This window comes from Hesperophylax consimilis, chromosome 12 (genome assembly GCF_061612785.1).
Source record: "Hesperophylax consimilis isolate HC1 chromosome 12, BYU_Hcon_1.0, whole genome shotgun sequence".
NCBI lineage: Eukaryota > Metazoa > Arthropoda > Insecta > Trichoptera > Limnephilidae > Hesperophylax > Hesperophylax consimilis.
In genome coordinates this window covers 7,003,079-7,075,167 of record NC_142847.1, presented here as the reverse complement: position 1 = coordinate 7,075,167, position 72,089 = coordinate 7,003,079, and the positions used below count along the sequence as shown (strand labels likewise).

At 33.9% G+C, this 72,089-nt stretch overlaps 1 protein-coding gene across 1 annotated transcript; it reads right to left on the bottom strand.

Annotated features, from left to right (window-relative positions):
• Positions 1 to 33,713: 33,713 nt before the first annotated feature.
• On the bottom strand, positions 33,714 to 44,500 carry LOC149419063 (uncharacterized). Its single transcript, XM_089637924.1, has 12 exons — positions 44,409 to 44,500; positions 41,236 to 41,286; positions 41,023 to 41,127; positions 40,032 to 40,204; positions 39,139 to 39,312; positions 38,786 to 38,928; positions 36,466 to 36,714; positions 35,449 to 35,580; positions 35,274 to 35,366; positions 34,999 to 35,171; positions 34,298 to 34,587; positions 33,714 to 33,742 (listed from the first exon to the last, which is right to left on the bottom strand). Coding segments are annotated over exons 2-12 (1,563 nt in total). The 5' UTR covers positions 41,238 to 41,286; positions 44,409 to 44,500.
• Positions 44,501 to 72,089: the final 27,589 nt, after the last annotated feature.

The window sequence follows — 72,089 nt, the reverse complement described above, 5'->3', positions numbered from 1 at the left end:
TTTGATGTCCAAGAATTATTTCATAATCATTTTCCAAAAATATTTCCTATTGTGTCATTCATTCCTTCGTATTTTGTGACAGTGATGGCAAGTGACAGTTAGGAATTATCTCTGACGTTTCTTTGGTCTTTCTTGTTTTGTCTTTTCCTAAACAAACAATAAACAAAAAAACACAACCATTGTGAAATAAACAAAAGGTTTCATTTTCATTGTATTGAGTAATTGGGAGGCGATTCTCGTTGAAAACTTCGGTTCGATGGCCAAAATGTAAAATAACAGAATGACACAAAAATTATTATTTTATAAATTAAATATAGTTGGGGCTGTATCTCGCACTGGTTTAAGCATCCTAAAATATCGTAATTTTAATTTGCCACGATATGAAAATGACCCAGAAATAACTGCGAGTATTTTCACTGAGCGATACAATGATTCGAAATCCCTTCAAAATTAATTTGGTATATAAAATTATCACCTAACTGAAACTACAGATGAGTGTGAACCGAAAAAAAGAGAAAAACAATTTTACAGACATAAAGATATCAAAACATATTTTTAGTGAAATACATATTTTTTAATGAAAATAATACCCCACTGCTAAATATTAGCACAAGGAATACTTCCGTTGGTGGACCCGTACGAACCACAACAGCACAGAATCACTATGTACAAAGTAATAAAACTATTTAATCAATCACCCGCTGATATGCGAACAGAAAAAAAATTGGACAAGTATAAAAAAAAAAAAAAGTGGGTGTGTCAAGCCTACGCAAGACAGAAGTGAAACTTCTAGTTTCAGCTGATGCTTGGCGTGGCGCAGTTCGCTGGTGTCTGAGAGAGAGGAAAGAAGAGAAGAGAGAGAACGTTCGTGAGCGGCTCCCCCACCTCAACAAGGTTTCACTTCAAAAATGCCACAGCCGAGAATCGAACCTCGCTTAACTGATTGAAAGCCAACCACGCTGAGCACCAACTGTAAGCAAAGCCGCATAAATTGATTATATTATGTAGGTTCTGAAAATATGAGAGCTTGTTATGTTTTATAATGTTACCTACATCACACCCAAAATATAATATATTTTTAAAAATAATGTACAATGTACAGAAATAGAATCCCACACAAGATCGCGTAGTGCGCTCTAGCGAACGGATATTTTATCAGAGGGAGATAGTTTTAATTTTTTTTTTCTGTAAATTATTACATATTATCAAAATAAATAAATTAATTAAATAAATGTAATACAATTATCATAATATACGGATTAGATAATAATTTTAATCCAACACAATAACGCAAAGCGCGCTCTAGCGGAGTAATGTTTTATCACAGTGAGATAAGTGTTTTTATTATTTTGCAATATTATTTTCTTTTAAAAAATGTTCTGACCTACTAAAAAATAAGATATTGAATGAAAAAGGCGTTAAAAACAAAAAAATAATGTGCGATGGCCGAGAATCGAACTCGGATCAACTGCTTGGAAGGCAACTATGCTGACCATTACACCACCAACGCCAGTTGTCGGAATGAGCTAAGAAGCATTTATATGTTACTTCAAAACTTTGACTAGATCAAATGAACTTTAATCGGTGGTGGGGGTACCCGCATTTTCGTTTCGGTCATGAGTCGGTTTTACTCCGGTCCTCGAAATTGCATGACGCGCGTAAAGAAGTTTCACTTCAAAAATTAAATCATATCTTTGTAGTACCACCATATAATTTTAACTTCTATTTTGTTATTCCTAATATTTTATGTTTTATGTACAACCCATTTACATTTCTTGTTTTAATTACGAGTACCTTTATAATCTTAAAAAATGTTATGTCTAAATCTCTTATATGTTAAATTTTTAAGTTATCAATAAGTTGTCCTTTCCTAACCACAAGCATCATCTTTTGTAGGAGAGTGTATGAAATATGCTTTAATATGTAATATTTGTAATGTCCGATTCGCTTCTTCAATTTTTTTTTCATATTCCTTACTTTTCTCATTTTTTCCCATTATTGGTAAGTCGATATTCTATTATGAACACATCTGCCCTGATTATGGATACTGCAATGCTGTTCGAAACGTTGTCTAAAGAAGGAGGTAGCGCAACACGGCATTATACCCCAAAATCAAATCACTATAATACCTTTGGTCGTGAAAATCTCAAATCATACCTATTATGAACACGTTTATAAAAAAGTGACCCATGCGTTGGGCATTTTTTACAATCTACAAATATCATTAAAAATGTGTGGAAGATTGAAAGTTTATTTTCCGATACTGAACATTGTACATAAAACGTGTAATTTTTATTAATAATTATTGAATTAAAAACGATTTAAAACAGCACATTCCGAAATGATTCCAACTGGCTACAACGTCACTATGACATAGAAAACTCCGATGTCTGGTAAGACGGCTGTTACCAACGAATTCACGAATAAAAAAAGAACATGTCATTTTGGCAGCTAATCGAAAAGGAAATATTTTAAATCATTGTATAAAAATACCTTCATTATCATATTTTTTTTCGAGAAGGGAAAATACTTAAAATGTTCTATTTTGTGCAAAAATGGACAATGGAAGGATTTTAAACTGTTAAGTCGCCACTCAAACGTGACGGCAGAGAAAAGGGGTTTAAAAAATATTGAAAAATAAATATTTCTCCTTATTTCCTACATAAATTAAAGATTTTTTACTCTTGCAAAACTTTCTAAAGCAAAAAGCGTCCACTGAATTGGATTCCGGCTCTTAATTTCGGAGCTTATTTACTTTTCCGATTGTCACTAACAAACTTTAACATTCATTGATGTGAAAGCTTCCGTCTTTATTCGTCCATTATAATTTGAGTTAAGTATATTTAATTTACTTATTGAGTTCTTGCCTCGTCCCTTTGACTTGTGCTATCACTTTTGTATGATCAGTTCTTGTTTCTTTGTCAACTTCAAACGGAAGAAGCAGTTATTTGAAAAAACCATGATTGATTAAGAGACCCTTTGTCTACTTTTGAAGAATCCAATGACGCACGCGGTATTTACTTAATTGGAATTGAATTAGGAAAGGCAAGAGATAAAAATCTGTTTGTCTCTAACTCTAACTCTAACTCTATGGTAGTTTCTCAACTATGACGGAGTTTCGACACTAATTTTTCAAAGAGGATATTTAAAATTTTTGAAACATTTAATGTAATTACGCGTTTTGTACATTATCTGATTTGTTGCCGCTAAATCTGAATAATTACTAGAGATCGGTGCTAATTTCATTAGATACCATTCGATAGTTTTCTCCTACATTTTTCCTCTGAAGCCTGTAATCGGTTTTTACTATCCCGTTTTTTAAGAAGTTCAGTTCAGTTAATTTTCTAAATAACTTATTTTTTATTAATTTGAAATCGCACAAGAGTCCCAACTGCTCCCAACCGTCTAGAGCCATTGAGACCATGGCATCCCCAATTGGAGAATGTTGTGGGGAGGAGAAGGAGACGGATAAGAAAATGTTTGGGAAGTACTAAGTAAACATGGCCAAAGCCATTTCAAGCAACTTTTCAATTCTGAATGGTGGTCTTACACCAGGGCAATACTGAGAGTATCTTCCACTCTGTAACGTACCGCAAAAACACTAGGTATATATTATTTTAAATGAGTAATTTATGAAATAACACAAATAAAATTTACTGGCGCACGCCGGGATTCAAACCCGCAACCTTCTTGCTTGAAATCGAGAACCTTGCCCCTCGACCACGGAGGCTAATTATGATTGAAGAAGAAGATAATACTAACAAATCTAAACGAAACATGAAACAGAACAAGACACAGAAAATTGAATCGAACCCAGAATATTTGTCTGACCGGGACAACGTCTTTATTAATTTAATAATTGGGACCTAATTTTTATACGTCATATTTTTAGATTTCATATTTCAAATTCAGAATTAAAAATACTTAATTTTTTGTCACATTATTAAATTTTTTTTTAAATTGGTAAGTAAGCATTTCTACACTTTTCGGAAATAAAATACCACCAATACTTTTTTTCTAGGCTCTATTTTTCTTGTTAATTTTATAGGTTGTCAAAATTTAGTACTACTCTAAAATTATTAGAACCTAGAAAAATATTCAAGCCAATTAAATTTTCAATTGAAAAACATATTTTCATACAATATAAAAAACCGCATACCAACACTTCGCCCCAATTGCCCCAATCATCGATGTGTCATGACTAATTTTATTAAGAGCGGGAGCCACGGTACCAGCTTAAAGGGAATATGAAAGCCTTTTTATAATATGAAAGTATTTTTAATAATAATAATAATTACGAAACTCAGATTGTATGTCATGTGTTCGCGAGGCAAGGAATTGTTAAATAATACATTTGCCGTGCGCGGCGAACCTGCAATAGGTAGGAAGCGCCCGAAAAGATCTTGCTAAAACCCTTTTCAATAGGTGGACGCACACTGCCGGAGTTTTGTTGACAACTCAACAACTTTTGTAAAAAGCCAACAATTCTCCAACTTTAAAGATTTCTGATTAATATAATTACACAGTTTTTTTTTAAACTGCATATAATTTTTTTTTAGATATTGTTTTATGTTTTTGTAATCATTAAAAATAACAGGAGCCTTATTAACACGTAATATGTGTAAGTCAATTTTTAGTCATTTAGTGATGTTTTATTTTATGTTGTGTTTTATTTAGTCATTTATTGACGGAAAAAAACGTTTATCAAGTCAAGTGGTAGCAAATAAACATAGCAAATTAAAGTATTTTTTAAAAGTTGTTTCTTATAAGAGTTCATATTAAACTCTTGAAAAAGAATTATATTTAGTAGTTTACGCTTATATTTCTCATGACGTAATTAACAATTTTGTTTTAATTCTGATCAAGCAAGCGATAGAACAAGCTTTAATGTATCCATAGTATGTATGTATTTTTTGCGTCATATTTAAAAGATAGAAGTCAGTATGTAAATATAAATGGATACGACTCCCATAAGTTCGCAGCTCTGTCAGGAATTCCTCAAGGATCGAATCTCGGTCCCATGTTATTCCTCATTCTGATTGATGACATTCAGGATTGCATACGTCACAGCTCATGTCTACTATTCGCAGATGACATGAAACTGATGAAGGAAATCGAATCAGATTATGATTATTCGAAACTGCAGGCCGACCTCGATTCAATCATGATATGGTCGGTAGAAAATAAACTTAACTTCAATATTAAAAAATGCGTTGTTATGACTTATAGTCGTTCACAAAATCCGGTATTCTGCCAGTATAGAATGAATGGTGAAGTACTTACACGCGTAAACATCATCAAGGACCTTGGGGTGATCTTTGATCCCAAGCTGACATTTTCAAACCACATAGTCCAGCTTACCTCGGCTTGCTCCAAAACTCTTGGTTTTGTAATTAGAACTTGCAAACAATTCAATAACAAAGAAGCAATGACCTCCATGTTCAACGGAGTGGTCAGAAGCAAGCTGGAGTACGCCAGTACTGTCTGGATACCTTATCAACTTAAATACATAAATATGATTGAACAAATTCAAAAAAAATTCCTAAGGTATGTTTACATGCGATCATACGGAATATATCCGAAATTCATGCATCACGTGGAACTGCTAAAGGAGACAAATTACCAAAGCCTGGAGACTAGGCGTAATGCCGGACTCATGGTATTTGAATTAAAGTTACTAAAAAACCTTATCGATTGCCCATATCTCCTGTCATGCTGTGGATTATTCGTTCCTGATAAATACTGTCGAAATCGTAGCCACGACCTATTCTGTATACCGCAGGGTCGGACAGATGTCATTGCCCGACATAGCATGACAAGAGGTATGACCTTACTAAATGCCCTACCAGCGGATATAGATGTGTTTAATATCACTATACCATGTTTTAAAAAATATATGTACATGTATTGTTAGTTTTAATAAAATTGTACCATAATTGGACTTACCTGTCTGTCGTACAATAATAAAAAAATAAAAAAAATAAAAAAAAATAAAAAAATAAAATATATATATTTTTGGTATTGATAACCTATACCGATTTGTAGTAAAGATTAATCTAAATAGTGACTTCACTTATAGCTTCACCTTAATATTTATAATATTCACCTTATAATATAATTTTAATATTTAAAAAGAGTTAACTCAATTGAATGAAGGCTCAATTGAACGGGATCCGTGAGCTCAGAGCGTACGAGCATTATGAGCAATGAGAATACTGTACTTGCCCGGTATGATTCGCCCAATACGGCTCCCCCGGTATGATTCTCCCGATACAGCACCGTAGGACTCTTGGTACCGGTACGCCACTTCGTAACACGAGATAATATACCTACCATATAGTAAAACCTCACCCTTGGAACAACAAACAACAACTAAAAAGAAAATAGATATAACCTTGTTGATTGATGATTGATTGATTGATGTCATGATTTTTGCATAGAATGTCTTTAAATCTAGAGATAATTCACTTACAATACGTTCTGCATGTCCACTTCTTCATAAATTTAATTCTTTACATATTTTCGCAGTTTCGCGTAATAGGCAAATGGAACCTTGTTATTCCAAGCGAATAAGCTTGAACACAAAACAAATGGAACGATGGTACATAGAACTAAGTTGTCCGTAAAACTAATATAATGAATTTTAAATGGGACTTTGTCGCATAACTATCTGCGAACTAACGTAAAAACATTCTAAAATAGAAGATACTCTCAGAATAGTCCTGGAATAAGACCACCATCCAGGATTGAAACGTTGGTTGGAATGGCTTCAGTCACATATGTTGACCAGATCTTAATAGCCAGATCTCTTCTTACTCTCCCCATCTCCTTCCCCTCCTTACTATCTTCAGCTTCACAACATACCTCAATCAGGGATGCCATAGTCTCACTGAATACAGACGGTTGGAAACAATTGGATCTCTTGTACGCTATTCACATAAAAAAACAAAAAAAATGGGCATATTTCAACTGGGGTTTTAAAGAGAAAAAAAATTAAGAAACTTGGTGCAAAAAAGTCAATTTTGAACAAAATGTCAGAAAGAACCTTGTTGTACAAATGAAAGAAATTTAAATAATATACTTACACATGTAGGACAATAAATTCAGGTACTTGACTCAGTCAGTTTAGAGTGAGACAGATGCATTATAGTTGTATAAAAGCCCATGTTTTAGTTTGATCTCTTTCACATCTCAGCTCGCAACTAGAAACCACGTATCCGTAAACTTTGTACTCGGTTAACAATAACCATAGTAAACAATATCGTAGTATCATTCATATGAATAATTCAGAACCCTATATATATTGGTATAGTCTGCAAACCATATAACAACAATATATAATGCATAAATCTCTTCCGGTAAGCAAGAATGTTGAACGTGCTTAAAAACCTGTTAACTGTTCAGCTCCTGCCATTGATTCAAGCAACGGGCTAACACGATTCGTTTACAGGCTATATTAGCTTCATTTTAATGAACTACCCTCTCTAGACGGAGCAATCAACCCTTAATACGTCCCCGTAGAACCATACAGCCTTTCCTACAGCCATTCTATGCGTAAAACTGTAATATTATCAAGTCATTACGAGTATGGAGAAATCCTGTTAAAACTTGGGATGGGTAAAGAATATTATAATGAAAGTTTTATGGTGCCCCTTGGATTAATGTCGTTCAACTAATTATTTACGATAATATCAGCATTGGATGATCTTAATAGGTAGGTAGTTGTTGAGTCTTTTTTATGGGATTATCGCACAAGAGGCCCAACTTCTCCCGACTTTCCGGAGCCAGCGAGACTGTGTCATCCCCAATAAGGAAAATATTATGGCTTAAGAAATATTTTTTTTTTTATTATTAAACGAAGAGTTTATAAATCAAATTTTTATACGAATAAAACACCATCGCATTAAAATGGCAGTAGTATGACTAAATCTACTGATTTTGACACATGCTGGCATCACAACCAGTCTATGCGAGTAATATATTTATGGTACACAAGGTCCACAGTCACACCATTTCTTTCATAGTAATTAATACAGGTTTTAAACACCAGTAAATTGTTTCGGTAATCAGGTATGGTTATGGATGTATTTTTGCACTTTGGTTCAATACAATAACATTAGTGACAAGATCTTAAAATTAACTTAATCATAAAAGCGGGTAATCGTCTCGACTCCCATTCAAAATACAGCACCGGTTAAAAAAACGTAGGATTTTTGAGTCTGATGACTGGTGATGGATAGGTTAGGTTAGGTTACACGTCAAGATTTAGTGCGATTTTGAAAAACCCAAAAATTACAATTTTGAAAATATTTTAACTATTGAAACTATGTATAACAGTAAAAATATATAATGGTATTTAAGTTACAGGGTCATTATTGATAAAAAAATTAACTGAAGTTCCCTATTATGGTATGTTGTCAGGCTGAAGGTAATGAGGAAGGGGAGGGTTGGGGGCGTCGATACCTTGCTATGACCTATGAGTACTAATTTACTATTCATGTCAAATCCAAGTGACTTACTTGATAAATTGTCTAAAATTACATTGTTATTATACTATATTTTTAAATATTTGATTTCTAATACATGTTTACATGAAGGAACCCGTTTTGTTCTTTTAAATGTATATTTCGTTTTCTTTCCTTCGATAAATAATATTTTTGGGAATTTTATTGAAAGAAACCGTCTTCATTAACAACACATTTATATACATAAAAATTAAAATATTTATTAAAAAATTATATTTAATTACATATTAAAGATATTTTTTTCAAAAGAAGCAAACACATTGTGACTTGATATTTTAAATAAATTAAATGAAAATACTTGGTTTTAGGTGATTAAAATTATTTTTATAACTGTCCTGATAATAGTACGGAGGTACTGAAACCGGTAGACGATAAAATTTATCAATAAAGTGACCTAAAACCAAGTATTTTCATTTAATTTATTTTAGTATTTTATTTTTGTTAGTGAAAATTTCAAAGAGATTTGCTAACAATAAAGTTCACTGCAGAACTTCCTGTAAACAAACTAAAGCACTATTTCGTCAGCTTTTTTAGTGGATCCTTCAAAAACGCAATTGAATCATTATGTAAACGTATTGATTTTTATTTCGTTTAAAACTTTTAATAACCATTTGTGTCTGAAAGGATCATTTACTTCGTTATTTGTGGCAAACAAAACATCCATTAAGCGGCCAATACCTAAAGAAGAAAATAAGAAATAAAGGGAATATATATTATTATGTTGATATTCACGGCAACCCTTTTAGCCAAGTTCTGCTCCTATATCTATTGTTAGGGTCTGAATTCAGGTGAAAAAAATATATACGTAATACGTAGTAAGATTAAGCTTACGGGTCTGATAATTTACAGATCCTGTGTTTCCTGTTCCCTTCCCAGGGGTGTAGTAACATTTCCGATGGTCGTAATTTATCGCCGCGTTTAAGACTCCGTCCCTGGAACCAGAGAGGGTGAAAATTAAGGGCGCGTAGGCGAAAATAGTGGGTAAATATTTAACACTTTCTCAAACAGCGTGAAAAGATACGGCGATAAGTTGCTAGATCCATCTTTACAGGGAAATCACAAGTAGTCAACTTTCTTGTATGTGTTTGTTATTGCGAAGTAACTTTTTAGAGGCTTGGGAATGAAAGTGTTTTTTGTTGTTGTTAGAGTTGAAAAATTAAACGTCGCATTAAATTTAGGAGCGTAATGCAAATACTACATAAATCTTGTGAGATTTCAAGCAATAAGGTTAAAGCGATTTTTTTAATTTAAAATTGTAATTTAAAAATATATATATATTTTTATATTTTATACCAATAAATCAAATAATGTTTATACATAGAATAAGTTTCATGTAGAATAAGTTTTCCAGCAAATATAGTAGGTGCAGGCATACTTTTCTAATAGAAATATATATAGTGTTATATATTTTACAGTACAACAAACACTAACCGTATATTTTTAACAGTATTTTTTGAACACAAATATTTTGCACAATTTTGTCATTTATTAGTGATAATTGTACATGTGCATAATCCAGGTATGCAAAATAATTGTACAATTGTACGAGATAGGTATGCAAAATAGTTATGCATTTGTACAAGGCAGATATGGTAAGAATTGTTTATTTTTACAAGCTAGGTATGCGTAATAATCACACATTTAATGCGATATCATTCCAAAAACTACAGTCAATCTTTTTGGTGTCAATCTAGATTCGGACTGTGGGTTAAAAGTCAAATAAATAGCACTGTAAGCACCGTTTTTTTTACCTAAGAACTACAACTTACAACTCAAGTCAATCCGAATAAACCTTCCTATAGAGGCAACAAAACAATTAATCAATTCTTGTGTAGTCTCACTTCTCGATTACTGTAACAGCATTTATGCCAGCGTTCCAAAATATCAAACCGACAAACTTCAATCAGCCCATAACCGGGGTCTCTAAATATTCGCACATTTCAGAACACCTTTGTAACGTTCACTGGCTCGATTCCCCTAAAAGAATCCAGTAAAAATTGTGCTGGATGGGGTTTAAATCTATCATTTAAATGGCCCCACCCTACACTGGTCTGAGGCAGTCAACTCTTAGATCAGCAACATAATCAGCTATAAGCAGACTGATGGAAACTAAGCGCAAGCCATATACTAAGTTTGGAGATCGCGCTTTTGGAAAATATGGACCTAAGGCTTGAAATAAACTCCCTCCAAAACTAAGATGCATAACAAACCCAACAGAATTCAGATCCAAACAAAAAACTTACCTTTTTAGGCTCGCATATCCATAAACTAAACAGTGACCGGATAAATCATCACAATGATTATTCATGACATCTTTAAAAAGTTATATAAAGTCATGGATAGTGATGAAACAAAAACTTTATTAACTGGGTTAAGTAGGTTAGGTTAGGTTAGGTTTGAAAAAAAATTTCATCGTTTCTAATGACTTTATATCACTTTTTAAACGTGTGCTGAATTATCACTGTGTTGAGTTTATAATATATCCTAATCACACTTTTCTTAACAGATTTACATTATTCGAAGCCCATTATATACTTATCAATCTATGTCATACCAATGAACGAATCACATTTTGAGAAGATAAATTCTGATGAAATCCTTGTACTTTTTTACCGCCCAACATAAGAGTTACTTTTCCTCATCTAAACACGCTCATTAAAGAACATAAATCTACATTAATAAAATGAATACCAGAATCAATAATAGCATTTCCAATAACACGTGTTCAATTTATGTTCTCTGCGTGCGAACTGCTTATAATTTTTTCTAATAGACAGTGATAATCTCAAGTGACCTTTCAGGTAAGTATGGTTCAGTATCTATATTATCAGCCGGTACAGAATGTAAATAGATTGTAATATATATCCATTAGCAGCAAATTGAGCAAGTGTTTGACCCTTTGGAGACTGCAGCAAGAGAGGTGGGCTTGCAAATCAATGAGAACAAAACTAAAATCATGATGCAAACCAGAACCCCACACCGCAGAATAAAATATAAAGTGAATTTTAAAAACTCCTATAACTTTGAAGTGGTCGAAGAGTTTGCCTACCTGGGCTCCATCATAACGCAGGACAACGAAGACCCAGTAGAAGTAAGAAAGCGCATCACAGCCGCTAACAACACTTACTTCGCGTTGCTGCCAGTGTTCAAATCCTGAAACGTCCATAGGAAAACCAAAATAACCCTATATAAAACAATTATTAGAACGGTCTTGGCCTATGGATGTGAGGCGGGAACACTGACAGCAAAGTCTGCGGAACGGCTGGACACCTTCAAAAGAAAGGTACTTCGAAGAATCTTAGGAGCGGTGCGAGAGGGAGAGGCATGGAGAATCCGCCACAATAAGGAGCTATATGACATCTACCAAGCTCCCAGACTCTCTACTCATTTACGGCTCCAAAGACTAAGATGGGCCGGACATGTGCACCGAATGCCAAGCACACGTGTACCAAAGAAGGTTCTAACAGGACACCCGGGAGGCAAACGAAAGGCGGGCAGACCTAGGCCGAGATGGGAGGACGATGTCAGGAAAGATGCCAGAGGACTACTCCATGTTGCAGATTGGAAGACGACGGCCGAGGACAGAGGGCGGTGGAGGCTCATGTTAAAGGAGGCCAAGGCTCGAAATGGGCTGTAGCGCCATTGAAGAAGAAGAAGAAGCAGCAAATTAATTGCAAGTAAAGCTAGCTTTGCATAATCATTGTACATTTGCACAAGCAAGGTATGCAAACAAAATTAAATAACTGAAATAAATCTCTTAGGAATTTAATAAAAAGGCGTTTTAATTTAATAATTCACTCAATTTACCCTAATGTGATTAGAACACGAACTTTAAAAAAATATATACATATATTAATTATACAACTTGTCCAAATTTCAAAAATATTTTATTATTATTTTTATTTTCCCATTTAATCGAAAGTTGTGATTGCTTAATGTATGTCATGACAATTAATTAAAAACCCTACAGTATATGATGGAAATATCATTGGATGCTGAAAAAAGTGGGTTTGAATTAAACATTCTAGATGTATAATAATAAAATCGCAGGTTACATGACACTAGGGTACAACTATTGAATCAAAAAGTCACGGATTACCTTAAAGTGACAGGAACACATTTATTATTATTCAACGGTACCTACAGCATTTTTACTTTTCCGTATAATTCTTTTTCGTTATTAACCTCTATTATACTAAAATAAAGTCGCTATCGCGTCTGTTTGTTTGTGTGCTTAGTTCTTTTAAAATACGCATCTGATTTTGATAGGGTTTTCACTAGCATTTAGAGAATTTCTTACGGAAGTTTTATATATATAATACATTCATATTATATTTATATAAATTAGAGAAAAGTCGAGCAACGCTGGATACACGTCAGCTAGTTAAAAATAATAAAATAAAATTATTTAGAATACAAAGTTCCACACACGCTCATCGTACCGTAAGTAAAAGGTGAGTTTTTGTTTAATTTTATTCGGGTGTATTATAAGGTTTGTTCATACTTACGAGTAAGAAAACTAAGGCAAAGATTTAAGTCTTTCTGTCTGCTGCTGCCTTACAACCCGCACCCCGTACCTAGTACTTCGTAACCAGGGCCGAAGATATAATTAGTCAACCTGGGCAGTTGCACAGGGCGGATTTTTTAGGAGGCGGCATTTGGGTGAAAAAGTTTGCGCTGTGACTCCATACTTGTTGTTCGGGTAGGAAACAGTTTTTTTACTGTTTTATGTTTTTCACAACTTATTTTCTACGTTTTTTATTTGCCTTTTTATTTGTTACTTACAAATTGGTTTATGAATAGGCTGTCGAACTGAACTCTATCGTACTGTGTTGTTCATTTCCCCACCATGGGGGCGGTTAGACCCTGTTCCTGCATCCAGTAAGGTGACATTAATCCGGTGCGGCTGTCCCACGAACCACGGGTGCCTCCCCCGGCATCATGAGCGGGCCTGGGGAATGTTTGCGCGAGCCCGGTCCCCTTCCGTCCTGCCTCCGGTGACCTGAGGCTCACTTCATTCCCTAGGGTCTTTGGGAGTATCTCCCCCCCTCCCCCATTTACATTTCTTCGAGCTTACTCTCGGAAAACTGGCTAAAGGACGCGGGTGCTTGGGATCGTTGTGGCCAGGCCGCTTGCCACGCTCATTCTTGCCGGGACTGCCCCGTGATAGTGGGGTAAACTGCCCTCAATACGCGACTTGTATATTTTTATGTTTCAATCATACTTCCACTTATAAATATTGTGCTCCTTATTTATTATTTAATTTTAGATGCCAATCCACCAGGCGAACACATTTCAGATGTGTTCTTATTTTGTGTAACTATTAATGTAAGTATGCATACATTGTTTCGTACTAACAATCATGCATGCAGGAACATTGGAGGGTCTAGAATCATTTTAAAATAAATTTAGCTTCTTTTTACAAAAAAAAAATTAGAGTCAGTTTCCTCACACAGCCGTCGGAAAAGGGTGGGTCCCCTCCAATGTTTTATGTTTTGCTTCAAAATAAATAAAACCTTTATAAGAATCGTGGCTCCCTTATCAGGCACAAGAACTCCACTTTTCTGATAAGGTATACATAACCAATGATGATCTAAACTGTAATATTGTTAAATATTTATGTATCTATATTCCTTATATTACAATAAAAAATTTAAAAAATGTGGTATGTAACGAACTATGCGTCCTGATATAATCTTTAAATATTCAAAGGAATAAATTTGTGACGTTAAAAAAAAAAAACAATTTAATTACAGCATTATTTGATGATTCAAAATATGAGTAAACTACATATTTTGTGGTAAAGTGACAATAAGAAACGAAAACCCTTAATTACTAATGTACACGAGCTCCATAATGAGAAAACATAAATATGGTGTGTACTAACAAAATTTCATTACCAAGTAACAATAATATAATCGAAAACACAAATTTTACGTTGTTTGTATGTTCTGCATAACTCTGGCTAAATTAACTAAAAATTGATTTGAATTTAAGTGTTATTTACAAAATTGGAGATGGTTGCGTGAAGAATTCCGACAAGTGAAACAATATATAGGTACTTTAAATATTATATTTTTACAGAAAATAATTTTTAATGTATTCAAATTATCTTTATGTTAAAGCATGCTATCGAAGACACAAAACATAATGTTCTAGATTACTTTGTAAGTGGATATCATTGTGAGTAAAAAATTTTTTAGATAATAATGCCATTCATTATTTTGGGGAACGTTGTCGGACTGACAAAAATAAGGTATTTCGGGTTTAACTGACTCTTCACATCTAGTCACAAAATCTGTGGAATGCAATTTCAGATAACTTTTTGATTCCAAAATATGGTGCTTCAATATGGCTGGGCATACATGATATATATAACCAGCGACCTCTGTATTCACAGCTAAGAAGTTTACGCTCTGAAAAAACTCTTTTTAATTTATAAAACAACTCAACTCAACTCAACTTACTGATCGTTCTGCCAAGGAGCACGTAGGTAAAAAAATGTTTCGTGGAGGAGGGAGTTTGTCAAAGTACCTAAACACGGCCCTGCCCCTACCCCAAGTTCGTGACAGATCCTACCCGGTTAGTTAGCACGAAGTAAACGAGTCTACTTGTATATTATTATGAAAATCGTATCAAAGCGGCGCCGAGTTGTAAACTTTGGATATGAAACCGTGTTCTGTCACGTTAGAAACCAAACCCGACCGACACGAATATGAGATTGTGATACACAACGCACTACTCCTGCCACTGGCCCTGTAGCTAATATCATTAAATCAGGGGTGTCCAACTGTTAGGCATAACCTCGAAAATCGATCAATGTCAGCAAAGGGTTTGACTGTTTCTTACTAGCGTCACGCTTACCAATTTGGGGGCTATTTCTCAAAGATTCATTAGGATTATGATTGCCATTATGTCCACCCTTCTAAATCATTTAACTAAAAGCACATTTAATTTTGTTCTAAGCTGTTGAAATAAACACAAACCATAATTTTAAAGTAGAAAGTGTGTATGTGTAATTTATGAGGCAGAGAAACTTTCCATTATTGTTCCGTATGAACAATTTATTATAATTAAAAGCGAAGTAAGGTTTTATTTACTTACCTACAACACCACTTTAATGTGTTTATATGGAAATACATTGAAATATCAAATTCACGAGCAAATCCGTGTAGTAAAACTAGGTATATGGACATTTTCTTTGCGTTCATGTCATGTTCCACAATTTTTTTTTCATAATAATGTTTTATAGAGTATTGGGAAGTTATATATAATTTTTAACAGACAAATTTATGTAATAACTTTATTGAGTCAATTTTATAATATGGGTTGTAGACTGAACCATTATTATTATAAGTTTGTGATTATTAATACTTAGTTTATTGTTAACGGAGTACAGATACTATGGATTCGTGTATACTAATTTGCAAGCTGGGATGGAAGAGTAAGATAAAACTAATACATGGGTTTTTATACTACTACAATATATCTGACGGAGGCAAACACCTGACTGTATTGTCCCACAGTCAATTAAATATAACTGTAGAAAATATGTACAGGTTTTATTAGTTTATTGGTGGTGCGTTTTTTCCATGCAACTTTCAATTTAACAAAGATTTGATTTCGTAATTAATTTAAGGGGTTTAAGATTAAATTAGTTGCGTCTTAAAAAGCTTTGGGTTTTGCTTTGTTTTACACATGTTATTGCGAGAATAAACAATTTTCACGTAATTTTACAAACTGCGAAAAAAGTTCCGTTTAACGTTTCTAAGACAGAATACGTGACTTCTATTCCGAGACAGGATCGGTGGAAAATTATAAGTTGAAATTAAAAGTAATGGAACAAAATGCATAAAAACCTACATATAACTAATTAATTATGTATGGCTATTGATTTTTTTAACAAATTAATTTATTTCTTATTTTTTAATTATTTTTGATATTTTTTAGGAACGCAAGCAAATAATTATATAGATTAAAATACCGCGACAAATAACAACGCGCGCAATAGAACTTTAATGTTTCAATTTGTATTGTTTCGCAATTAATAAATTTAAAAATAATATATCGCGGGGTTAATGCCAAAAGTTGGTAATTGCGTTTGTAGGATTTTTGAGTTAGTGATGGTTTAAATGTTTATGTATTATAATCTATGATTGGAAGTAGTAATTTTTTATAAAACTTTGAAACTTATTTTTTTAAATAATTAATAGACAAGAAAAATATTGAAAAGTACTTATAAAAATAAGCATGTTTGTTTAAGAAACATCGTTCTAATGATTTTTAAATAATCAACAATAGCATTATTTCCGAAACCCTGACTTCATAATGAAGATCAAACTTTAAAATTGAGTTTACTCCAAAACATGTTTTTGTTAGTCACTAGCTTTTGGCAGTAACCCCACGATAATTGCGGTACCTCGCAAGACCAAATTAGGATATGTTATGAAGCTAAAGTTAGTGGAGATAGTAAAGAGGAAGGTACGAACGTACCTGGTCAAGCAACGCTTCGATTTTGAATGGTTGTTTTTCCTCAGGGCGATGCTGAAAGTATCTACTACACTGCTTTGCAAAGTAATTTGGTTTCTCATCACTGACGTACGTGTACCACCCTCCCAAATTAGTTGGGGGGTTGTGTTGAAAATTCGGTTAGAATTTCAGGAATGAATAACCCGGTGATTAATCTCACATATCGGTGTGGAATTTAATTAAATGACAGAATTAAGGAAGACACGGTGAAAGATTTAGCGCTGGGTGTCGCGAGGTGACGGAGGTATTTATCGCCCGCCGTGTCACCGCACTTTGGGTACATTTTACAATAAATTATTTAATTATAATGTCATCATGCTTTAACTCAATTATACACCAAGACATCTACTTAAATTCTGAGATTATTACCAACTTATGAATACGTAGACTTAAATAAACCGAGAAACGTGCTTTGCGGGGATGTCTGGTATTCCCGAGAAAAGGAAATTTTTCCCTACTTTGTGTTAAATTGATTCCTGAGATCCAACAAGAGTTTAGAAGAGCCAAAGTGATCCAAAAAAAGACTAGAAGAAACAAGAAAAAAAACGGTTATCAGAAGATTAAAGATGAGTCCAGAAGAGACAGAACTATTTAAAAAAAAAAACAAGAAGAACTACAGCGAGCCAAAAAGAGGCACGGGCAGCCAAGAAGAGACTGGAATAGACAAGAACAGAAAAAATAAGAAAAGAAGAGGAGACGAGAAAATATAAGAAGAGACAAGAAGAGGAGAGAAAAGACGAGAAGAGGCAAGAAGAAACAAGAAGAGACAAGAAGGAGCGGTAAGAAATATGAAGATTCAAGAAGAACAAAAAATAGACAAGATGAGCCAAGAAGGGGTGTAAAGATGCAATAAGATGCAAGAAGAGCTAATACGGAATGTTGGTTTAATAGGTTGCCTTGACTACCAGTCCATTCGTTTGTCTATTTATTTGACTCGCTCGCCCACGCTTGTTGTGGTCACGCCCCCGAGTGTGAGATTCTTGCACAAATAAATCGATTTATGCCAGAATTTCACTAGTGACCGTTGATTAATTTGTAAAAAATATTAACAACGCAATACATCTACGAGTTTCTAGTGAATATTTATGTTTCTTATGAAATAAAGTTTACCATACCTAGAATAAAATGAAATCGATATAATTATATGGACCTTCCATGCAGGCACAAAGCACGAATTGTTTACAAATTATTTCAATGCTCAAAATGTAAGATGCTTCATACGGGGCCCAATAATACAGTTGGACTCCAATACCATCAGCAGCAGTGAAATATAAAATATTTTTACACCTATTATTGTTAAATTTAAATCTAAGAAATTTAAACTCTTATCTATACCTATTTCTAATGTAAATTGTAATACATAAAAAATATTCAATTTACATTAGAAATAGGTATAGATAAGAGTTTAAATTTCTTAGATTTAAATTTAACAATAATAGGTAATAAAATAGACTTCAATATTTTCCGTAAAGATACGTACACTGATATTATCATACATAATTTATCAAATCATCCCTTTTCTCAAAAAGTCGCAGCTTTCCATTCTATGCTTAATAGATTAATATCGATTCATTTGTCGGATCCTAATTATACCTCAGAATTAAATATCATAAAACAAATAGCATCTAATAACGGCTATCCTTATAAATTGATAGTTGAAATACTAAATAAAAAAATTAAACATAAACTCTTTAAACTTTATATTTATCCTATTTATAAAGATACAAACAAACAATGGCGTAGAATTCTATTTGTAGATAATGATACTTCCAAAATTATAAATAAAAACATCCCCTTCACTATTCAACCGGCGTTTTATACGGATAACAAATTAAAAAAATATATTTTAATAATAAAGATATTGATAGTCAAACTAAAAAATCAGGTGTTTATAAACTCAACTGTAATGACTGTAATTCCTTTTATATAGGAAAAACTAATAGAAACTTTGAGATCAGAATTAAAGAACATCTTAGGGCTTTAAAGGGAAACTGTGAATCAGAATTTGCGGATCATTTATTAAATAACGACCATACTTTCGATATTAATTCAGGTTTTAAAATACTACATTCTGGTTACAAGGTATCTCAAATCAATAATTTTGAAATCTTAGAAATAAGAAAACACGTGAATATGAAAGCAGATATTATTAATAAACAAAATATTTTATAAACCCCATTTTAAATATTTTCCCAATTACTCGGTCTTTCCCGTCTAATGACATTTTAATTCCTACTTTGAATAACCCTCCTCCACTCTTACCTCTCCCCGCTCCTTCTACCTCTTCTTTCTAGACCTAATTTTTAATTATAACTTTAGTATACTTGTGCTCCTGATGATGTGAACTTGGTTCACGAAACATGTTGAGATTTTGTATCGAAATAAAGTTATGTAAACTAAGTTATTTGTGTTTTAATAGAAAATAAATAATGCCATCACAAAGTGAAAAGCAGTTAGAAGAAGTTTTCTTCGAAAAATTAAATATAAAATAGTCGTAATCATTATAATTAATAAAAAACCATTGCTAAAATCAGATTCTTTGTCAGTTTCAGACATTCTTCTTACCAAAAAGCATTTTTAACACGCGTTCAATGTATGCACGCTCCTTATAAATGTTTCTTGAAATGTACATGTTTTGTGAATGCGGTATTTACATGTTATGTAAATGCGGTGAGAAATTATAGCAAATTAGTTTTGTAAAACCATGTCTATTTCTGGACAAATTTATTGAGCATTTTCGTGACCACAAATTAGTTTGTACATTCTCACGAACTTGTGAATATAATTGGCGACATGGTTTGCAAGCTGTTTTCATTTAACTCTACAATTGAGCGGTGAAATGTTTATAAACTGGTAGAAATAATTCTACAGGCTAACCAGAAACGAAAGTCAACACGTCTAAATATTACTTTCAAGCCACATTCTGGTAGAAGTAAATAAGGCACAGGAGGGGCTTTTTAGAACAAAAATGTATGTCCCCATTATTGTTATCATGATTTTTTAATTTGCATTCTTGGAATTTTAAGATCTCCCAAATACCTTAACCATAAAGCAGATAACATCTTTGTGTCTCGGCGTGATGTGGCGTCATAAAATTTGTGCTATTTTATCTGTCTTGAATTTGTATGTCAACGAGACTGTTATCAGATGGCAACTTCATTTCAATAATTAACCACAGAGATTTTTTAACTAGATTTAATTTTTTTTAAAAGATATCGGACAAGAGTTTTGTGTTTCATATTTATCAATCCAAATTTATTGCTAATTTATTAACATTAGTTAAAATAAAATTAAAAATTATTTATATATAATATAATAAAAGTGATTTATTTCCATTAAATTTAAAATAACGCCGAAAAGTAAATTTGCCTTTACTGAAGATTTATTAATAATTGCCAACTATTGAAAAATCATTTCGCTTTGACCTTCGTTATTAATATACTAATGTTAAAGTTATAATGTTATAATACGAAATGTATCCGATTGTCAAATTTTACAGAGTAATTTAGAAAAACTTCATCAATGGTGTGAACAAAATGCTTTATTTTTGAACATTCAGAAATGTCAAGTAATACGATTTTCCAAAACTCGTTATAATATATTACATGAATATACATTAAATAATATTAAATTAATACCAGTATCACATATTCGTGACTTGGGTGTAATATTCGTTGAAAACTTGTCATTCATTGAACACATCAACTATATAACTAATAAGGCTTTAAAGATGCTTGGCTTCCTTTGCAGAACTTTAACCGATTTTAAGTCCATAGATTTTATGAGAACCCTCTATACTTCATTAGTCAGAAGTCAATTGGAGTATATTTCACCTATTTGGTCCCCTTTATATAAAGTTCACTCCAATAATATAGAAAGAGTTCAGCACAAATTTCGTAAATTTTTAGCTCGGAATTCCTATTGATTACATTAATTATGTCAGTTTGATGAATCAATTGCATCTAATAACACTGTCTGACAGGAGAATTATTTCAGACCTGGTTGTGTTACACAGAGTCATTAACAACTTAATTGATAGTCCTGCCATCTTTGCCACTATTAAACTACATGTGCCGACTAGGAATACAAGGCAAAATATAACATTCTTCTGTAATACATACTCGACCAACTATCAGACACACTCACTGACCAATAGGATGCATGATCTGGGCAACAAGTATGGGGGTGTTATTGATTTATTTATTGACTCCATATATAGAATTAAGCATAATCTACATCAACACTTTGTTGAATCCTACAAATTAGAGTAGCTTTGGTAAATTAGTTTTAATGATTTGTTTTATATGTAATGTTGTTGTAATTTCTTTTTTACTTTATGTTTATGTTTTTTCCTTCTTTAAAATGGATAACATCTATTTACTGTCAATATCTCCTGTATAATACATATTCTCTTATTCTACTGCATCATGTATCACTTCTATGTAAAAGCCTTTTTAGGCATTATTTATTTACATATACATAAATAAATAAATATATAAAAATACTTCAGGTGGCTCGTTAAGTCTGCATGTGCTTTGGTTTTTATTTTTCGTCCTTTATTGTCCTTTGGACTATTTCTTGAGGTGAGAATAACAGTAAATAATAAATAAAAATAACAGCGCATAAAAAATTAAATGTATTTCAGAGTGTGTATGAAATGATTAAATGATAAACCAAACATTTTTTCACAAATTAACATCAACACACCGTCAAAAAAATCAACAATGGGGATGAAAGACATTTTTAACATCAAAACCTACCATAAAGAATTTTAGTAAAAAATATTTAGATTTTTTTTCAATGTATTCATATACGAGTAGATCAAAAAATACCGTTTCTGAATATATATTTTTACTCTCAGAATTAATAAATCCTTTTTGAAAAATGATTTAAAAGCTTTACCGTGTATACGCTCTACGATTAGTCGAACGAAATCTGATGTCAAATGTACTCCGCGTTAAGTTTGTAGAACGTAATAATTAAACATCTCTTTCTTTTACAAGCGTACTTTGATAATAAAAGGGAGGCGTCGATATACAGTTTTGAATTGTAAAGTTAGGTATGTTGATATAAGTTTTTGAGATGATTTGTGTTTGCCTTTTTAGTTTTATCGATTGTTTTAACTTACATCGTAGTATCTCGTGATATTTTAAAAAGTTTTGTTAAATTCAAAGATGTAAAATTGAAGCTATACCATAATAGAATGCAACTCAAAGAACTATCGCGACCCCGACTAAAATCACCTACATGCCAGCTTAACGTTTTTGTAAAAATGAGTAAGCAGGAACTCATTTCAAATTTACGTTAAAGCAATGATAATAACCCCGCTGGCGAGAACCCGCCATACTGCCGCGGTGAGAGCTACATAGGAACTTCGATGATACCGTGTAGACTTCAGTGTACGGGCTTTGTCTTGGGATGTTTTGATATTTAAAAATGCCCTTAATTTAGTTAGACAGTAAACATTGATAAAACAGTGTACTAGAATTCCTTACTAAAGAATTTAAAGAATGTCCATACAAAATGCACTAACCTCAGGACGGTCAGCGCACGGGTGACGTCACGCATCCTCCCGCTTCTTACCACTTAAATCAAAATATTCAAACTTGAAGAATTAATTTAACCATGAGAAAGAACTTAAAAATATATATATAAATACTAGTATTTAAATTTGAATGTGGATGTTGATCAAATAAGTTTTTAAAAACATACACAAATTCCCTATTACAGGATATTTCTTCCCTGTTCTGCGAAGATAAGATATTACAACACTATACACTGCACTAATAATGAAATAGACATTTTTAATGATCAATTTAATCACTTTAAAAAAAACGTTTAATTATTAATCACATCAAGCTGCTATTGTGATGAAGCCCTTTATTTAAAGACAAATTGTACCTACCAAATTAGTGTCTGGGTTCGAGCTGATTTAATTATAATTCTTGGTATGGTTGTAATCGCTTTATCAGTTGGTTGCATCTGAATTAAGTAGACTTATCGAGCTATTTTGGTAAAGCCACTTACGTTGCGATTGTGTATCGATTTACTGATTATATCCGGACTTCCTATTTCTAAGAAAACATAATATTATAATTATAAAGCTGTATCATACCTATAATCAAAATTTCTACGAACGATAAAAACCTTTTCCGGGAAAAAAACGGCTAAAAAAGAATGATATCATTTGATAATTACGTAGTAATAAAAATTACTGATAACACTTTTTTATACTAACGTAATTTTTACGTGATTTAGTTTAACTTATTTTTCTTAAGCGATGAGGAAAATTTGTATGATAAAGTCAAAGACGAGCTCGATGGCACAGTGGTAAGGTTTTTAACTATAAACCTAGATCCTACCTAGAGTTCAAGCCCCGGCGAAGGTGAGAAAAAAATGCACTTATTTGGGTTAAATAAGATGGAGTTCAATAGAATCTTTGTTTACGCTTTGCAAACGTTACGGTTAAGATCACTTACTGGTAAAGTTTCATTACGTCAACGTTGGGTTTACGTCACGTGAACGTATAATTTATAAATTTGTTGTATAATATTTTGTATTAAACTATTTTATAAATAAAGTTAAATGTGTTGCTCTTTTTGGTGATATGTTTTCAGTATGTCCAAGTATTTCAACCTTACTTATCTATAATTTAACCTCAGCGCAATGAGCAGGTAGAGTAATATATTTTTGGTTTTTTTTACATTAGCTCCATACAGGAAAATAATTTATTTGATGACGGAACATCCAGCGTATTCCGCTTCAATGCAACATTAAAAATGACTAAGCTCAAGTTACCACATTTCAGTTCTTATCGCCCTCTAACGAGGAGCATCCCTGACAGGCCCCGGCCAACGCCAGCCGGCAGTAGGGGTGGGTGCGAATAATGTGCCTCATTTGGGAAGGGCTAATTCACAGATTTCATCAGATGATGCCATCTGCCTGCGGTCGGGCTAATGACCCGACAAAAGGATACTGCGAGAGATGAGCAGCTGAATCGTGGCTATCATCAAAAATGACGTGCGATGGTGGTGCAAGCAATTAGCGGAATTGCAGTTGAGTTTTATCTTCATTCGTTGCAATTCTAATTGAGTTTGGTTTAGTTTAATGTTGATCATGTTAGCATAATCTGTGACCGGTGTAATAGAGCGAAATGACTAAAAGTGACTTTTAATTTGGATTGCAATTAGAATTATTGCAGTTTGCAGTTGAATTTATTTTCATTCGTTGTGATTCTAATTGAGTTTGGTTTAGTTTAATGTTGATCATGTTAATGTGATTTGTGGCCGGTGTTATAGAGTGCATTACGGAGATATCTCACAAGAGTGCCTGATGCTGAAAGTGTCTTTTAATTTGTGGAACATTGTCAATAGTGTCCCCGTTATGTTGACTCCTCCCTCCGTTTCCCTCTCAACCCCCTCCTCCTCCCTCAAATCCCCTCCCACCAAAGAACCAAACTAAATAAAACCCCATATTTCTGCACTTAAAAATTTAGTTAATGACACGGACGTGTCGAAACCGGTCGCTAATTAATAAAATTCATACGTAACAAATGTGCATTGTGAATAATAAAACTCATTAAAAACAAAAATGTCTAGAAATTGTTACATAGTGAATGCCAAAGATATTAGAATATCTTTGGTGAATGCTAAAAAATACAAAAAATTGGAAGCATAGTTGTATCGGTTATGGTTGAGTTACATACAACAGTTTTGGTAATTTCTTTTGTTTTACTCATAATATGGTCAATTCAACTTTCACTGTCATCCACTTTTCAAGTAGGGACATCTATTAGGCATTCGAGTCTATGGGAAGCTAGCATCCGCAGATATTGTATTCTTTGGGATATTAATTTCCTGGAATATCTCCAAGAGCAATACATATTTATTGTCCTTTAGTAGGTAGAGTTCCTCGACTACGCATTTAAGTAATAGCTCTATATTTCTTGTTGAAGGCGATCGATATATTGTGAATACAGCTTTTTCTTTACAGGTTAAACCCATCAATGTAATATATCATTGAAGAAGAAGATAATACCTATAAATCTTAACGAAACATGAAACAGCACAAGATACAGAAAAATAAAAAAGATAACGGTCACAACTAGGAATCGAACCCAAGATCTCTTGTCTGAGCTTGAACTTGACCATTGTTACCCATTTACTAAACGTCATATTTGTCAATCTCACATTTCAAATTCAGAATTAACAATATCATCTTCCAACCAATTATATTTTTGGCATCTATCTTTTTAAGTGGAAATAAAGTTTCTAATGAAATTTGTTTGTAAGCTAGATAGAGTCTCGGATAAATTATGTTTTTATTATTTTGTACTGTTTCATGTTTCGCTTAGATTTATTAGTATTATCTCTTCGGGAGACAAGTGGAAGAGGTTGTGAGGTCATAGCGTTTATTGTGCCAGTGTAAATGTGAGAGATGACTCCGGACCGATGCTCTCGCAGTTAGTGGACTTGATCGATGGCGAATTTCCCAGGCCAAAGATCGACACCGCACCGGCGGATGTAGTTAGCGGTGAATCAATCAGGTCGGTAGTCATCACCAGATGAAGCAGGGATAAACTAAGTGGAGGCGATGATGTCGGTGGCTCTACAACGCGTTGTTGGAGACCGGACTTGTAGATGGTGTTTAGCACTGGGGAAGAAGTTGAGTGTTCCAGGTACTCCAGTGTAAAGTAAGAGAGACGAAGATGCTGTGGATCTTGACGGCTTGATGCGATCGCGAACGCTCTCGCTGCGGCACGGACAACGTCAGCATACCCGTGACTTTATGCTGAGTCGCTGCGGCGGCGGCGCTTAGTTCGTACGGTGTTCCGGCTGAAGACTGACTGTATGCAAGTGGGGTGTGGAGAGGCGACTTCAGTGGCGGCTGAATGCTTGCAGAGGACAAACTCACTGGCTGGTTAAGATTGATACTGGCTTAGGTACCATGACGTAGCCGCTTTATATAGGTTACACTCGTTTGAGAACAAATCGGCAAATCTCTAGTAGATAGATACAGCGTAGATTTGCCGTCTTACTAGTAGGTTCCATTGTGATGCGCGTTGCATGTGTTGAATTTCTATAACCAATAAGGCTACCGCTACCACTACAATCTTATCTTAGAGTTTTTTTTTAATTGAATTACAATTAAAGGGATTTCAGTTAAGTTTCTATTCATTCGTTGCAACTTTAATTTTTTTTTTAAGAATAATGTTGGCTCAATCTGTGGCCGATGTCATAAAGTTATTAAATTACTCACAAGGGTAACTGAATGATACGACTGACAGGATTGAGATGAATTTTTCTTCATTCTTTGAAATTCAAACTGAATTTTATGTGGGTTTAATCCGAATGTTACTGAAGTCAGTTAGTTGAATTAATGACCAGGTAGGTTTAACATTAAAAGTATTTTCCATATGATCACAAAGTATGCACGCAGTTAGTCTTATCAAAGCAATCAGTTTATCTTTAAGCCTCAGCTTCAAATAAATTTTAAGCTTCATAAGTTTAGGAATCAGACTTTTTTTATTTTTTTTAATCTAAATTTGTTCATGAATGCAGCGCAAGCTCCAGGCCAGAGCTCAAAGATAATAATATATCATTTCCTGAAAAATCTCAGCTGCACTGCAAAGATTTATTTTGGATTAAACCTTTGTAGGAAATCTCTACGTTGTGGTTGAATTTCAAAGCTCAGAACGGAATGGAGATAAGTTATTTTAATTATTATTTTTAAATTTTTTAAGTGACACAATGAATACTTGAGTACCTAAAAAATATAGATAAAATTCAAAGAAACGGGATATATAGGTACTGAACTGATGGAAAACTGATATATTGGGACGGAACTGATGGAAAACTGATATATAGGTAAAGAACTGATAGCGAGTTGGAGCGGACGTGTTTTAACCGCTCCGGTTTGTTTAATCCTTTCAAAAGGTTTCCCTTGTTAAGAGATTGGTGAAAAATGTTTAGCATCCGTGTTTTATATAGTGCTTACCTTCTCATTTACGAAATGCGCGTAACTTCTACCATTTAGCCGGAATTTGCAATTATTATAGCATTTTAAACCGATTAAATTTTGAAAGTGAAGCCACAACAAAGATTCTCAACGCAGTCGAAGATTTTATACCTAACCCCTTAAGTGTCAAGTGGTGTCGAGATTTACGGGACCTCTTCAACCAAGGATATCTACCTAGAAAACAGATAAGCCATATTTTATTTAAAGTTTTTGTTTTTGTTTCTGTTTTTGTTTATGTATTTTGTTACAGATAACACACATACACTTCACTTGGACTTTGGTTCAAAATTTTGCTTATGATAGCCTGCGATAAGCGAGCCCTAAAGGTCTGAGACAGAGGTATGAAATCGTCGGATCACGACAATAGAAAAAATTGTATTTTTTTGCTGGATTTTATTTAGGTATTAGAGCCAGGAAAGAGTCTAAAAGGGTCGAGAGGTTACACTAAGTGGCATGAATAGCTAAGAAATGACTAGAGAGACTAAAATAGACTAGGATGAGGTGATTTTGCACAGCGGTGCTGCCAAGGTCTGTTATCTATGTGAGGATATTGTGTCAGCGCTCTTTATTAGCAGCAGACATATGTCAGCGCTATATTAGCAGCAGACACATACCTGAACGGATGACGAACCTCGTGCTGGCACTGTTGGTGGACGGGGTAGTCTCTCTCGCTGCAGTAGCTGGTACAGTTCCTTCACCACCTAGGATTCTTGCAGCAGAGTCTCCATCTTCTATCTTCGTCGAACGTCACAGCGGTGCTGCCAAGTTCTGTTATCTATGTGAGAATATGGTGTCAGCGCTCTTTATTAGCAGCAGACACATGTCAGCGCTATATTAGCAGCAGACACATACCTGAACGGATGACGAACCTCGTGTTGGCACAGTTGGTCTAAATAACAAATGTAGATCCTAGGAAACAAATTGTACAGCGCCCTTGAGGTGATTTTTCACAAAAACGGCACACTACAAATTATCCAATTATTATTATTATTATTAAAACTGACGCCGCCAACTCACATGAGATAAGTTTTAGTTGCAACCTTATATTTTTATATTTTAATTTCTGTGACTTAATTAATGTAAAATAATATGTGCCTATTAAACATAAATATTTCATATACCCATAAGAGCTACTGGTTCTAAGACCTTGTTTAATTGTTACAATTCCAGGACTGAGCTTTTCAAACATTCGCTTGTACCTAGATTACATGAAGTTAGTAATAGGTACGCAGATGTAGCGGATCTGTTTAACTGCACAGAAGCTGGGTACAAGAAGGCTTTACTATCATATCTTCTAAATCATTACTAATATAACGTAAGTCTACTCATAATTGTTGATAAAAATATTTGTATGTACTTGTATCTCCTTCTAGTATTAATTTTATACTTTCTGTCGTCATTTTATGATCAAATGCCACAGTTAATTGTAATTCTGTGACACGTAATTCTGGTAATTGGTATATTTATACCGTTGATATTCTTAAATAAATAAATATATTCCTGGTGAAATAACACCATTTCGTATCGTAACGGGTGTCACTTGAAACGGTTTTAGCCATGTTTGTTAACCATATCTGAATATCCAATTGGGGATTCCATAAAACGTCTAGCTCCAGACTAGCGATTGGTCATGACACATTTTATTAAGAGCGGGAGTCATGATACCAGCTCAATTTATTCGTATGACTCAATTGAAAGGAAGCCATGAGCTCGGAGCAATGAGAATACTGTGCTCGCCCGATACGACTACGCGACTGGCCAATACGTCTCCCCGGTTACGGTTCCCCCGCTACAGGGCTCCCCCGATACGGCTCCCAGCTTACGATCCATGGTACGGTTTTTAACGGAAGTTGTACGAATACGGCTCATTGTGCGGCTCATTCATGAACAACTCATTATCAAATCTTATTATTACTGCATACGGCTGAGAGCAGTTGGGACTGTTGTTGACACATAACAAAAAGCTTACTACAAAGTCTTGTGAAGCTTAATATTTTTTTATAAAGTTACTTTTCTCTCTTCAACCCATCCGCACGAATCAGCCAAGCAAGCAATATGATTTTCTAGTAAAATACATAAGTTTGGGAATAATGCTAGAAAATATCCGCTCCGCTTGGCACAATATGTGAGCGCTGTGATGGGGTTGAATGTGGTTTTAATTCCAGCTATTACCAGGATTATATTCTGAAATTCGGTTATATGATTAGGGATTTTAATGGAACCTCAAAAGTGAGGAGATTTATTATTATTCATATTTTTTACTGCACCGTAGACCAATAATTCCATTTATGTACGTATAAACGTTACGGTTTTTTATCTTTCATAATAAAACATTCAAAAATCTATGGGTACAAATTTCTTTATAGTGATTTTTTTAGTCCGTGTAAATTTGGATGTACGTTCCGTTTCCGTTTCAAGATGATGGCCGTTTAAATGTTTCAGTCAAGATTATTTTTTCAAATAAAAATTCGGCTTTTTTTTACTTTCTCATTTACAATTTTTCAAAATTATGGTACGTTTTTTACATTAGCTGCACACAGGAGGCCCTGAAAAATTAATTTCTCAAGGGGCTTTTGCCGTCTTTGGGGATGCTGTGTGTAGGATTTTTCTAACTGAAGAAAAGAGACGAAGTTCTGGGAGGGAAAAAAGGTATTAGGGCTCACTCCCACTCTTTTGCAAAGCGTTGGGTAGAGAGAGTCCTTCTAGAAAGTTCAAAAGGTCTCCTCAACCAGTCTCTCCCGATACAGCCCACCACGCAGCTGGAGGGCAGATGAATCCGCCATCTAGACCTAGAAAAACCTCACCCCATAAACCCGGTCACCTCTGCTAAGTCACCAAACGAAACGAACCTTTTGGTATGACCGATCTTATACGTGTTTGTTACTCAAATCTCGCCTGTCAAATTGAATTGTAATTATTATTATTATCTTTACCGAAAAAGACTTAAGCCGGGCTTCCAAAAAGTAAAATCATATCGTTCGGATTATGATAATATTAGTTAGCTTAGTGAAAATAATTAATATCCAGTCATAAGATCATTCATAAACAAATCAATAATTTTTAAGACTTTGAAAACGGTTTAGTAAATTTGACCGTAGTTGTGGCAAATATCAAACTGCTTTATTTAGTATCATATTACTCTGAAAAAAGCGATGTTTACCGCAATTTTATAAGGCGATACAAACAGTATACGAGCTGATAAATATTATGAGTATCGTGGGAACCGAACTCCCCTAAAGCTGATTACTTCACTATCCCCTTTCCTTCATCGCTCGTAAGGAGCTGACAGAGTTTACGACTCCAACTACCCTTAAGAGTTAATAACATCTCGTCTCGTCTCTCAGATGCAAAGGGTACAGTACTGAAAAGATGTTCGATGCATCGATACGAATTCAATCCATTTCGACGAGCAAAAATAAAACGTTTCATTATAAAATAAATCGAAGCTTATGGCGCAGATTACGTCAATCAAATAATACAATCATCAAGATTAAGAAAGGGATACTCGGATGGTTGGAACTACAAATTTTGAGCAGAAGATTGAAAAAAATAGCGCCAGAGGGATCTTATACTTGAGTCAAGTATTGTGAAAAGTATAAATTGCCCAATTTTGATACTCTGTGAGGCTGAATAAAGTGGGGATGCGATGAAGAGAAAGGTTCGAAGCACCTGGCTATTCAGATCTGGTCACTAAACACGGCCAAAGCCATTTCAAGCAACGTTTCTATTCTGGGGGTGGTATTTCATCAGGGCGATATTAAGAATTTCACTCAGGAACAAGGTGAAAAATATACCGATTTTTATCTTAAAATAATACATTTAAAATCAAAAATACACTTTGTAATACACCACTTTTATTTATATTTATTAATAAAAAAAGTTTTTTTTACATTAGCTTCACACAGGAAGCCTTTAAAAAAATCGCTCAAGGCCTATGTTATCGTTTGGGATGCTTTGTGGAGGGTCTTTTTAGGGAAAGGGAGGAGAGAAAGTTCTGAGAAGGAGAAATGTATGAGGCGCGGGTAGGAATTTGAGGGTCAATATGTCCAGGAATAACGGACAAAATAATCAATCCCTCCCACTGCAGTGCAAAGCGATGGATCGGTAGAAAGTCCGACTGGAGAGGTCAGAAGGTCTCTCAACTAGTCTCCCCCGATCCGACCCGCCACGCAGTAGGTTCGGCCAAGACTTAGGAAAACCTCACCCCATGAACCCAAGCACCCCTGCTAAGTCACCAAACGTAGCTTAACCCTTTGGGTGACCAATGGCAGGGGTGTTAGTTATCCAATAAATTCTTCCGTGGCGGCGGTACTCGTAACCGCCTACCAAAATTAGTTTATAACAAAGTGAGTTTTTCATTTAAACTATAATGTCACACCCCCAAGTAATAAATCTCCGTGGACATTGATTAAACAAACTTCCACAACATATCTTCGATGCTACTAATAAAAACCAATTTAAAACTGAATTGGATTCTTAATTGGAGCGAAAAATGAATGGACTTATTTTAAATTTTAAAGAAGTCAATTACTCTTAAACTTACTATGAAATCAGATATGAGCTCATCAGCAATAACTGCTTGCTCATAAAATAATTATAATAAAAACTTTTATTTGCTTCCTATTAAAAATAACCCAAAACCAAAGTTGTTTTCGAGACGTTCTTTCTTGGACAAAATAATTTCTCTTTGAGTGGAAAAGTTCCAAAAAAATTCAAGGCGGTGGATAAAGATACCGCATCCGCAGGTAAAACACCTGCCACATCTCAAGGCGCAAATAAGTTGTTCCATAAGGATAATGATGACATTACGGCGCCTAATGTTCCCGCTTCCCCCCGGGTTAATAACGCCAGAATGCTCGCTACTTGCTTGTTCGGAATTACACCTTTCGTTGTTGCAATATACCAAACTGTTTTTGTGACGAATTAAAATTAGCGTTATTTTTAATCACGGATGATTTTTTAAAAGCTTTTAAAGCTCCAATGGCCAAAATATTAAATTTTATTTAGTACTAACAATTTTTCGAGCTGTAAACCTTAATGGTTCGTTGTTTGTCCATCCGTCACATTTGACAACTTCGTAGTTCGACAAACAACTCCAGCGAAACGGGAGTATTTTCGAATTATTTCAGAAGTGTATCATTACAAAGTGTTATATTTTATTATATTGTGATGAGGAATTAAAACACTATTTTATCAAAGCAACATTATTTACCCTGGTCGACAACCATTCTACAGGTAGCATTAATAATCAATAATAAATTATAACACATATAAATTCTCTTGAAATTACATCACACTATTCATATTTATTTTATTTATGTTATTTATTTTATTTATTTTAGTTATTTTATTTATTTAACGCCCAGAGGGCTTTTACATGTAGGTGGTAAAATTTTAATGACACATTTGAAACATAAAGAAATAATAAAAATAAATTTACATTAAAAAATAATAATGCAGAAAATAACAAGAACATAAATTAAAAAATACAGGGATTTGACTGGTTTACAAAAATATAACTTCCATTTAGGAATAGTGTTGAAATAAGTCTTTTACGTAATCCACAAAATTGGCAAAGTTAATATTAAATATATCAATATTTACATAAAGTAAAAAACACACATCATCTACAAATATTACATTTACTTTCATGGTACAATTTATTGATATATTGTTATTTGTTATTGTTCTATATATAAAATTTTTATTTTACAATGATTTATCAACCTACGACACTCCAAATAACGTGGAAATTTTGCTTGTTGAAAAAGGTAGAGGAAAGAAAAGGGATTCAAAAATTATTTCGAGTACATAATCATATTCGGTCACTAAAAAATATAAGAACAGCGCAAGCAATGTTTCCGCTCTGGAAGAATCTTCTACACTGCTTATCTAATGTCACTTAATGGTGTCCTAATTCGGCGTTAACGCAAATGTTACGATGGTCTACATGAAAGACAATATAAATCTAGACTTCCCTCGTTAAATGACTGATCTGAACTCTAGAATCATGAAGAACTCTAAAACCGTTTTTGATTTGCTTCTAAATTCCGATTGCAAGGCCATGTTCAAAAATGTAAAAGGATACTGGCTACTTCTGGAAAGAAAAATCTTTTAAGCCTGCAAGAAAATGTCAGCCAGAAAAAGTACAACCACCAGCCATACTAATAGATTGGGAAGAGCCGCTTACAGTAATAACCCTAAACTGGAGCAGGGATAGAAGATGGTCAACAACCGAAAATGTAAAAAGATACTTCTACTTCTGGGAAGAAAAATCTTTTAAGCCTCGCAAGAAAATGTCAACCAGAAAATCTACAACCACCAGCCATTCTAATAGATTTTGAAGAGCCGTTTACAGCAATAACCCTAAATAAGAGCAGGGATAAAAGATGGTCAACAACCAAAAATGCTTCTTTTCAATAAGTCTGTAGGATTGCAGAGAGGCATAAACTAGTTGGCTAGATATTGTGGTGGAAAAGGCCACATCCTTGGGCTAAGAAATTAATTTAGGTCATCAGGAGACCTACAGGGTGAAGGTATTATCTAGAGATAGCCAATCAGGATGTGCCGATGAGGACGATTATTTACTAGCAAATAGCTATCATTACGAATTACATCACCAATAGGTAAGTAAAAAAAAGGTTACCGTACAATTTCAATACTGCGTTGAACTGAAAAAGAAGGAACAATTATTAATATGTTTTAATCTTTAAAAAAAGTTAACCCATTGCAAATGGGGCATCTAGTTTCGTATCCACTTGCAACACTGTTTTGATATTCTACAGTAAATGCATCCAGGGAATACTTCAGCAAATTCTGAAGAAATTTCTGATCCAACTCGCCTTCGACAAATAATTTCTCGATAAAGATTCCAATAGCGCTATCATCAATGCAAAACTTCTTCAAATAATCGTAAACGATACCAAAGAGTTTATAAAACAAATCTTTTCCATAAACGCCCAAGGCCTGAAGTTGCTCAAGCACGCATGTTGTGAGAATATCCTCAAGTTTTTTTAATATCTGTACCAATTTATTGTAGATATCTTCATTATTAGCAAACGAGCAGATTTTCAACGCGACGTATTCTAAGATATCATCACTTGAAGCGACCGACAGATCGGGGAAATCTTTAAGCAAGTAACCTACCGTCGCCGTTACCGAAAGTGCGACTTTATAGAAAGTCGATGGAGACTGAACGTTGACTGTAAGGTTTGTGGGTACGTTACTGACTGAAGTGTTAGCAGGTCCAATACTGCTCAGGTAGGCGGCCCTAGCTTGCGGGTTGAGGCTGTAGAACTCTTGCGGGTTAATGATATGTTTGCCGTTCAGTAGAGCTTGTCCGTCTTTCATAGCAATCCGGACATTGTTTTGGTTCAGCTGTTTGTTCAGCCGCAAAGCGCCTTGGAAGAATTGATCCTTATTTTCAATTTTCTGAATGCCCCTGATGACTTCCGAGTTGCCTCTAGCCTTGCCATTGATTCGACGAGTTTCAGCAACCATCTTATCATAAATTTTCCTACAGTGAAAACGGAAGAAATTAATTAAATACATATAGAAAAACACTCACGCATACACAACTTACACACTTATACACTACACACCCCACCTGGTAATTACTGTATATACATACCACATACAAGACATAACAAGGAAACATATCATAGGTATCCAATAAAATATTTAATATCTGTAAATTGTTCCATCACCCTACACGATGTACTGTTTGTTTATATAATATCTAATAAATAAAATAAAATAAATTACATAGTCAAATAAAGACGAAATGTATCGTTCAATAAAATATTGAGATTTAATTCCATGCATAATTGAGCCACATACATCGTTTGTGGAAGTAATTTAGCACTGTATCTCAGAGGTGCAGTGTTAAGGTTCAAGAACAAAACACGGAAGGAAAAGGGAATCTCACCTTTGACGATTGGATCGCAGCGACTCTCTGTAGGTGGATATTTGCGAATTCTGAGTCTCTTCGATGATGGTGTGGGCCATTTTGTTCGAGACTAAAGAGTTAGTGAGAAACAAGATTGAAGAAGCTATCTGGAATATTTCCAGGGATGTGGGACCCTCTTTTGTCTTGTTGTACTGTGGACAAATAATTTAAAAAAAAAACGTATGGAAAAAATTATGAAAAGTTTGTATACTAGTGTTACTTTTAATACACATTATATTTTGTTTTTATTTTACCTTAATGATGCAATTGGTGATAGTGTTGACCAACCCTGCACCGCTGGTCAAAGCTGCCATGACTATTGAAGAATTGTGGGCCAAACGGAAACCCTAAATAAGAGGATAAATATAATTTGAATTTCAATATAAAGCCATTTTAAACGAATACATCATTAAAATAATGAATTCTTACTGTGGCGATGGTAGCCCCGTTGCTAGCTGCTTTAGTCAGAAGTTTCGTAGAAGCCCCAGCTACCATTCCAGTAGCACTTGCCCCCAAGTTCAACCAGCAACCCCTGGCTTCTGGGTCTGCTAGGCTAACACTCTGTAACAATGTATCAGATCGGGATTTATTGCTTTTAATAGAACAAATATTGTATTTTATTGTGACAAAACTATTTATTTCAAAGAAGTGGCACACAACGTTACGCACCTGACTGGCAAATGATAATAGTAAATAGAGGTCGTTTAACTTACACTAAAATAACACAAAAAGCCTAAACTATGGCGTTTGAAAAAGGCTCGCATTAATGTTAGCCATTCTGTTAGTTGAACCTGCTCAACCAACAAAAATCAAAAGCAATGTTTCGTGCGATATTTTGTCTGCGATAAACTTTGCCTTCATTTAGATAAGTCTTTGCGACAGCCAAAATTTATTGGTAAAGGTGCATACGCCGTGTCTAGATATAATTGGTCGATGTAACACCGATTTAAAAAAAAAACATGGTACCATGGTATACACATAAATTGTGCCCCAATTTTGTTTTATTTTAATACCTGTTATATCCAAAACTGCATGCTCTAGATCTAGATGAACTTACAAATACACTGTAAACAATAAATTATATCGAAAATTTTATTTCATTTCAGTAATTCTCATAGAATTTCAGTTGAAAGTGAATGTAGGATACAAAAAGAATTGAGAGAAAAATGATAACCAAACCACAAATCACACAACAAGATCATCAATCTGTTGGAGGAGTTCTGGCACACAAAACAATCTTAATATATTATTATCAGTGCGGTACTTCGAGGTAATTATTACAAGGAAACGACTAATGCGATATTTTCAAGCAACATCAACCAGCTTCGAAGAGAGTCCTTTTCTTTTTTCTTGCTCAAGTTGTGATCTTTAGAAAAGATAAGTACTCTGGATAAATGGCACGGCAGTAGGAACCAAACGTTTTATCAATTCGAAATCCAACAATACCTGATCGTGTTTATTCCTGTCGACGAGCTGCTCGGAAGAGGTGAACAGGCCGTAGAGGCCAGTGACTCCTGTGGCCACTCCAGTGGCCATGGCCACCCCGGCCGTGATGGGCGCGAACACGGACACGGCCAGCACGCCAACAGCACCCACAGCCACGCCCGTGCACACGTAGTCACCCACCTCGCGCACCTTGCTGGACACGGACGAGGCAGGCGATAGGACAACGTCCAGATTCACGAGGACCAAATCCTGACAAGTGAGTTAAATTAGGCTCGTTATCCATAATTACATTTAAAATATAAATAATTTTACTAATAACTAATAAGATGCATTATGGACGAAATATGGGGTGGATGAATGAAAGAAACTACTGGATTAGGAAGAGGGAATCAAAATGACAAATCTTGCAATAAAAAACAACAAACTATTGCGGAAGTATTCACTTCCCGGAAGGTTTCAAAAGGCGGATGCATGAAATCAATTATTTTATTTTAAATATAAATTATCAGTAATTATAACCAATAACAAACATACCTTTGACATGGTGAAATAATAATGCCATTTTACATTTTTCATCCAATCTTATTGTTACCCTTGTAAACCACATTCCCCTATCTGATATTTTTTCCATCCTCAAAGTGAGATCCCGCAATGTTTGGTCAGAGTGTTGGCACATTGCTAACTAATCCAAGAGAGCCTGCTATGTCTCAATATAAAGGCCTATCCCATCAAAACTGTGGTTTCAACAATTCCCCCATTTTTCCAAAGAATAAATTTCCTCACTTATTCGAGTGATGATTGGGCATTGTTCCGTTCCTTCTCACCTTTTTAAAATGCACGCGCTTGATTCCTCAGATTGTACTTTCTGTGGTCGAGAAGTGGGAATTTAAGATTGTGTGTTTTTTGGTTGTTTCTCTCTTAACTCCTCTCTTCTATCAACCCTTATCTAAAATTGCCTCCCCTCCATTCAACATCTCATCTCTTCTAAGTCTGAACTCGACTCCAATCTTCCATATACTTTTAAAATTTTATTAATTTAAACAAAATCAAAATTTAAATTCACCCTCCCTCTCTCCATAATTTTAAATGATGGCCTAGAACGCCCTTGAAGGGTGAAAGCCAGAAACATTTTTTTTTTAAAGTTCTATTGAAAAATATTTATATCAGGGGACATGTTATAATAGTTGAATAATTTTTTCGACCGGTTATTACCAGTGGTAGGTTAAAGATTGTGGCACACAAATCACCCCGGCACCAGATCAGCATCGTCTCAGCTCGAGTTATTCAGAATTCTTTGTATGTACCACCATACTTCTTCGCACACTAATCAACATCGTACCAGCTTTGCCTCGCCTCGGGACAAGTTAGTGAAGTTGAAACGCAATTCTTTTTATTTATATTTTCGAACTGTTTTTAACAATAATTAGCATTACTCATAGTTTTTCGTGTATCAGTAAGACAGTTTCTATCTATGTATTTATCTATCGGTGAGGCAATTAACGGACCTACTAGAAAAAAATCTGTTGGATACATCCGATACTGCGATTTTACCCGAAGTCTCTAAGATATAAATATCTCAGAAACTTATTTTGTACTTTCTCTACCATTAGAGAGAAATTAAAATCCACAGGTCTCTATATTAATGAGCCTCTTTTCAAAACTTTATGTGCTATTTTATGGTACACGAATCGTGGCTGATTTGATCTTCAAAAAAGCCTCGTATATAATCGAAAAATTTAAAATGTTGACAAGTGAGGAAGAAATAAAATAGAGATGGATGAAGGATTTTTAAAAAGGTTTTCGAAACAACTCAAGTGATTCCAGCGGCGAAGCAGGTATGATGTTGGAGTGAATGATTAATCAACAAGAGGAAGATAATGCACCGGTATCTGAACTCGGAATTTCCGCTTGTCTACCGAATTCATTATCAATTTGGCTAAGGAACAACCAAATTTTAAAACTGCCGTGTTTCTCCAATATATTTTCCTTCATATTTCGAAAAAAAGGCTTTGAAATTATTAATACTTTTTTTCTAAACCAATTGTGAAACAGATGAAGAATGTGGAGATGGCAATCTGATGGAGTAGAAGACGGGTGGATTAGTAGAAGTTCCTAGCTGTTCTTATCTGACAACTAAACAAGGCTGTAAAATTATTAATACTTTTTCCTTAACCAATTGTAAAACAGATGAAGAATGCGGAGATGGCAAGGTGATGGAGTAGAAGACGGGTGGATTAGTAGAAGTTCCTAGCTGTTCTGATCTGATCACTAAATAAGGCTAAAGCAATTTTAACAACACAAACAGAAAATAAATAGTTACATCGATAATGCCCCCGTGGTAGCGCCCGTTGGCGGGTGCCACAATATATCCTTTTGGTTGTTTATTATTCTCCAAATAGAGTGACCAGTTTTCGTAGATTCTGCCAATGTCATCAATGAAAATACAGCAGCCAGTGCGGCTATCTGAAAAATCCATTAAAAAAATATTTCTTAGTTACATCAAAATATATTATACAGATTTATCTTAAGGTTTTAGGCATAAAATATTCACTTGTAAGATAGGCTTCCAATATTCTGGCAGAGATGAAATTTTGTGGTTTGTAGATTAGTTTGTAGTTTGTAAAGCAGACATAAAATAGCAGTTCTCGGATTTTTTTATTAATTCATTCTTACCACTAAGGGTGCTCACTTTGATGCATTTTCTGATTCTGAACACTGGACTGACATAAATTTTGTCCGATTTGACTTTTTCATATGCGTCTTTGTTAGTCTCTCCTGTCATCTCCGGAACGCAGCACACAAATATAATCGACATGAAAATTGACTTGTGGTCCGCTGAATACTTTTCTGTGAATCAAAAGATGGATTATAATTGTGTCACTGAAGGGGTTATGTACAGTTAGAATTTAAAAAAAAAAGATTTTTTTTAACTTCTTTTTCGTAATGAACATTTATTTAAGTACACACACAGAAAATTTCAAGTCGATCCGGCTATTATTTTCGGAGTTACACGCATATTTGTAAAAACGTGTCAGAGCGGAGACAGTGACTCCAAAACGTATTCGTGGGGTTTTAAAAGTTCCACCTTACGGCGATGGGGAAGTTTTGAAGAAAGAATGTATTGGAAACGTACAGAAGAGAATGGGCACGAGACACCGAGATTATGTGAGTAAAAATATGGAAACAGATCATAATAAAAATGAAAAAAAATACAAAAAAAAAACTTTTGGTGGAAAAGGCAAACTTAGTGGTTAAATTATGGTCAAGTTGACAGTTTATAATGGCTTTGCAATTAGGAGAAATTATGATTCCGTCGAAAAAATGTATCTATATATATGCTATCTGGGCCACATATTATCATTATTGCTCAACTTTACAAATTTATTTTCAATTTGGAAAACATTTGTGAAAAGTTTCTTAAAGCAACTTTCTCTATGCGATGGTGGCAGACGCTGCATAAACCTCACTTATTACATAAACCTTATTATAATCTGCAACTGAGGGTTGTTATAAGTTATTACCAGTAGCTACAGTAGATTAATATTACATCGCATATGAACACTTACGAAACTGGCGTATTTTTTCATATATCGGCAGGACTCTTTCCATTTGCTCAGCACTGTAGCCGTAAGTAGAATTAGAGTTGGCTGAAGACAAATCCCCTGATTCAGTATCCGGTGTGCCATATATAGCAAAGGCTATTTTCTGCTTGATCAGAAATATGTCTGTTTGATCAAATCTAAAATCATAAATGAAAAATGTTACCATATACAGCCAAAACTAGTGATTTTATGATATCAAAACACACATTAATAATATACGTATATAATTTAATTGTTATTTTAAACCGTGTGTATTGTGCTCGCAGCGTTACACAGCTACACGCATTTATGAAAGTATGGTAGAGCCCATCTATGAAGTCTTCATCAACAAATGTAAGCCTTCATCCACAAAACTGCATTCATGTCTGAGGTGTACCTTTAGTGAGATATTAACTCTCTTCTTAATTTGCAATACACTTGATGATCGGGAGATTTTAATAATTTCTTCAGTTTGTCTGAGATTCCGAGTGTGTTTACTATCATGAGATATTTACAATAAATATCTAACTTGACTTAATATCCGTTCTAACGGATGATCTGAGTTATTCTTAAGCGGGAGGGAACTCTGACTGAAATGCTCGCCCGTAGATCGGCTAGCATCGGCTGTATTCGTAACCATTCGGGTATTAGACGCTTGTCATGTGGTATTACTACTACCATCTATGGAGACATCTTAAAACTAAATATCATATCTTAAATCTATGCACTCTAACGACATTTGTTGAACAGTATTTAAACTAAATGTATTTACCAACACTACAATGTTTAATATATTTTATTTTTATTTAATGCAATGTTATATATGTGTTAAATAATAGAATCGATCTACAATTTTAAAATAATATGATATATTTATACTTTTTTTACAACTAGTGTTTTTTTGGCAAAATAAAATGAATCGAGTATAATGGATCATCTTTATGTAACTATGGCCAGTATATTTGAAAAATCTTACTTATTCCAGTCCGTACAGCCAAGTATTTCCAGATAATCCTGTTGAATTTCTCTGGCCGTATTGAGTGAACTCACAGGTTCCGACTCGGATGCATTAGATGTATTCCTAGAAAAAAACAATTCATACAATTAGAACTAAAGCTACCACGAGATTTGATAGAACAAAAAATAAGTTATCAATTTAAAAGCAAATAATAAAAATCATAAGACTCACATGATATTTCTTTCAAGTCTAAGAATATGCACACTTAAAGAAATGGCGAATCTGAAAGAGACATTTTTAATTGAACAATTATTAGAAAGTGTGGTTAAAAAAATTGGTAACCCTCAAAGAGAAAATTTTCGATTATTGTATCTACCTATTTCCTTTGTACTATTTTAATCAGTGACTGTGGATTTTATGAAATAAAGAAGATCATTTATTACTGACCGAATCGAAACCGAAACCTAAACCGAATCTCGGCTTCTGTTCTAGTTTCGGCCGAATTCTTTTTATATATAATTCAATATTTTCATAGTGCAAAAACTTATTTAGTAAAACTTCAATTTGTCATATTTAACCATTGAAGATAATATTAGCGACTCTTAAATAAAGATGTGAGGCAGATTAGTCATGAAAATATTCATTTGCATCTGGCCATTGAACGCAGGTTTAACTCAGCCAGAACTAGAAGAGAAGCTGAGTTTCGGCTTAGGTTTCGGCTAGACTAGTGACAAAGTCAATAGATGTCGCTTATTAACATGGATAAGTTTATCGTATCGTATAGATTTCAATTAAATTCGGGTAGAATCTTGCAACCACGTATGAAGATAGCAGCCAAAAAGTAAATGAAAAGTAAGTTTGGTAGCTCTTAGTCGAAGTATGGTACAGTTAAATATGACGGAAGTTGATATGTTTGAAATAGCTCAGTGATAGCTCACAGCACCACTCCGGCAAGGCAGAGGTTTTTAGCTCAATTCTCTCAATTCATTCGAGAGTAAATATTATTTTCGATGATTTATTATTTAAATAAATTAATATACACTATACGTATGGCCGAATTTATTCGTTTTTATTGTTAAACTAGTTAAATAAAATAAAAGACATCAATTAGTAAATTGGTCTACTTTTAGCATTTTTTGTTTGATTTGTTATGTAACAGTTCTTAAATGTAGGTTATTGGTACTTTAACTTCAAAGGAGTTACAAAAATACAAAAGCTCTTTAAACTGCTAATTACACACATATTTAAAAAAAATAAGCTTAGTCTTTATTTTTATATTAGAAAGGGGAAAGCATCATAATAACTAATTATTATTTAAAGGATAAACTTTGAGTAAAATAAGTGACATTTTAAAGTTACACATTCTTTTAAAATGTAACTTTAAAGCCACATTTACTTAACAGCTTTATATTAATTTTTATGAAATTATTATTTTAATAAAGTTATTCTAGTTGCATACGTAGTATACACATTACACAATCGCCCGATGAAAGTCGAACGTGATCCTATACATCACGAATTCATGTTTCGACTCAGCCAAAGTTTCGGCTAAGTTTTGGCCGAAATCGAAACCGTGGCCGGAACACATTTACTGTCCGAAACTAAAACCTAAAACCAAAATTCGTTCGATGACAGAAGATAATATTATCTAAAAAAATTGCGGTCGCAAATGAACTTTAAAATTAAAAAATAAATGATTGGTATGATGAATGATTATCATAATCAAACCACAATGTTATTATTAGCGCGACCATGTTCGTGCCAAGAAATTAATCATTCTGACATAAGCAATATATTTTCCTTACGCGTAATTGTTTGACATTTTCGAAATTGGAGCTGATGTTATAAATTTATAAAAACGTTTTTTAGTTTTTCCCCTATAGACTCAAAACTACCGAACCGATTCTGCTGAAATTTTCAAAGTTTGTTCCTATTAGTGTCAGGAGTGGTTTGAATTGTAGAAGAAGTCGGGGACGCCCGAGAAAGACTTAAAGCATTATCTCTGCACCAGAATGATACTAATATTTATATTTTATTTTTTATATGTGTAATTATTTTTGATTCTGTGATTGCGTAGCATTCACTTTGGTAAGCTAATCCGTAATTTTTTACGGGTAACAAATAGGTTATAATGGACTACGACATGATTTAAGAGAGACTCGTCAGAATACAGCATTTTTTATTATATATTACACACTTTACAAATATAAGGCAAAAAACGTCCCGATATAACAGATTCAGCTGGAGATAAATTAATTAATCGAAGTGTGCAGATTCGAACAAAAAATTTTAGTTTATACATTTTGCTTATAATTGATCTTAGTCGTGTACAAACTTTGTGAAACTTAAACCTTACTTTTCAGACAGTTATTTCCATAGTCAGAAACCTTCACAGTCCACTTCGATATGGTAAATACCTAAATGTGTTAAAAGTGTGAACAACTATGAATTTGTAAGTTTTTTAAGGTCATTAAGAGTTAGTCCTAAAAAGTCCTAAATTGTCCAGTTTTTAAAATAAATATCAACTCTACTTTTTTGACTAATCTACAATTAAATGTGACAAGTAGTAATGGAAGGAAAATCAGCAAATGTAAAATCAATTGCCAATGTTTTTACTATAGTGTACTTTGCGTGAAAAGTCGTAAACTTTTTAATAAAATGTGTGTATCTGAAGTGACCTGCCAGGTAAGTATGCTTTTTTGTATCTGTTTGTAAATAATAAATAAGATGAGCCTTGAAATAAATTAAAATTAAATTAACTTGTAATAAATTTTACAGAACCCTTGAAGCGATGTTTCGTAAAAACGGCGCTACACAAATTATCCAAATATTATTATTATGACAATTTTTTACAAAGCAAATAATTACCACAACACTATTTAGTTTAATCCCAATTCAAATTAAAAAGAACTATATTCGTTTCTTCTTCGTAACTTAATGGAATTCAACTAATTTATTTTTTTTATTTTTAAAAGAAAGACAAACATTCCCGGGTTACGAATAACCTGACAATATTTGAAAATCTCCTACTACCACCACAGTAAGCTGAAAAGGTTGCTTGTGTTGTTATGGAGGACTTAGCCAGCCGAGGAATTGAACACACTACGCCTGGGTGGGACCCAAACGCGATGTCAACTCGGTCACCGACCGGTCGACTAAGAATTAACTGTTTCAAATAAATAAAATAAAATTAAATGAGTGATTTTTATTTTAAATTTTACTTTTAACAAGATCAAAATCTCTGGATCAGTATTGAAGCGAGTGGCAACAAATAATAATAAAAAAGAATATGATAAAATAATTGTTAGATATTTTCCGCTACTTTTTCCATTAACCAACAAGACAGCATTCATCATAATATATAAAAACAATCTGCAGATCTCAATAAAATTACCGATGCTTACCAGTTTTTTAAATTTATTGAACACGGCACAGAAAAATAATTATATCAAACTTATCAATAAAAGACTGAATGCAAATCAGAGCTTAAAAATTCAATAAACGCACACGTTGACTGTACAATATAGAATGACCGATCCGAGCGAAGGAAAAAACTTTTAAAACATGACGAGTTGTTTCAGTTCTGTGAAGCAACTGGCCCATGTGAGTATAATAACAGAACTTTAATAGGACTTTCACAAAACTTAGAAATTAATGAATTGTTCAAATTCTCTGAAACAACCTGTCTTTGAAGTCGGCGAACGTTCGAATGCATTTCAAATTCCTATTTGTTTAAAATCTTGATATCACACAAATATTACGTCATTGATTACCTATCATTTTTTTTTCGTATTATCGGTTTTATCATGCGTATTATTTTATCGTGATGTGAATTTACATTCGGTGAACGGTTTTTAATTAGTTTTATTAACGTGACAACCAACGCTGACTTGTGAATATGATAGGACATAATAATAATAATTATTGGATCATTTGTATAGCGCCGTTTTCGTGAGAAAATCACCATTTTGAAAATGCCACGGTTAAAATATTTTTTCTCTTAAAATATATAGGTACTTGATCACTTGTCGGAATTCTTCACACTTTAGTTCCAATCTTAAAAATGACACTTAATTCCAACATAAAATGAGTTCATTGAACAGATTTCTAGCAGGAATAATTGATTCAGACAACCGAAATTAGTTTTCTTGATTATTATGGACAAGTTTTCTGTAAGTTTTTTTAATAAATATATTCCCCCTTACTAATAAATATGTTTAAAATGTTGCCCAACTAATAAACAACCGTTTTCGATGGAATATTACATGGAATTGGTCAAATGATTTATCTTTAACTTAACTTTAATTTAACTTTAATTTAACTTTAATTTAACTTTAATTTAACTTTATCGATCAAATGATCGATAAAGATCATACATTCTGTCATAGCACCGGTGCTAACATCTTACATAAAAACGGGCATGGTAACAGACTAAACAACTTAGAGGCACTAGAAATTAAAAAAGCTGTAAAAACCAAAAGTCAGATACTTAATAATCAATTAGACATATCAAGTAGTCCAATATTAGGTCTGTTTCCGATAAACCCATAAAAAAATCCCAGTTCTCCTTACCTCCTTACCACCATGCCAGTTGATGCTTTGTTTCTCCCGATTTATTGATATAACCCATTAGTCTACATAATTATCTAGCGGTTTATCCATTACTTGTGCACTTATGTTAATGTATTTTATGACCGTCTTTGTGTTGCTTATATTTGTATCATGTTGTCTCCCTCTATATTTTGTTATATATATACACACATTATGTACTTCTTGTTTAGTATTAATTTGTACCCTGATGATGCTTAAGTAAAGCGAAACCGGTCGGTTCTTAAATTAATAAATATCGTGGTTTTAAAACAAAAAAGTATTTTATTTTATTAAATATGTCAAACCACAAAGTGATTGCTTTCTACAATAATAAATATTTATAATTATTACTAAATCCATTTGTTACAAAAAAGATAATAAAACAATTATTATTGTTATAACTAACTATAATATCTTTATCGAAATAAATGACGGGTTTTTTCATGCAATTTGAACAATATGTCAAATGTCAAAGTTAATATTGAAGTTCTGTAAAAGTATTTTTTTTTTTTTTTACAGTGAATGCCTCACAAGAGTCCCAACTGCTCCCGTCTGGAGCCAGTGAGACTATGGCATCCCCAATTGGGGGATGTTGTGAGGCTGAAGGTAAGCGGGGAAGGGAAAGAGGAAGGTGGGGAAGTACCTGGCTATTCAGATCTAGTCACTAAACACGGCTAAAGCCATTTGGAGCAACGTTTCAATTCTGAATGGTGGTCTTACACCAGGGCGATACTGGTAGTATCTTCCACTCTGGAACGTGCCGCAAATATACTATATACATTATTTTAATTAATTAATTGTGAAATAACACAAATTAATCATATAAAATTTATTTTGCACGCCGGGTTCGAACCCGCGACCTTCGGAATGGCAGTCCAATGCGTTACCACTGGACTATGCCGGCCGTCAAACTATTACTCAAGTTCAGCTATTATCCAAGTACTGTGCAAAAACTGATGAAATAACAACAGAACTCGAATAGAACAGTTTATCAGTTGTGTAAAATTTCGTATACATTTTTTTCATGCCTTGTTGGAATACCTAAAAACTCAAAATATGTATTGCAAGATAGCTATAATATAAAGGTAGCTATATATAACAGACTAAATTTAGAAATCAAATAAATTGTTTATCATCAGTGTTTTCTAGGCTTCTTTCTCCGAGATGATGGAGGCAAAGCATGTCTGGGTAATATAAATGATATAAGAGAGTTGAATATACAGTAATAATATACATATTATGCTTATGGGGTTGAGATGGTACGTAATTAGAGTTTTATGGTGAATGGGAGTACGTTGACGGACACGATACCAGCAGTAGTATAAAGTACAATCGCATGATTTAAGTGCCCATCACACGAACAGTTAAGGAAAGATGACCGTCGTTATGGTGCTTTATTGTGCTTCATCATTTGATGTAAAAATCTTTGCACTGGTCATAATAACTACCATGGCCACATATTATTATGTGAATATTCCACAAACCAGAGTGGTAAAAACATGGTTGCTTGAAAAGGTTATATTTTGAAGTGGTTCGCTACGTTTGTTGACTTAGGAGGGGTTTATGGGAAATTTGTCCATTTATTGAAGGCGGATGCAACTGCACATCAGCTGTCGCCAGATGAGGGAAACCCTTTGACCTATGCAGCTGAACTCTCCCGACTCATCGCCTTGCATCGCAGTGGTAGGGATTAATTAATTCGTCACTCCTGGTCACACTAACCCCCAGATTCCTACTCGCCCCTCATACATTTTTCCTTCACAAAACCTCCTCTCATTCCTTCCCTTAAAAAGACCCTCCACACAGCATCCCCAAATATGACATAGGCCCTAAGGGAAGTTATTTTCCCCAGGGTCTCCAGTGGAGACTTAATTTAATTTTAAAAAAGCTGTGTTTAGTGTCCAAATTTGAAGAGCCATATTCTTCTCCATTTAATTCCTCTACTCTCACTACCTTCATCTTCACAACATTTTGGGATGTCATAGTCCCACTGGCTCCGAACAGTTGCGACTATTGTTTGAATTTGAAAATAAAACATAAAAACTCCGACATTAAATTCAAGCTTTGGACAAAGACACTACCAATACCATGCTATAAAAGCTTTCAACAGTCTAAAAATTGAAATTAAAACTGAGGAAAATAAAAATAAATTCACACACAAAATTACAAAATGGATTAAAGAACAAAAAAGACAATATTACCAAAATGTCATAGCATTAAATAAAAATAAAACCTACACGTAACACACAAAACCAATACAAACACACATCACTCACAAACACACAAGATTATATATTAAATGTATTATTTTATCTTCTCCTGAGACCAAAATTTTATTTAAGTTTTTTACTCCAAATAATCCCAGCAATCATTGGATAAAGTTTTTCGGTTACGTGTGATTTTTACTCAATTGTCCTCAATCGCTGCTCATTGTTGACCTTTCATAAAAAAATCTATGTTTACTTAGTCATTTTTCCACTGAGCCAATGGCGTGGGCTTTTAAAAAGGCCAAAAATTCTACTGACAATTTTGATGATTGATGCTTAGAAAATAGACGACACCTCCCACCAGTGGCGTGACGATGAATTATTCCTGCCCCGTGCCATTGATTTATAGCCTCAATTACAAAAATAAAATGACCATATTTCGAATTTCAGCGAATGATTTATTTAGTGTTGATTTTACAAATATTCCAATTAACTGGTTTTCAGCATATATCACGCGGTCTCTCGCGTCTATCGATATATTTATTTTTCGTTATTTTTTATTATTATTTATCCAAAATAAAAAATAAAATATTATAATAATGTAATAATGAGGAGGATCCTATAAAAACAATCCAAACTCTGTAAAAAATTTCTTTAAATTATAACTAAAAAAAATTCTACCTTCTCAACAGAATCACTATTTAAATTGTTTCCAGTACCAAATCTCAGTGACATATTTAAGCAAGCTTCCTTTATAAAAATGTGCAAAGAAAAAAATTACAAAGAATACCGAGAATTTGACAAACTAATGAGAAATGGAAATCAATTTATTACACCTAATTTTAAAACAACACAAATGCAAAACCATTATATTTACCAAACCATAAAAAACTACAATAATCTCTAACTGTGCTGTATTGTCAACCAATCAGAACAAATAAATTAAATTAAATTAAAAATTTAAAAAAAAAAATTAAATTAAACATTACATTGAAAAATCTATATTCTATACAAAAATATTACTGCAACATAAAACCTATGTAATAATCGTGCCTCCCTTATCAGACACAAGAACTCCTCTTTTCCGATAACGTAAACGTGACCAATGATGATCTAAAATGCAATATTGTTGAATATTTATGTACCTATATTCCTTATATTACAATAAAAAAATAAAAATAATTAAATAAAAAAATGTTGATGAAGTTGAAATACCTGCTTAACATCAATCGCCTGTTTCGATTTAAGTAAAAAAAAACATCGCAAAATCCATTTTTTATTCAATTCTCGACTGCAAAAATAATATTATGTTAAAAAAAAATTCCACATTGGACAATAACCCCATATCAAAAAAGGGATTTGTAAATATGAGATTTTGCACTTCAAATCATTTTTTTAGGCCGTATACTTTATTTTTCTGGGCAATAAACAGACTTGTTCACAAAATGACTTATCGATTATGGCTAAGGCCAGGATGTTTTATTTTCGCAGTATATTAAAAGAATCTCTATAATATGTCTGACGACCAAATTTTTAAATCAAAAACAAATAATTTTGCTTTACATTTCAGTGCTTACTCCATAAATTGAGATATTTATGAGCCAATTTAGAAAAAAACCTCTGCAACAAAAAAATATTGTAATGTTTTGCGGAAATAATAATAATAATAATAATAATAATATTTTATTCCAGGATGTGGGGAGGTTTGTGCAATCCCACACGTCCCATATAGATATACATTTTTTTTTTGTACAATAGATATAATAAATTATCAAATAAGGAAAACTATGCAGGGTGTGGTCTTGAGTGCGCTTGGGCCCAGCGCTCACTCAGGAGTGGCGCTTGGTGCTGGTAGGCTGCGGTCACCAACGTATTGGCGGAGGCCATTAGCCGCATCCTGGCTCCAGTGACCCGGTGTCTCATCAGGCCGGCAAATCCATTCAGTCCTAGTTCCGTGAACATTGTCGATGCGCTGCTGTATCTTCGGTATCCAAATATTATTCTACAGGCGTCATTATATTGAATTCGGAGTCGTTCCATCGAGCAAGTTCGGTAGTAACACCATGTCTCACACGTATACAGGCCAGTACAGAATGCGTTGAACAGTATTTTTTTAACGGTATTGCTGCATTTGCAAAATCTGCGGGCAATCATGTTAGAAACTATGCTAAGGCTTCTCCTTTGTCGTTCGATATCGCCATCGTCCGATAGGTTTTCATTAATAATGTGCCCCAAGTATTTCACGTTCGAACATGTATTTATTTTTGCCTCGTTAAGGTATACGGGGAGCATATTACTTGTATCTTGACTTTTTCCGTGGTGGAACGCAATCAATTCCGTCTTCTTTGGGTTGTACATCATATTATGCTGTTTTCCATATTCTTCACAAATGTTTAGGAGCAATCTTAATCCCTTGATCGACGGAGCTAGGAGGATCATGTCGTCCGCGTAGCTTATATGATTCATACATATACTGTTAACACGACAGCCCGCTCTGATATCCAGGCGACTTGATAACTCGTCCATATATACATTAAATAGAATGGGGGACATACACCCTCCTTGCCTTACTCCTGACCGCAAATATATCGGCTGGGAGTATGTACTTGCCCACCGTACAACATTTTCCTGCTGGGAGTGCCATCGGGATAGGATGTTTATAAATAAGGTAGGTATATTCCTAGCTTTCAATTTGTCCCATAATGTTTTATGACAGACCCTGTCGAAGGCTTTACTTAGGTCTAAGAAGCACCCGTATACGGTAGTTTTTCGTTTCTTGTAGAATTCTATTATTTGCTTTGCAGTATATATTGCCATATTAGTGGATAATCTACATTTAAATCCCATCTGGTTATCTTTAGACATTAGTTTATCATGTATCTCATTTAATATTACCCTTTCAAATAATCTTGCAGTTATAGTTGCTAAAGATATTGGCCGGTAATTGCTGGAGTTAGTCATGTCAGGCTGTCCCGATTTCAGGATTGGAGTTATAATCGTTTTCGTCATTGCACCCGGTATATGGTTGTGTTTAAGTATTGCGTTGAACAGTATGTTTAGTAGTTTGGGTATGTATCTACCTCCGTATTTTATGTGTTCAATACTTAGATTATCATGTCCCGGAGACTTACCAGCCTTGGTGCCTGTTATGGCCTTCATTATACTATTTTCAGAGAGTTGAACGTTTTGTCCATCATATTCCATAATATCAGGGACAGACGGTACTTCATCTCCGGAAATATCTGCAAAGGTTCTTCTAAAATTATTAGCAATTTCCTCCGTGTTTATGGACCCATCAATTTGGCTGGCGATTCGATTTTTTGGTTTGATCAGGTTGTTGCTTTTCTTCCAGAATTGGGCAAACTGCTTTGTGTCAAGTGATTTTACGATATCATCCATTTTTGTTCGTTCAGAAGAGCTTTGGCAGTGTTTAAGAGCTATTTTGAACTCCTTCCTTTTTCGTTTTCTTTCATCCGCAATGGGACCATGTAATGGTCTCCCATTCTTAATCCACTCCATCAACGCCGATCTGGAATTTTCGTAGTGTTCCTTAACTTGTTGATTCCACCCAGCAATGACACGATGTGTTTTTGGATTGCTTTGATCGTTCTCCCGATGAAATACAGTATTTGCAGCCCTACTTAAGGCTTCAACGATGTCTGTGTATATATTTTCCACGTTTTGTATATGGTCGCATCTGTCACATATAGAATCCGAGTTACAAATGGATACGAAGTGTCTTTGATAGATCACACTAAGTAATGCTTCTGCTACAGACGTATATTCACTGATTTTCTTATTATTATTCCTTCTCCATATTATGTTATTAGGCTGTTGTGGAATATTAAAAATAGTTGCAGGTAATTTTTCAGCAGCGATTACGCAAGATGTCGGCCTGTGATCGGACCAGTCAGTATCATAGTGTATTTTTATACTATCTATTTTGTTCTTAAGACTATTAGTGCATATACAGTGATCGATACAAGTATATACAAGTGTTAGGGAGTAGAGTTTATAAAAGACACACGGGAAGACTTTGCATTAACTATGCACTGGAATGAGATGCGGAGTCAAATACAAGTTGATATATTGTAGTTTTCTACCAGTACCTACCAATGTGATATAATGTAGTTTTCTACTAGTACCAATTTGATATATTGTAGTTTTCTACTAGTACCAATGTGATATATTGTAGTTTTCTACTAGTACAAATGTGATATATTGTAGTTTTCTACTAGTACCAATGTGATATAATGTAGTTTTCTACTAGTACCAATGTGATATATTGTAGTTTTCTACTAGTACCGATGTGATATAATGTAGTTTTCTACTAGTACCAATGTGATATAATGTAGTTTTCTACTAGTACCAATGTGATATAATGTAGTTTTCTACTAGTACCAATGTGATATATTGTAGTTTTCTACTAGTACCAATGTGATATATTGTAGTTTTCTACTAGTACCAATGTGATATAATGTAGTTTTCTACTAGTACCAATGTGATATAATGTAGTTTTCTACTAGTACCAATGTGATATAATGTAGTTTTCTACTAGTACCAATGTGATATAATGTAGTTTTCTACTAGTACCAATGTGATATAATGTAGTTTTCTACTAGTACCAATGTGATATAATGTAGTTTTATACTAGTACCAATGTGATATAATATAGTTTTCTACTAGTACCAATGTGATATAATGTAGTTTTCTACTAGTACCAATGTGATATAATGTAGTTTTCTACTAGTACCAATGTGATATAATGTAGTTTTCTACTAGTACCAATGTGATATAATGTAGTTTTCTACTAGTACCAATGTGATATACAGTAATGAATGGTCACGCCCGAAGAAGACACGATCAAGTGAAACAAAACTTACAAAAGGTAAACTAATTAAATTATTTAGATAGATACACCTTAAAATATAGACTCAGTTTTCACGTACACCAGAACTCACAACCTCTAAACTTTACTCCAAACCATTCATAGCCTAGAGCAACTCCGGGTACAAGTCAGCTAGTTCTTTATTTAAAAAGTTAAGTAAAAAATGTGATATTTGAGTTGATAAGCAAATTTACAAAAACATCGATTAGCGAATGATTAAATTAATTAAAAGAGAGCAAAAATTATTATTTTTTTATTTTTTATTAAATAATTAATCAATTTACAGAGTAAAATAATGTATGTTAATTAAGATAATTCATAAAACTAGTTTTCACTGCTTATATTTTTTTGTAAATATTTCTCTTTTATAGAAGCTGGCGCTTGTGTTTAAAAGAGTGTTGAGCATCAGGATGAAGAAAATTTAATGTTTATAATTATGATTTTTAAATGAACAAATTTATTTAATTAATTAAGAAGATAGTTTCATCATTGTGGTATTTTTACACTGAACTTCTCTTTAATCGATTTTAGTAGGTGTTTATCGTTTTCGATTGATCTGATGTTTTCAGGTAGGCTGTTGAAGTATTTTTTCCCTAGATAGATGTAATGATGTTGAGCAAAAGTGGTGTTACATTTTTGTGTTGGAAATATATGTTTTTGACGAGTACGATTTTTAGTTAAAAAGCTGTGATTTTGTTTTCTTCGTGGTTTTTCTTTTTATGTTTATCCTGACGCATCATCATATATAACTCGTATCTACCACTATTGCTAGTATTTACATAATTACACAAGTCGTATCTACCACTAATGCTAGTATTTACATCATTTAATCACTCGTGTTCACCACTATTGCTAGTATTTATATCATTACACCACTCGTATCTACCACTATTGCTAGTATTTATATCATTACACCACTCGTATCTACCACTATTGCTAGTATTTATATCATTACACCACTCGTATCTACCACTATTGCTAGTATTTATATCATTACACCACTCGTATCTACCACTATTGCTAGTATTTATATCATTACACCACTCGTATCTACCACTATTGCTAGTATTTATATCATTGCACCATCAAGAATAAGTTATTACTTTTTTTATATTTCACTGCTGTAATTTTTTTTTTCAAAATATATCCAAGGTATATTTATGAAGGCATTAAAATTACAATATCTTTCTGAGTATTGTTGGAAGCGTCACTCCAACCCTCGCCGCGAGCGTGTAAGGCTATTTCAAAGTGCTTTTTGATATTCCGAGGTCTTAAAAGTTTTACAGTTTTAAGTCTCGGCGTAAGTTATTGCTCTAGAATTGCTGAAACCTGTATTGTACACAGTCCCTGGGGAGTGCTCGATTTTAAAATCGACACATCCCATTGCGTTATAAAAGTGTGAAACACTGTACAACATTACAAAGATTAAAAATAAATATTTACACGTTAACTGGCGAAAAAAATATGGAGCACTCCAGGGGTCTAGCATAGACACAGTGGTAATTAATCAGAATCGATACCATAAACTAGGCACAGGAAGTTTACTTGTCTATATTCTTAATATACTTGCCTTTGCTAAATATATCAATAAATTAAACAACGTCGGGAAATCACCCAAGATGGCAACGCTGATTCTCCATAAATTGAAATAATTGCTGTGTGTGCTCACATGACAGGAAACGTAATTGGAAAAAATCTCAATCACCACCATTTTCTCTTTTTCAATATAAATTTGAAATTAATAATGAACAATTGCATTAAATTTTTTTTTCATAAGAATTATAAAATGTATGATTCGTTTGTATTGACTTCATAAATATGAAGATTTTTTACACTCGTTAGCAAACAAAAAACATATTTTTTAAAGTTGCGAAAATTTTGTAATGTGTGTCAGTGGGTCGTGTCAAAATATTTAAAAATACATCATAAAAAAAATAAACATTTTATATGTCTGGAAAAATATGCAGTTTAATAATATATTTTGACTCGAGAAAAAAATGACAGTATATAATATTATGTTGTAGTGCAGTGTAGCGAGTGCCATTTACAACCTGAGTAATCCGGTAATCGAGGGTCAAAATCAAGGCGTGATTCGTAGTACGACTCCAAATCAAAATCAAAACTGAAAATGCTTGAAATCATTTTAGCAGTGTTTGGTGATGAAATCTGAATAGCCGGGTTTGTACTTCCCAACCTTCCTCTGCCAACCTCCCTCTCGACTCTCACAAATCACATAGCGTACCACATAAATTGGGGATGCCATAGTAACAATCGACTTCGAGAATTCTTGATAATGTTAATACTTCACGCATACTTAACCAATCGCATCTTCATAAATTCTCACAAACGCCACAAGAACCGTCCATTTTACATGTTGTAGTCCCACTAGTGATGGATAGCAAGGATCCCAAGGACTATATATCTCTTCCCTCTTCCTCTTTCTCTGGAAATGTGCTGCAGTATCGGATCAGGTCACGTGACCAGACTGCAGATCGTTTTATCCTTATTGGACGACGTTAGACGGGACAAATAGAGCGAATCTATTACGATCTAGTAACAAAATGGTGACGTAAATATACCTTTTTTTGCTACTTGATATTTATTACTTAAAACGTATTTCAAGGAGTCGGGAGAATATAAAGAGATTTAAAAAATAATACAATAATGTAAAAACGCATTATCTGATAACACGGTTCGTTTTACACCTGCCGGAAACATTGAACACTTATTTCAAATGTTTAATTAAATACTTTTAACATATTTACATACCTTTATAATATATAATAAATTAACTTACATAAATTCACAAAAAATCGCTACCAATTAGCGTCATTTTCATTCCCACTCTCGTCAAAATATCATCTTTTTATATTTGATCAACCTGTTCTGTTTCTGATCTGTTTCCCTGCCCCCAACGAAGAATTCAATTGGTTAATGATGAAAATGACCTTGACATCTGTCACATAAATATTTGTGACAAGAGAAGTTCTTGCTTAATTGGGTTTATTTTGTCTATGGGTATTTTTTTCGAACTTTGGCAATATTTTGAAGGAAGGAAGTGGAGTTTTGTTTATGGTCACTTCCTCCCCGGCCCATTAGGCCGATGGGTCGGTGGATCCAGTCACTCTCCTTTAAAGGGGTTTGAATCTGAGTTAATCATGTGAATAGGAGTTATAATTTCTTTTAAAAAAGGCGCGGGGTGTTTATCCTTTCACGAATAGTTCGTGTTGATTATTATTTCTAGTGGGGATTATGGAATCCCGCTTTTCATCCAGTGTTGGCCGTTGGTCATATTTGTATACTCGTGTTTCGGAACTGAAACCGTAAATGGATCGGTTCTAGCTATGGCTAGTAGTTGATGGCTGAGTTTTCCCGCGTCGCGAAGGAACGGATTGCTGTTCCCGAAGTCTGTAAGACAAGCCTGGTCGGCTACCACGTGCTGCAGGCCTGATGCCCCTGCAGGCGTCCATTGAGGGAGTTGCTGTCCTCCCGCTGCCACTAAGAAAACGGCTTGCTGTCTTGGCTCCGTTGAAGAGTCTGGTCGACTACCACGTGCTGCAGGCCTGATGCCCCTGCAGGCGTCCATTGAAGGAGATGCGTCCTCCTGCTTCCACTAAGAGAAGGATGTCCTGGCCTCCGTCCCGGGTCCGTTCCCCGCTGCCGAGAGCAAGTTTTCGTTCGCCATTCGTTGTCGTTCTTTCGTTTCACGTTAAGTTAGTTTAGTTTAATTCAAGAGTCCATCGGGTATGTGCCTATATTCATTTCTATGATTACATGTTTATCATCTGTACTCCTTTGTAGTTGCTTTTGATGTTTCAATATATTTTCCATTAAGAACTCACTCTTTTATTTATGATCACTTAACTTACTTGACAGGAAATTATTCCCACAATCTTGAGATGAGATCTCAGCTCTACCGTTTCCTTTTAAACATTGGAATGTACCTACCTAAAATTGCATACGTTACATTTGGCGCTCAACGTTTAAAATATTTCGTTTTCGGTGCAGTATCCTTTTTTCTGTCATGTCAAGTTGGGTTTTCATTAATACTAGTTGATAATATTAGAGTTGAATCAATGTGTGTGCACTTAGCATTTCCATACTTACATTCACATCATAATGTCTACTATTGACCTTTAATATTAATGTTATGTTCATGTATCCTCATACATAACCTATAATAATTATGTTGTTTGCATTTTGAAATGTCATTGTATTGCAAAGAACTTTTCATTGTTTGATCATAGACAACTTATTACTGATGAAGTTAGAAGTTTTCGAGTGTTTGAGTAAATTAATTATTATTTTTTCTTAAAATATAATATCGATTGTCTATGATTCTCTTGTTGATCTATGAACAAGATTAGTTGTCAAAATTTTGAAGGTTAAAACTTGTTTTGTACCTGTCATACTGATTAATAATAACTTGATTAAACATCTTTGTTTATACGCAATACGAATTGAATAATGATTAGTAAAACCTTTCATTATTATTTGCTACAAAATATAGTTTGGTATATTCTGTGTTATCATAATATGTAGTTTTGTTTACGTTCCTGGGTAAATACAAATTCCAACGTAAACACAATTTAAATATCCTTTTGATACTTTCGAAATACTTTGTTACAAGTTATTCGTAAGTAAATCATAATTATTGATAGTAATATCAATGTAGTGTCAAACATAATACTATGTACTACGTACAAAACTTACTTTTTAAATATATTTGCACAGTAATATTCAAGTTTTTATGAATCCAGTACACATTTAAATTACGACTTTGTCAAAAATAAATTACCTACCTTATTACTATCACAATTACTATCAAAACAAATAACTTGTTTACATTCTAAAAATACTATCTGTCAAAATGTGTACATTGACATTTTTGTCATCTATCATGATGAAACATAAACATGCAAATAATGTTCAATATTGTTATTTTATAATGAAATACCTTTTTCAAAGAATCTTTTATATGATATTACCATTTCATATACAAAAACTGTAACGAGACTTTTCATGGTTATTTTTCAATGACAGCGCACTTCTGTCATTATTGAATATGTTGTTGTGGTGTCATCTGACATTAGGCACTAGTAAATACTACATTGTTTACAAACATGGATAACTGTCAATGTCTGCACAAGACTTCGTTATTTTTTATTTTTTTTGCGGTCTATTTAATCGAAAATAACGACGTGTAATTTTTTAATAAAGAGCATCATCATCATCTACATCAATTATCATAACAATTTGGTTAATTGTTTTCTTTATCAATTATTACAACAATTTGGATAATTGTTTTTTTTTTATTAAATTACAATAAAGTAAATGTCCTTGATTCGTAATTGTACTTGGCGTTCTAGTATATAATCGTACTTGTATACCGTCGCCTGGTGAGCACTGAAATATTAGGAGGATACTTTGACGGTACTGTTGTGTCTCGTGTTAATGTATACAATTTATACTTGTCGAGTTGACTTGTACAGGGGGTTTGGTAATTGATGTGTTATAAATAAATTATTATTTATATTTCATTATTACATTTAAGATATTATTCTTATTAAAGAATAATTATTTAATTTCTAATTATCATTTTCTCCTATTTAACAAAGATGGCGATTTCGGATATTAATGGGGTGACGAAGGAGGAAATGATTAAATTGTTATCGGATCGTAACATCGTTCCGGAAGCTACTCTATCCAGTATGCGCGAACAGGCTCGCTCCTTTAATAAAAGTCTGAAAGTTGGGGGTGGTTCTAATATAGATGTGGGGGATGATAATACAGTTTCTTCAGAAAATACTAAAACTATAATTAATAATTATTATCAGTCGGCAGTTTCTAGTAATAAATCTAAGTTTAAGTTTTCCACGCGCAACATGGACGCATGTTTGCCGTTAGCTGATTGTGAACAAGATGTTAGACCACATGTTAATATTAAAATTAAGAATTTGTTTTTTCTTCAGGTAGATTAGTTTTGTTTTTTTAAGGAGGCTAATGTTTTAGTGTGTAGGCCTACCAAAGCCTTCACATTATTGCAATATATATTTATAATTCTTTTGTGACTGTTCTGTTCTCATGATTTGGAGTTTGGTACCTCCATTTCTTGTGCTCAGTACGGACACTATAATCTAGTTTATCGACGATAAACCGTTTATTTACCCTCGGTAAACTGGAACGTGATCCTTGTGGTCACTGGCGCCCAAATTTTGTTAGTTAAGTCTTTCTTTCTTCGTTACTATGTTTTTTCTTGTTATTAATAACATACACTAGTTTCGGGATTTTGGTAGTTTCAAATATTTGATTATATTGGTTATAATACACTTAGTTATATACATGCACACACATTGATTTATTTCTTGGTTCCGTCTGTATAACGGATTATGTTGTAATGTTTTTATTTTTAAGTTTAAGCCCTTCTTTCTTTAGTCCACTGGAGGCCCTTTTATCGGCCCATTGAACCTCCAGGGAACTTCAGAATGTATATCTTGGAATTTTATGTTTCAGAGACTTGAGCTACTTTCTGATGCACAAAAGTTCTGTTAAGTCTATTATTGATAGTTTGTATTTCATAAACTTTAAGTATGGTATAGCTTTCCTAAAAGTTCTTTAAATAAGTCTTAGTTCATAAGAAAGTTGTTTTGTCTCTAACAAAGTAAGTACTGCTTTGGCGTGCTTAACTAGTAATTAATTCTTTTGGAATTATCACTTTGCCTCTAATACAGGAAAATGTGTTTCTGTTTAGTTTTTAAGTCTAAATGTGATAAACATTAGAGTCTTACTGTTAATACCAGTATTAGACTATAAATTAAGTATTACTAGTGTCATTCATTAAATTTTGGATTGATCACTCCTCGAATAGTCTCAACTCACTGAAAGCCATAGTTGATCACATAATTTTGTTTTGTTTGTACAAGAAATGCTGACGTTTTGTCTACACTTGGAGTGTTCTTTTAAGGAATGCCAGCTTGGGTATTGCCTTGATCTCTTTTCTTTTACAATCAATGTCACTCTGTTGAGTGTTTGCTGCAGTTTATGCATGTTATATGGATTTTTGTATATCCTAAAGTATGAGCTTAACTTACTAGTTTCTGTTTTGCTTTTTAGTACCAATTGACTTTGGTCATGAACTGATTGATAAATAGATAGGTATTGTGTTATGTAAACCCTATTCTGTCCACCTTGATTGGCAGGTATTTATTGTTTTATAAATCCTGACCTGATTTGACTTTCGCAAAAAGAATAATTTGAATATTATTCTTGTTTGACGACTCTGTAACTTATTGATATTTCTTCAGAATTGTAAATCCTGGTTCAATAACGAACGATAAAAAAAAAAAATGATGGATAAATAATCCAATACAAACCCCTACTCTGGTCACGTCTGATAGACAGTTTGTAAACTGATTCTATGCTACTAATAACACAGAAAAGTATTTTCTTGTGTACTAATTTTGCCAACTTTGAACTCCATTGTTCTGAATTGTAAAAAAAACGTAGATCTATAAAGATATTTTCATTATCTATGATTGTTTAATTTTAAGTATTATTTAATTTTAAGTTTTGTCATAAGAATGTTGTCATAAGATTGTTGTCATAAGACTGTTAAACCGGATGGACTTAGTTAGATAGGTTTCTCATTTTGCTATTTAATTATAGCGTAAATTCAGTGCAAGTGAGGGCTGTTTAACCACCCTAAAGTGAAGCCTAATTGGACTTTATTTCCTGTGCAAGAAAAAGTGATCTTGTTTTTTTTCTTTATTATTAAGAAATTTATTTTTAAGAAATTTAGTTTTTAAGAAACTTAATTCTAAGTTGTTATTTTAACTACTAATTATTGTTTATGTTTTCATTTTTCTAGATACCTGATGGACTCATAGTTTAGTTTATTAGTGGTCTTAGTTGTTCATGTTTGAGGGCAAACATTTTGTGGGAAGGGGGGAATTGTCACATAAATATTTGTGACAAGAGAAGTTCTTGCTTAATTGGGTTTATTTTGTCTATGGGTATTTTTTTCGAACTTTGGCAATATTTTGAAGGAAGGAAGTGGAGTTTTGTTTATGGTCACTTCCTCCCCGGCCCATTAGGCCGATGGGTCGGTGGATCCAGTCACTCTCCTTTAAAGGGGTTTTAATATGAGTTAATCATGTGAATAGGAGTTATAATTTCTTTTAAAAAAGGCGCGGGGTGTTTATCCTTTCACGAATAGTTCGTGTTGATTATTATTTCTAGTGGGGATTATGGAATCCCGCTTTTCATCCAGTGTTGGCCGTTGGTCATATTTGTATACTCGTGTTTCGGAACTGAAACCGTAAATGGATCGGTCCTAGCTATGGCTAGTAGTTGATGGCTGAGTTTTCCCGCGTCGCGAAGGAACGGATTGCTGTTCCCGAAGTCTGTAAGACAAGCCTGGTCGGCTACCACGTGCTGCAGGCCTGATGCCCCTGCAGGCGTCCATTGAGGGAGTTGCTGTCCTCCCGCTGCCACTAAGAAAACGGCTTGCTGTCTTGGCTCCGTTGAAGAGTCTGGTCGACTACCACGTGCTGCAGGCCTGATGCCCCTGCAGGCGTCCATTGAAGGAGATGCGTCCTCCTGCTTCCACTAAGAGAAGGATGTCCTGGCCTCCGTCCCGGGTCCGTTCCCCGCTGCCGAGAGCAAGTTTTCGTTCGCCATTCGTTGTCGTTCTTTCGTTTCACGTTAAGTTAGTTTAGTTTAATTCAAGAGTCCATCGGGTATGTGCCTATATTCATTTCTATGATTACATGTTTATCATCTGTACTCCTTTGTAGTTGCTTTTGATGTTTCAATATATTTTCCATTAAGAACTCACTCTTTTATTTATGATCACTTAACTTACTTGACAGGAAATTATTCCCACAATCTTGAGATGAGATCTCAGCTCTACCGTTTCCTTTTAAACATTGGAATGTACCTACCTAAAATTGCATACGTTACACATCATCTACATCGAGTACCATAACTTAAGCGTACCATGTCTTCATAAAATAACACAGAATCTTATTTAAGGCGATGCACTACGTCGTGTCATATTTTAAATTGAGCCGCTATCAATAACAACCCTTACTTAGATAGCGATAAGGTTTAAATTCCCGCTTAAGGCGTATTAACCAGCGACCGAGAATTCGAATTTCGTCAAAAGACAGTCTCTCGATCGGACGTTTTTTAGAACGAGACAGAAATACCATATTCATTCCACTGCCAGCCGTATACTCCGCGCGGCGGTCGAAACCTACAGCATGGTTCCGATGAAATAACAATTATTGAAGTACAGTACAACAATTCCTACCGAATACTTTTTGGGCTGTCCTGGTACTGCAGTGCCACTGAGATGTTTGTAGAAGGGCGTGCTCCCGGATTCCGAGCACTAATGAAAAAACGGATCACCAGCTTTCGAACACGACTAGCCACGAGCGAAAACGGTCTTGTGATGGCAGCAATGCACTTCTGGCAGGGACCAGGGAGCCAAATCCTGATGTCATAGATAAAAATATATATATATACATATATATATATATATATATTTTTTTTTTTTAAAGACTTTTCTTTAAAAAAAAAACTTTAATCTCATTATGTTTTTTTTTTGCATTATTATTATGGTCTTTTGTTTTCGTTTATTGTGTATGTATTATCTTACAATATTTCTTTATATTTACTTTATATATATTCTATGTATAATATGGAGCTCGTGGGATTGCACCACCCTCCCCGAGATCTGGAATAAAAATTAAAAAAAAAAAAAAAATTGTGTTTGAATTTTCGGTTGTAGCTTTCTTCCTAACAAGTAGTTACATACATATTTGTAAATTATACGTCGGAGTGCGTAAACATAAATAAATACAAATGCAGTGCGTTGACATAGTAGGTAAAAAATAGGTAGGTGTTTGAATAAACATTTTTTTTTTAATTTTTCAAATATTTTTATTCACTTGTTTTTTTTTTTCATTATATTTATCGTAGGTTTTACAAAAGTGATTAACATTAAGTTTGACTGTAAAAAATCTCTTGTCTTACATATTTATCCGTTTGTAAGATAGGTATTACCAGTAAGTTTTATTTCTAATACTTAAAGTAAGTATACCAAAATAACCTCGTTTTTTTTCTTCTAAAACAAGAAGCTCAATTCACAATATGACATTATGAAACTGAAAAAAAGTAACACGAAAAATACTAAATACGTTGAATTATACCAATGTAATAGGGAATTGGACAATAGAATAGAAATGATTAACAAAAACATGATTTGAATCGCACATCACGAATCAAAACCGTTATTTTGACGGGAATCATATACGCATAGACTAAAATGCGGCATTTCCTGCTCTTTTGTAGCCAGTTAAATATATTTATATGAGGAAGATTTCGAAACAGAAATTGTACAGCTTAATGTGTAACTAAGAAAATTTTATTACAAATAAGTTTACATGGAAATGGAATTAATCTCCTTCGAAGTACTGTGCTTGACTAGAGATATACTTATCCCAACGTTGAATCCATGACTTGAAACATTTTACCACGAGTTACCCGACACCGTGTGTACAAGGTACTGTTGCATACGTGTTGCTCGCGCCAATTTACTACCCGCAACGCCGGGTAGTAAATTATGGTTTATGATTATCGCGGTAATTACAATTGAATCGGTCACCGTAATATACCATGCATTTCCCGACACCATAATAATAATAATAATAATAATAATTGGATGACTTGTATAGCGCCGTTTTTGTGCAAAATCACCTCAAGGGCGCTGAAATCACCTCAACGGCGCTGGTATACAAGGGTATGGTTTTGTGTGTGTAACTCGCGTAATGCTGGGAATTATTGATATTTTATAATTACCGCGATATTCACGGTTTCTATCACCGTAATTTCACCACGAGTTTCCCGACACCGTGTACACGTGGTAATGTTGTATGCGCGTAAATCGCGCAACACCGGGTAGTAAATGCTTGTTTATAATTACCGCGGTAATTAGAGTTGAATCGGTCACAGTAATATACTACGCGTTTCCCGACACCATGTATACAAGGGTATGGTTTTGTGCGTGTAACTCGCGTAACGCCGGGAATAATTGCTAGTTTATAAATACCCCGATATTGACGGTTTCGGTCACCATAATATCCATGATTCACAATATATTGTAGGTATTACCTATTTACATAATAAAATAATAATAATATTAATGTAAATTACACATACCGACGGAATTTTAGAGACAATATTTGCTTCAGAATCACAATCATTCGTCGGTAGGTGATTATTTTCCCTGAAAATTAAACAACACAAATTTATCGCTAAATGTTATAAAAAATATATGCGTATTCTGACTGATTCGTTTGAACGACCCTGTAGCATATAGAGTACGTACAATGTACAAGGATAATTAAATATGACTAACCCTTTTTTTCTGCAAATATTTTTCCCATGTACGTTTTTGATGACGAAATTTTTGTTTTCTTATAAAAATTTTGTCCGATAGTATTTTTCTCCCCATTTTTAAACGAGGAATTTCGTTAAAATGTTATCAAGTAGACTGGCGTGGAATAGACGTCCGCTCACCGCCCTGTTGCAGCGGGGAATGATAAAATTTCGGCTTGCGCCGTGGTAATCAGAAACAACGAACAACGAACAAACAATAAACGCGAATCGAAATTAATTACTATTATATACTTTAAGAATATATTTCTTGGTCATAAATTATTTTTAATGTTTCAATAATATCATAGTAAATTATTTTTGTAAAAAAATCTCAACTATACCAATTTGTAAGGTCATAAATAAATAGTCAAATGGAGGGATTTTCGTCACAAAACGCGTCCTCGGATTTATTTATTAGTAATTTTATTTGAAATAAAAAAAAAATTCTTATACATACATATGATAGATAATTTATTGATTGTTTATACTGTATTATTATATGATTTGAAATATTTGTTGTATAATACAACTTCGCATTTGAAAATGCAACAAATCTGCGCATCGTCCAACGGTAACACTTTATTATGGTATGAAAATAATATTATTTTTCAAAATTTAACATCTTACTTTAGTAGATAAAATAACGATCTTTCGAAATCAATTTGTGTTTTTCTCTAGAAAAGTGTCCATACGTCTAAAACTGGCCTCAAAAATGCCAAATTTCAGGTCAAGTCTACCTATTTCGCCTTAAAGCTGAATTGGATTCTTTGCAGAGAAGAATGAATGGACTTATTTTAAATTTTAAAGAACTTAATTACTGTTAAACATACTATGAAATCAGATATGAGCTCATCTGCAATAACTGCTTGCTCATAAAATAATTATAATAAAAACTTTTATTTGCTTCATATTAAAAATAACTTCAAACCCAAAACCAAAGTTGTTTTCGAGACGTTCTTTCTTGGACAAAATAATTTCTCTTTGAGTGGAAAAGTTCCAAAAAAATTCAAGGCGGTGGATAAAGATACCGCATCCGCAGGTAAAACACCTGCCACATCTCAAGACGCAAATAAGTTGTTCCATAAGGATAATGATGACATTAAGGCGCCTAATGTTCCCGCTTCCCCGCGGGTTAATACCGCCAGAATGCTTGTTCGGAATTACACCTTTCGTTATTGCAATATACCAAAATTTTTTTGTGACGAATTAATATTAGCGTTATTTTTAATCACGGATGATTTTTTAAAAGCTTTTAAAGTTTCAATGGCCATAATATTAAATTTTATTTAGAACTAACAATTTTTTGAGCTGTAAACCTTAATGGATCGTTGTTTGACCATCCGTCACATTTGACAACTTCGTAGTTCGACAAACAACTCGACATTAATATTATTGAATTTTAGTTTTTAGTTTGAGACATTATTTACCCTGGTCGACAACCATTCTACAGGTAGCATTAATAATCAATAATAAATTATAACACATATAAATTCTCTTGAAATTACATCACACTATTCATATTTATTTATTTATTTTATTTATATAACGCCCAGAGGGCTTTTACATGTAGGTGGTACAATTTTAATGACAGTTTTGAAACATAAGAAAGAAATAATAAAATAAAATTACATAAAAAAATAATATATGCAAAAAACAAAATTAAAAATAACAAGAAAATAAGTTAAAAAATACAGCGATTTGACTGGTTTACAAATATATAACTTCCATTTAGGAATAATGTTGAAATAAGTCTTTTACGTAATCCACAAAATTAATATTAAATATATCAATATTTACATAAAGTAAAAAACACACATCATCTACAAATATTTCATTTACTTTCAAGGTACAATTTATTGATATATTGTTAAATATGACATTTTTATTTTACAAAAATTTATCAACCTACGACACTCCAAATAACGTGGAAATTTTGCTTGTTGAAAAATGTAGAGGTAAGGAAAGGGATTCAAAAATTATTTCGAGTACATAATCATATTCGGTCACTAAATAATATAAGCACAGCGCAAAGCAATGTTTCCACTCTGGAAGAATCAACTACACTGCTTAATCTGATGTCACTTAATTAGTGTCCTAATTAAGTAAATGTAAACGCGAATGTTACGATGGTCTACATGAAAGACAATTGCAAGGCCATGTTCAAAAATGTTAAAGGATACTGGCTACTTCTGGAAGAAGAATCTTTTAAGCCATGCAAGAAAATGTCAAAATACAACCATCAGCCATACTAATAGATTGAGAAGAGCCGCTTACAGCAATAACCCTAAATTGGAGCCGGGATAGAAGATGGTGAACAACCAAAAATGCTTCTTTTCAATAAGTCTGTAGGATTGTAGAGAGACATAAACTAGTTGGCTAGACATTGTGGTGGAAAAGGCCACGTCCTTGGACTAAGAAATTAATTTAGGTCATCAGGAGACCTGCAGGGTGAAGGTATTATCTAGAGATAGCCAATCAGGATGTGCCGATGAGGACGATTATTTACTAGCAAAGAGCTAACATTACGAATTACATCACCAATAGGTAAGTAAAAAAAAGTTACCGTACAACTTCAATACTGCGTTTAACTGAAAAAGAAGGAACAATTTCTTTATATGTTTTAATCTTTAAAAAAAGTTAACCCATTGCAAATGGGGCATCTAGTTTCGTATCCACTTGCAACACTGTTTTGATATTCTACAGTAAATGCATCCAGGAAATACTTCAGTAAATTCTGAAGAAATTTCTGATCCAACTCGCCTTCGACAAATAATTTCTCGATAAAGATTCCAATAGCGCTATCGTCAATGCACAACTTCTTCAAATAATCGTAAACGATACCAAAGAGTTTATAAAACAAATCTTTTCCATAAACGCCCAAGGCCTGAAGTTGCTCAAGCACGTATGTTGTAAGAATATCCTCAAGTTTTTTTAATATCTGTACCAATTTATCATAGATATCTTCATTATTAGCAAACGAGCAGATTTTCAATGCGATGTATTCTATGATATCATCATTTGAAGCGACCGACAGATCGGGGAAATCTTTAAGCAAGTTACCTACCGTCGACGTTACCGACAGTGCGACTTTATAGAAAGTCGATGGAGACTGAACGTTGGCTGTAAGGTTTGTGGGTACGTTACTGACTGAAGTGTTAGCAGGTCCAATACTGCTCAGGTAGGTGACCCTAGCTTGCGGGTTGAGGCTGTAGAACTCTTGTGGGTTTATGATGTGTTCGCCGTTCAGCAAAGCTTGACCGTCTTTCATAGCGATCCGGACTTTATGTTGGTTCAGCTGTTTGTTGAGCCGCAGAGCGTCTTGGAAGAATTGATCCTTATTTTCAATTTTCTGAATTCCCCTGATGACTTCTGAGTTGCCTCTAGCCTTGCCATTGATTCGACGAGTTTCAGCAACCATCTTATCATAAATTTTCCTACATTGAAAACGGAAGAAATTAATTAAATACATATAGAAAAACACTCACGCATACACAACTTACACACTTGTACACTACACACCCCACCTGGTAATTACTGTATATACATACCACATACAAGACATAATATATATAAAAATGGCAGTAAAAATGATGTCTCGAACTATCGATCTATATCCAAATTACCGATACTAAGTAAAGTATTGGAAAAACTTGTTTACGATCAATTATATTCTACTATCTCACCCTCACTCTTAAATAATCAACACGGCTTTATGAAAAATCGCTCTACAACTTCAAATCTTTTTTAAAAATATTCTTCATGCTCAAATGGATATGCAATGCCAGGTAGATGCCATTTATACGGATTATTCTAAAGCATTTGACCGTGTTAATCATTATATTCTTTTACAAAAGTTATTATGTCTAGGAATTCACGGTGACCTCTATAGATGGATCGCATCATACGTCAATAATCGGCACAAATCACGGTTGTCAATTGTTTTGCATCTTGTTTAACGGAAATCGTCTCAGGTGTGCCCCAGGGGTCGCATCTTGGACCACTCTTAAATAAAAACAAAATCATCTATCCATACAACTTGAATAACAAACCTTTACAACCTATGTCTGCGTGTAAAGATCTAGGTGTTTACTTAGATAGCAAATTAATTTTTGACAAGCACATTGAACACATTATTTCAAAATCCAACAGAATGCTAGGTTTCTTATTAAGAATATGCAAAGTTTTCAAAAGTGCTAAGACTAAGAAAATTTTGTTTTGTTCATTGGTCAGAAGTCCACTGGAGTATGCTTCCACAATATGGAATCCTCAATATAAGGTATACATAGATTTAGTAGAAAGTATACAAAATAAATTTTCGAAACATTTACTCAAGAAATACAACAAAACTACAAATAATATGTTAACTTTACAAAAAAGACGCACATTGTAAGACCTGTTGTTTCTACATAATCTGCTTAGTAATAAAATTGATAGTCCCGAATTGCTATCTGTGATTGGTTTAAATTTTCCAACGAGGCGTACCAGGCACACTACACTATTTCATATTGAAGCCAACAATACCAATGCAGCAAGCAACTCAGTAATTACTCGCGCGATCACAACATACACCCATTACGAAAAATTACTACATTTAGACATCTTTCATGATTCCTTTCTAACATACGAAACTAACTTATTAAATTTCTTAGCATGACATATTCCAAAAATATATTTCACCTCATTTTTCAAAACGTCTATGTATTAACAGTCAATTACAATTCGTGGGCTTATTATAATTCTTGTTTTCAATTAATTTATTATTATCTATCCACACACTTCCTTCCTTTCATAACAATCTCAGGCGAAATTACGTAATGATATTTTATGGACATACGTAATAGGTACTACAACTATGTAATAACTAAAAATATCTAACTGTATCTTATTGTACTGTGTATGTCTTAACAAATAAATAAATAACCAGGAAACATATCATAGGTATCCAAAATAAAATATTTAATATCTGTAAATTGTTTCATCACCCTACACGATGTACTGTTTGTTTCTATAATTTCTAATAAATAAAATAAAATAAATTTCATAGTCAAATAAAGACGAAATGTATTGTTCAATAAAATATTGAGATTTAATTCCATGCATAATTGAGCCATATACATCGTTTGTGGAGGTAATTTAGCACTGTATCTCAGAGGTGTAGTGTTAAGGTTCAAGAACAAAACACGGAAGGAAAAGGGAATCTCACCTTTGGCGATTGGATCGCAGCGACTCTCTGTAGGTGGATATTTGCGAATTCTGAGTCTCTTCGATGATGGTGTGGGCCATTTTGTTCGACACTAAAGAGTTAGTGAGAAACAAGATTGAAGAAGCTATCTGGAATATTTCCAGAGATGTGGGACCCTCTTTTGTTTTGTTGTACTGTGGACAAATAATTAGAAAAAAACGTATGGAAAAAAATTATGAAAAGTTGGTATACTAGTGTTTCTTTCAATACACATTTTAGAATGTTTTTATTTTACCTTAATGACGCAATTGGTGATAGTGTTGATCAACCCTGCACCGCTGGTCAGAGCTGCCATGACTATTGAAGAGTTGTGGGCCAAACGGAAACCCTAAATAAGAGGATAAATATAATTTGAATTTCAATATAAAGCCATTTTAAACGAGTACATCATTAAAATAATGAATTCTTACTGTGGCGATGGTAGCACCGTTACTAGCTGATTGAGTCAGGAGTTTGGTAGAAGCTCCAGCTACCATTGCAGTAGCACTTGCCCCCAAGTTCAACCAGCAACCCCTGGCTTCTGCGTCTGCTAGGCTAATACTCTGGAACAATGCATCATATCGGGATTTATTGCTTTTAATAGAACAAATATTGTATTTTATTGTGACAAAACTATTTATTTCAAAGAAGTGGCACACAACGTTACGCACCTGACTGGCAAATGATAATAGTAAATAGAGGTCGTTTAACTTACACTAAAATAACACAAAAAGCCTAAACTATGGCGTTTGAAAAAGGCTCGCATTAATGTTAGCCATTCTGTTAGTTGAACCTGCTCAACCAACAAAAATCAAAAGCAATGTTTCGTGCTATATTTTGTCTGCGATAAACTTTGCCTTCATTTAGATAAGTCTTTGCGACAGCCAAAATTTATTGGTAAAGGTGCATACGCCGTGTCTAGATATAATTGGTCGATGTAACACCGATTTTTAAAAAAAACATGGTACCATGGTATACACATAAATTGTGCCCCAATTTGTTTTATTTTAATACCTGTTATATCCAAAACTGCATGCTCTAGATCTAGATGAACTTACAAATACACTGTAAACAATAAATTATATCGAAAATTTTATTTCATTTCAGTAATTCTCATAGAATTTCAGTTGAAAGTGAATGTAGGATACAAAAAGAATTGAGAGAAAAATGATAACCAAACCACAAATCACACAACAAGATCATCAATCTGTTGGAGGAGTTCTGGCACACAAAACAATCTTAATATATTATTATCAGTGCGGTACTTCGAGGTAATTATTACAAGGAAACGACTAATGCGATATTTTCAAGCAATACCAACCAGCTTCGAAGAGAGTCCTTTTCTTTTTTCTTGCTCAAGTTGTGATCTTTAGAAAAGATAAGTACTCTGGATAAATGGCACGGCAGTAGGAACCAAACGTTTTATCAATTCGAAATCCAACAATACCTGATCGTGTTTATTCCTGTCGACGAGTTGCTCGGAAGAGGTGAACAGGCCGTAGAGGCCAGTGACCCCTGTGGCCACTCCAGTGGTCATGGCCACCCCGGCCGTGATGGGCGCGAACACGGACACGGCCAGCACGCCAACAGCACCTACAGCCACGCCCGTGCACACGTAGTCCCCCACCTCGCGCACCTTGCTGGACACGGACGAGGCAGGCGATAGGACAACGTCCAGATTCACGAGGACCAAATCCTGACAAGTGAGTTAAATTAGGCTCGTTATCCATAATTACATTTAAAATATAAATAATTTTACTAATAACTAATAAGATGCATTATGGACGAAATATGGGGTGGATGAATGAAAGAAACTACTGGATTAGGAAGAGGGAATCAAAATGACAAATCTTGCAATAAAAAACAACAAACTATTGCGGAAGTATTCACTTCCCGGAAGGTTTCAAAAGGCGGATGCATGAAATCAATTATTTTATTTTAAATATAAATTATCAGTAATTATAACCAATAACAAACATACCTTTGACATGGTGAAATAATAATGCCATTTTACATTTTTCATCCAATCTTATTGTTACCCTTGTAAACCACATTCCCCTATCTGATATTTTTTCCATCCTCAAAGTGAGATCCCGCAATGTTTGGTCAGAGTGTTGGCACATTGCTAACTAATCCAAGAGAGCCTGCTATGTCTCAATATTCCAACAAAAAATTCCCCCATTTTTCCAAAGAATAAATTTCCTCACTTATTCGAGTGATGATTGGGCATTGTTCCGTTCCTTCTCACTTTTTTAAAATGCACGCGCTTGATTGAAGTTGGAATTGAAGTGGGAATTTAAGATTGTGTGTTTTTTGGTTGTTTCTCTCTTAACTCCTCTCTTCTATCAACCCTTATCTAAAATTGCCTCCCCTCCATTCAACATCTCATCTCTTCTAAGTCTGAACTCGACTCCAATCTTCCATATACTTTTAAAATTTTGTTAATTTAAACAAAATCAATATTTAAATTCACCCTCCCTCTCTCCATAATTTTAAATGATGGCCTAGAACGCCCTTGAAGGGTGAAAGCCAGTAACATTTTGAAAAAAAAGTTCTATTGAAAAATATTTATATCAGGAGACATGTTTTAGTAGTTGAATCATTTTTTCCACCGGTATTACCAGTGGTAGGTTAGAGATTGTGGCACACAAATCACCCCGGCACCAGATCAGCATCGTCTCAGCTCGAGTCATTCAGAATTCTTTGTATGAACCTCCATACTTCTTCGCGCACTAAT

Coding starts and splice junctions, on each gene's coding strand:
- LOC149419063 (XM_089637924.1), bottom strand. Junction 36,715..38,785: donor ACCACGGGGGCATTATCGAT/GTAACTATTTAT, acceptor CTCACTTGTCAG/GATTTGGTCCTCGTGAATCT. Junction 35,581..36,465: donor ACAGGAATAAACACGATCAG/GTATTGTTGGAT, acceptor ACATTGTTACAG/AGTGTTAGCCTAGCAGACCC.